The 70,161-nt window shown below is 47.6% G+C and overlaps 3 protein-coding genes, 2 pseudogenes and 9 gene segments (V, D, J or C); 2 read left to right on the top strand and 12 right to left on the bottom strand.

The window, feature by feature from the left end:
- LOC133246917 (T cell receptor beta variable 9-like) overlaps positions 1-534 on the bottom strand; it is a 586-nt gene extending 52 nt beyond the window's left edge. The window contains 2 exon segments of the V gene segment in view: positions 1-352; positions 486-534. The exon segment at positions 1-352 is cut by the window's left edge and continues 52 nt beyond it. Of these exon segments, the coding sequence occupies positions 1-352; positions 486-534 (401 nt within the window).
- Positions 535-2,306: 1,772 nt separating this feature from the next.
- LOC133246916 (T cell receptor beta variable 6-6-like) lies at positions 2,307-2,928 on the bottom strand. The segment is given in 2 exon segments: positions 2,307-2,656; positions 2,743-2,928. Coding segments are annotated over 2 exon segments (399 nt in total).
- Positions 2,929-6,137: 3,209 nt separating this feature from the next.
- Positions 6,138-6,737, bottom strand: LOC133246915 (T cell receptor beta variable 9-like). The segment is given in 2 exon segments: positions 6,138-6,541; positions 6,673-6,737. Coding segments are annotated over 2 exon segments (453 nt in total).
- A 732-nt stretch (positions 6,738-7,469) lies between these two features.
- Positions 7,470-7,820, top strand: LOC133246843 (dynein light chain 1, cytoplasmic-like). The gene has a single exon (XM_061415426.1). It carries the CDS (start codon positions 7,506-7,508, stop codon positions 7,734-7,736), a length of 231 nt encoding a protein of 76 aa, XP_061271410.1. The 5' UTR covers positions 7,470-7,505; the 3' UTR covers positions 7,737-7,820.
- A 2,060-nt stretch (positions 7,821-9,880) lies between these two features.
- Positions 9,881-10,578, bottom strand: LOC133246842 (T cell receptor beta variable 6-6-like). The segment is given in 2 exon segments: positions 9,881-10,318; positions 10,406-10,578. Coding segments are annotated over 2 exon segments (405 nt in total).
- Positions 10,579-14,800: 4,222 nt separating this feature from the next.
- On the bottom strand, positions 14,801-16,351 carry LOC133246841 (uncharacterized). The gene is made up of 2 exons (XM_061415425.1): positions 15,356-16,351; positions 14,801-15,221 (listed from the first exon to the last, which is right to left on the bottom strand). The coding sequence occupies exons 1-2, from the start codon at positions 15,648-15,650 to the stop codon at positions 14,818-14,820; spliced, it is 699 nt and encodes a 232-aa protein (XP_061271409.1). The 5' UTR covers positions 15,651-16,351; the 3' UTR covers positions 14,801-14,817.
- A 14,942-nt stretch (positions 16,352-31,293) lies between these two features.
- On the bottom strand, positions 31,294-31,977 carry LOC133246840 (T cell receptor beta variable 4-1-like). The segment is given in 2 exon segments: positions 31,294-31,779; positions 31,890-31,977. Coding segments are annotated over 2 exon segments (534 nt in total).
- A 5,267-nt stretch (positions 31,978-37,244) lies between these two features.
- On the bottom strand, positions 37,245-38,326 carry LOC133246838 (T cell receptor beta variable 9-like). The segment is given in 2 exon segments: positions 37,245-37,841; positions 37,973-38,326. Coding segments are annotated over 2 exon segments (600 nt in total).
- Positions 38,327-43,326: 5,000 nt separating this feature from the next.
- On the bottom strand, positions 43,327-44,097 carry LOC133246837 (T cell receptor beta variable 9-like). The segment is given in 2 exon segments: positions 43,327-43,819; positions 43,953-44,097. Coding segments are annotated over 2 exon segments (540 nt in total).
- Positions 44,098-45,652: 1,555 nt separating this feature from the next.
- Positions 45,653-46,162, bottom strand: LOC133246836 (T cell receptor beta variable 6-5-like; annotated as a pseudogene).
- Positions 46,163-50,341: 4,179 nt separating this feature from the next.
- Positions 50,342-52,407, bottom strand: LOC133246523 (M1-specific T cell receptor beta chain-like). The gene is made up of 2 exons (XM_061414962.1): positions 51,968-52,407; positions 50,342-51,834 (listed from the first exon to the last, which is right to left on the bottom strand). The coding sequence occupies exons 1-2, from the start codon at positions 52,269-52,271 to the stop codon at positions 51,389-51,391; spliced, it is 750 nt and encodes a 249-aa protein (XP_061270946.1). The 5' UTR covers positions 52,272-52,407; the 3' UTR covers positions 50,342-51,388.
- Positions 52,408-57,494: 5,087 nt separating this feature from the next.
- On the bottom strand, positions 57,495-58,192 carry LOC133246835 (T cell receptor beta variable 9-like). The segment is given in 2 exon segments: positions 57,495-57,997; positions 58,129-58,192. Coding segments are annotated over 2 exon segments (402 nt in total).
- Positions 58,193-58,924: 732 nt separating this feature from the next.
- LOC133246834 (dynein light chain 1, cytoplasmic-like) lies at positions 58,925-59,870 on the top strand (annotated as a pseudogene).
- Positions 59,871-61,419: 1,549 nt separating this feature from the next.
- LOC133246914 (T cell receptor beta variable 6-4-like) lies at positions 61,420-62,195 on the bottom strand. The segment is given in 2 exon segments: positions 61,420-61,775; positions 61,862-62,195. Coding segments are annotated over 2 exon segments (405 nt in total).
- Positions 62,196-70,161: the final 7,966 nt, after the last annotated feature.

The following is a 70,161-nucleotide window of genomic DNA, read 5'->3' as shown; positions in this document are numbered from 1 at the left end:
CCTGAGCTGGGGCAGGAGAGTTTTTGTCCCAGAGGCACCTGATCATGCAGGGCTGTGTCTTGGCTACTGGCACAGAGATACACGGCTGAGTCCGTCAGCTCCAAGGAAGTCAAGTTCAGCTCAGAGCTAGAGTCACTGAACTGTTTTCCTGAGAATCGATCTGATATATTTCCTTTCTCATTCTCTTGCGTGTTGTAATACTGAATGAGGAATTGGGGGCCCTGGCCCAGGACCTGTTGGTACCAGTACACAGAGCGGTGTCCAGATTCAGGGGAACATCTCAGAATCACTTGCTGCTTTCTTGATTTGATCAGGTATTTGGGGGTCTGGGTGACCCCAGAATCCACCAGGCCTGTTGGGGAGGAGACAGAAGGAAGCTGAGGGCAGAGCACAGGGAAGCCTCCTGCTGCAGCCCTCATTGCCAGGCTTCTATCTCAGGGAGGCAAAGACATCTCAGAAGCTCCCACACTGTGTCCAGGACTCACCTGCTCCCAGGACGCAGAGAGTCACACAGCTGAGGAGCCTGGAGCACATGGCCGCATCAGGAACCCAAGACTGCTGCTGGCTGGGGCGGGGCTCCTTGGGTGTGTGGTGTAAAGTGCTGACCCTCCTGCTTCCCTGATTGGAGCATTTGCCTATGACCTCACTGCTCTGTGTCTCTGCAGGCTGCCCTTGTCCAATCTGGACCCCTTACCAATATGCAGGGCCAGCTCCTCTGTGCCCTTCCCTGTGCTGCACAGCCACTCAGCAAAGGGCGGGTTTGAAGTGTGCACTCCCCCCATGTCTCCTTATGTCCGCAATATGGCTTGTTCTCCCCTCTCTGCTCCTTCCTGACACTCGTCACCAAGCCCTCAGCAGCCGCCCGGAACCCTCACCCTCCACTTCCCATGCAGGCCCCCCGGAGTACATCCTGAAGCTCCAGGCACGTCCCCACTTCCCTGGCACAGAGGAGTCTGTGCTGGCTCCATGTGTCCCAGGATCACTCAGGGAACTCGAGCCTGTTCCCTGACACAGGCATGTAGTTAAGGTTCCCTAAAGCTCCCTCTGCTGGGTGACCCTCAACCCCTCCAGCTCACCTGGTTACAAGGGCCCACAGTGCCTCCTACTTGCCAGTGGTTCACAGCCTCATGGATTTGTGTCCTCTGCCTAAAGGGTACACACCCCCACAAGCTTAATACACACTCACACACTCTCCCACACACTTACTCACACACACACACTTACTCACACACACACACACACACTCACACACACACATTCTTGTGTTCTACTGCCTTCCCATACTGGCTGAATTAGGGTTCATCTTCAAATCTACTCTTAGCCTCTGGAAGTTGAAGACTCAATGATCTGATATTGTTACTAAGAAGGAAAGAATCGCTGCACCACTGCAATGATGGTACTTAGCTAAGATGGAAATAATCGCCATAAAATAAACACTCTGAGGATTTCACACGAATCTGCCTGGAAACCTGTATTCCATACCTACCTCTGATTAATCGGATACATGTATTTCCAGATGTCTTGTATAAATTAAGCATTTCCAAATTCTAGTTGATACATTTTGTAAAGAGGTTTTATATATACGAGCTCATATATTTCTGCACTTATGAAATCTTGATATAATGGGGCAATGGAAGATACATTTTGACTTTGAGAAGATTTTGATGAGGGAGGTGATGCCAAGCTGGCTGCGGTTAGGTGAGATGCTGAGGAAGTCGGGGGCGGGAGGATGTACATAGAAAGCCAGTCTCTCCTTCAGATGGACTCACATGAGATTTGGATAATTGATAATTAACTGAAGCTGATTTCTCTTTGATGACTCCAGACAACTTGCTCAAAGCAGACCATGTGGAGAGGGCACTTTAAAGGCTTCCGTGTGACTTGGGAAGGGACATGACCCGGATGATGGACGAGCAGCATGGGTGTGGTAGAGGGGGCCAGGGAGGTGAGGAGAGGAATGTCCTGCCCACCCAAGAAAGGTGGGCAAGAGCGGAGACCACGTGAGAGCCAATCGGGCAGAGCCTTCCAGACAGAATCATTGAAGTGAGACAAGGTGATCTGTTTTTATCTAATTTACCAGCAACCTTCCCTCCTGGAGGTCTCAGGCTCAGGTGATGACTAGCAGTCAGAGCTGGAGAAACATCTTCTTGGTTCACAGGGAGGATGCAGGGGAAAGACAGAGATGGATGGTGGACATATGTCTCGGAGTCCCTGAGTGAAGTTTGGGTCAGCCTAGTCCACACACCTAGGGTCACACTGCAGGCACATGGCTAACCAAGTCCTGAGGCTCCCGGTGCTAGGAGCTTTCACTTGGACACCCTGTCTTTTTGCACAGAGGGGAGGTGGCCATGCAGCACTGTGGAGTACCTGCTGGCACAGAAGTACACAGATGTCTGGGAGCGGTTGGCAGACTCCAGCGTGAGAGGAATGTTCTCTTTGCTTGATCTGGAGACTCTGTACCCGTTGGGCACGTCTCCTATCTCTGTTGTGGTAGGCCCAGCAGAATAATAGATCAGCCTCAGCCCGTGTCCCAGGTCTTGTCGGTACCAGTACCTATAGTTATGACCCAGATCCTGAGTACATGTCAGTGTCGTGCTCTGTCCTCTCCTCACAATCTGGAATCTGGGGTCCTGAGTGACACCAGCATGGACCGCCCCTGTGGAGAAGGAGGACTGATGCTGCAGTCACAGTGGACAGGCTTAGTGCTGGCACCCCGAAGGGGACCCTGCCCCCAGGACTCACCTGCCTGCAGGAGACAGAAGACCACACAGCCCAGGAGGCAGGGGCTCATGGCTGGGGCGGGGCAGGCGGCGGGCCCTCTGGTCCGAGTGTGGATGAGAGCGGAGAGGGGCTTTCCAGGGAGTCCTTCTGAGATGTCACTGTCCCTGCCAGGCCCTGGAGCCAACCTGTCACATGGCGGCCATGCCTCTTCCCCTAGAGGCTCAAATCAAAGTTGATTAGAACAGGGAGATGGCTTGGACAGATTTCTTGGACATGGTCTGAACAGCCATAAGTCTTACAAAGTGTTGTAACCTTTCCTTACAGTAGTTTGTATGTTTCATGTATATTTTACTCCAGAGATAATTCCTTATTTTGTATATTAGCTTATTTGTCTACATATTTCTGTAGTTTTGAATCTCAGAGGAAATCCTTAGGGCTTCCTGCTGTCCTTTATGCCCCATGCATCCTGAATACTCCCTCAAGTGTTGTTTCCTCTTTGCTCAACTGACCCAGTCCTGCTCCTGTCCTCTCACCTACAGTGATTCTTTGGTGTCTGGTTCCTTAACTGTAGGGCAGACTCATTACTATTTGAGAAATCACTTGGCTCTATTTCTTCTCAGTTCACTAACAGACAGGACACCTGCCAAATGCAGGTACAGCGCCTTCACGTTCCCCAAAGTTTGTGCTTCCCGAGTCTGAGGGTGCAGGGAGGGGACACAGCAAGTAGAACCACCACAGCCCTAAGACAGAACCTTGTTTGTGGCCAGAAGCTGGTTGCTCAATGCGGATGGCATTTTGGAACAAAGAAAGATATATATGAGAGGGATTTGGGGCGAAGTGCCAGACGCCAGGATAAATGAAAAGTGCTCTGACTTTATGTGAGACATCCACCCCATGGGAATACTTGCTTGTGGAGCATGACTACCAGTAATAAATTGATATCCTTGAGCCCTAGAGTGTACCTTGTTGCACAAACCCCCCACTCAAAAGGATCCTGTACTTAGAGCGATGCTCTCTGTCGGGATCTTCAAATTCTCAGTAGTCTTTGAACCATGGACTCTGCAAAGTATGTGCCAGATCCTGGTTACATGATTTTAGACCTGCTGTGCCCTCCTGATGGTCGGTTTCCCTTTAGCATGACCACACGTCTAATGTCTGGGTGACTAAATACTCCTGGTCTTGGGACAGAAAGACACTGAAACTAAAGCGAGAAACAAAAAAGGACCCTCACGTCATAACCACAACAACCAGCCTTGAATCTGGGCCTGGCAAGCCCTCGACTGGTTCCATGCATGTGCTCAGGACTTCTCTGGTCCAGGAGACAGAAGCACACAGTAAAGGGGGTCATATCCAGGCCAGGCCAGAAGAAACGATTCTTTCCGGATCAAGGCATGTGGCCTGAATCCTTGGGATCGAGTCATAGGAACCCTTCTCCCACATGGAATTATCACTCACGGATACAACTGCTGCTGGTGGTCAGGCCAGCCCAGGACCCAGTGCGTGAATCTGAAGCCTTGCTAAGTTGTTTCCCATAGAATATTAACAAAAAATCATTATAAAATGATTTCAGTAAAAGGATTCATGAGAAAAAAAAAATCTATGAAATTGAGTCAATAAATTTTACAAAAACAGCCTGTACCAGCTGGTAAGACCTTTGATGGTCATTTAATCAAACCATCAATCCCCAGTTAGGATTGTCCGTCACATGGAAATGGTATCTCATGTGGTTTTAAGCACTTTGTAATTATAACATTTTCCAGGAGCACTTAACTGTCTTACATATTTAGCTTCAGGCTAAAACGGAATTGTTCTGATGGGTATAGACATTAAGTTTTCACTAAAAAGATGCATGAACAAAACAAATCTACTGCAACAGAAATCACACTGTTGGTTGTCAGGGAAGGAGAGAGTCCCGGGAATGGGGCCTGAGGGAATATCTGGTGATAAAATGCTCTCTGTCTTAAAGGGACAGATGTTTCATCAGCATATACATATTTATTGATCAAACCATATATCTCTTCATTATACAGTGTGAATATACACCTGACCCTTGAACAACACAAGTTGGAATGGAGTGGGTCCACTTGTGGGTGCATATTTTAATAAATATGCACTAAGATACTGAACAGCTGAGATTGGTTGAATCCATGGATGTGGAATCTCAGATACACCCTTGAATGTGCAAGTGAAAGTTGCTCAGTTGTGTCCGACTCCTTGCAATCCCATGGACTAAGCAGTCCATGGATTCTCCAGGCCAGAATACTGGAGTGGGTAGGGTAGCCTTTCCCTTCTCCAGGGGATCTTCCCAGCTCTGGTCTCCTGCATTCCAGGCAGATTGTTTACCAGCTGAGCCCCAAGGGAAGCCCAAGAACACTGGAGTGGGTAGCCTGTTCCTTCTGCAGTGGATCTTCCCGACCCAGGAATCCAACCGGGGTCTTCTGCATTGCAGGTGGATTCTTTCCCAACTGAGCTGTCAGGGAAGCCCCCAGACTATAAGGTTGTAGGAGGCTCAGGGACCCTAAAACCTACATTGTTTACTGGTAAACTACAGTTCAAATATCAATAAAAGTGATTTAAAAATATCTGAGGTGAGATGTTACATGCAATTTTTTATTTCATGTAATGAATCATTAGGCATAATATTCCTTTCACTGGGACTTCTGATGTCTTCATTAAAGGCGTTCAAGGCAAAACATGACCATCTCTACCTTTGCACCTAGGAAATGGTAGAAGAGGCTGTCAGAGGTTAGCAAAGGGAATCAAGAAATCCAGAGTCCTGTTATGTGCCAGGGACTTCATGCTTATTAAATACGTATGAAACCCAGGAAGATGGTGTGATGGCTAACTGAACGTGTCACCTTGACTGTGCCAGAGACATTTAATTAAACTTTATTCTGGATGTTAAGTGAGGGTGTTTTTGGAAGAGGTTAACATATAAATAGTTAGATTTTAACATTAGATTAGATTAACGTTTTAAACAGATGATCTTCCATTCCACAGTCTTAGTGGGCCTCATCCAACCAGTGAAGATATGTATAGAAGGAAAAGTCTGATCCTCCCCCAGGTAAGAGAGAACTGTTCAGCTGATGGCCTTCAGACTGGACCATCAGTTCTTGGGCCTTTGAATTTAAACATCAGCTCTCCCAGAACCTCTAGTATCATGAGTCCAACCTGCAGATTTGGACTTGTCAGCTGTAACAGCTATGTGGAGTGAACTTTAAAAGATGGGGAGCAGGGAACACAGGTGTTGAGGACAGCCTTGATTCTGATTCCTTGTCTGGCAGTTAGGAAATATGAGACCTGGGCAAGTCACTTCCCATCAGATGTATAAACAGTTAAAATAGTCTTTATCTTGCATGATCTTTGTGCGCATTAAAACATACAAAGGAAAGAATGTCTGGGAAAGTCTACCAGTTCTACCTGGGTCTGGGTCTCCCTGGCGGGCAACTGACACCCTGGCAGCCACTTCCTGAGCTGGGGCAGGAGTGTTTTTGTACCAGAGGCATCTGATCATGCAGGGCTGTGTCTTCGCTGCTGGCACAGAGATACATGGCTGAGTCTGTCAGCTCCAAGGAGCTCAAGTTCAGCTCAGAGCGAGAGTCACTGAACTGTTTTCCTGAGAATCGATCCAGGAGGTGAGCTTCTCCCCTCACTTTCTGGTTGTAATACTGAACGAGGAACTGTGGGCCCTGGCCCAGGGCCTGTTGGTACCAGTACACAGAGAAGTGTCCAGAGTGAGGGGAACATCTCAGAGTCGCTTGCTGCTTTCTTGATTTGATCAGGTATTTGGGGGTCTGGGTGACTCCAGAATCCACCAGGCCTGTTGGGAAGAGACAAGGAAGCTGAGGGCAGAGCACAGGGGAAGCCTCCTGCTGCAGCCCTCATTGCCAGGCTTCTATCTCAGGGAGGCAAAGACATCTCAGAAGCTCCCATACTGTGTCCAGGACTCACCTGCTCCCAGGAGGCAGAGAGTCACACAGCAGAGGAGCCTGGAGCCCATGGCAGCATCAGGAACCCAGGACCACTGCTGGCAGGAGGTGAGACTCCTGGGGTGAGTGGTCTACAGTGCTGACCCTCCTGCTTCCCTGATTGGCGCGTTTGCCTATGACGTCACTGCCCTGTGTCTCTGCAGGCTGTTTCCTGATCCACTGGACCCCTTGGCAGGATCCATGGTGGACTCCTCTATGCCCTTCCCTGTCCTGCATAGCCCTTCAGCAAAGGGTGGGTGTGAGGTGATCACTGTCCCCATGTCCCCATATGCCCACAACATGCCTTTTTCTTCTCTTTCTGTCCCTGCCTGACACTCATCACCCAGCCCTCACCAGCCACACTAATCCCTCACCCTCCACTCCCCATGCTACTCCAGGACATGGCCCCCTGGGCACATCCTGAGGTTCCAGGCAAGTCCCCACTCCCCTGTGCAGTGAGGAGTCTGTGCTGGGTCCATGTGTCTGGACCACTCAGGGAACTCAAACCTGCTCCCTGATGCAGCATGTAGCCAAGATTCCCCTAAGCTGCCCTCTCCAGGGTGACTCTCAACCCCTCCAGCACACCCTGCTTACCATGGGCCCACAGTGCCTCCTAGTGGCCCATGGTCCACAGTCTCACGGATCTGTGCCTTCTGTCTAAATCAAGAATAGAAATTTAGATGCTTCGTGGCCTTGGTAGTGACCGCCTCTCTATGCAGGTGTGAGCCTAGCCAGCGCCTTCCCCAGGAGACCAAGGCCAGCCCCTGATCCTTGGTGACCACGTGTAACTGACAGGCTGTGATCAAGAATGCTGATATGACAGAGGAGATGCAACGGGACTCAGTGGAGTGTGCTACTCAGGCACTGGAGAAGTATAATACAGAGAAGGACATCACGACCCACATCAAGGAGTCTGACAAGAAGTACAACCCCGTTTGGCACTGCATCGTGGGGAGGAACTTCTGTAGTTATGTGACATATGAAACCAAAGACTTCATCTGCTTCTACCTGGGCCAAGTGGCCAATCTCCTATTCAAATCTGGTTAAAAGTATGGACTGTGCCACACACCCGGTGATCCATCCAAAAACCAGGACTGCAGCCTGAAGTCCAAATACCAGAGACTGAAGTCTTCAGCCCTACCTAAGGGAACACCTCCGTCTTTGAACCCTTATTGGGTTTTGTACGGGGCATTCTCTGTACTGGTTTGTTGCGGTTTTAAAGCATTTAGCAAGACGGCTTACATTTGTATTTATTTTCTACTCCATACCTCTCTGCCCATGTTTTTTTTCTCTCCAAAATCCATTCCTTTAAAGAAAGAAGTCTTTTGGAGAAGGGTGCGTTAATTACCGTTTGTTCAAATAATCTAGAGTTGAAGATGGCCTCTTTAGTTGATCTTGGGAAGGCTGGTGGGGGTGATTCTTTGAAGTTTCTGCCGGATGTAACAGACTAGCCTATTCAGCACTCTTGCGTTTCATTCTTGCCCATCCTGCTCCTGTCGTGCATGGGAGAATACTACTCAGAAGTGCGTGTTGAGAGAGGCACAGCAGAGAAACTACTGCACTAACTCTTACTCCTAATCTGATAAGTATGTTCCTTAAGCGCTCCTTTTATGATAACTGCTATCGAGTGGTCTGGGCCTTAGGCCTCAAGAGATGATGAATGTGTCATGGAACACCTTTAAGCTTTCTAGGGCTGTAAAATGGAAATAAGCTGGTAAGAAAGTTGGGCTAATGAGAAATCTGTTGGGCTCTAGACATTTCCTCTCCCCTGCCTGGCCAAAGTATACTCTAAAGATCAAAGGTGGTCTTAAAGGGAAAAAAGCTTTTAAGTAGCGGCCCTCCTTGTGATTCTAATAAAGTCTGCAGGAATTTAAACTTACAAGCATGCTGTGCTGTGCTTTAACTACCTGTGTTCACATATGAGTTGGAGCTTTTATTAAAAGACACAATTAAAACAAAAAAAGAATAGATATTCCCCACAACCCCACCTGCAACCCCTCTACACATAGACACACAAATACACACCCCTGATCTACTGCCTTCCCAGCCTGACAGAGTTAGGGTTGATCCTCAAATCCACTCTTATCCTCTGGAGGTAAAAGACTGAATGATCTGACATTTTTACTAAGAAGGAAGTAATTATTGCACCACTACAATGACAGTAGTTAGCTAAGATGAAAATACATGACCATAAAATAAATACTCTCAAGATCTCAAGTGAATCCACCAGGAAACATGTATTCCATAACTACTTCTCATTAATCAGATGCATATATTTCTAGATTTCCTATTGAAATTAAGCTTATTACCAAATTCTAGGTAATGAATTTTATAAAGAGGTTTTATATATATGGATTCATTTATCTCTGCACTTATAAAATCTTGATATAATGAGGCAATGGAGGATATATTTTGACTTTGAGAAGATTTTGATGAGGGAGGTGGGCCAACCTGGCCTAGGTTAGGTGAGATGCTAAGGAGATCGGGGGGCTGGGGGGAGAACACACAAAGACAGTCCGTCCTCGTTCAGTGGACTCATATGAAGTTTTGGACAATTGGTAATCAACTGAAGTTGGTTTCTCTTTGATGACTCCAGACAGCTTGCTCAAAGCAGACCACATGGACAGGCCACTTTAAAAACTACCTTGTGGTTTGGGAAGGGACATGACCATAGCTCAGTTGGTAAAGAATCCACCTGCAATGCAGGAGACCCTGGTTCGACTCCTGGGTGGGGAAGATCTGCTGGAGAAGGGAAAGGCTGCCCACTCCAGTATTCTGGCCTGGAGAATCCCAGGGACTACACAGTCCATGGGGTCACAAAAGAGTCAGACACGACTGAGCGACTTTCACTTTTGTGACCCAGATGAAGGAGGAACAATGTGGCTGGAGTAGAAAGGGCCAGGGAAGTGGGAGAGGAGTGACTTAACCACCCAGGAAAGGCAGGCAAGAGAAGACAGCGCATGCGAGAGCCAGGTTAGGGGAGAACCTTCCAGAGAGACAGCGATGAGCTGCCTGAGGTGGGACACGTGGGCCTGTTTTTATCTAATTTACCAACAACCTTCCCTCCTGGAGGTCTCAGGCTCAAGTGATGACTAAGAGTCAGAGCTGGGGAAACTCCTGGTTCACAGGGAGGATACAGAGAAAAGACAGCAATGGATGGTGGACACAAGTCCGCAAGGCCTGAAGTGAGGTCTGGGCCAGCACAGACCACACACTCAGGGTCACACTGCAGGCACGTGGCAGCAAAGCCCTGAGGCTGTTGGTGCTAGGAGCCTACAAGCAAGGGGCTGCCTTGCCTTTTTGCACAGAGAGGAGGTGACCCTGCAGCGCTGTGGAGTAACTGCTGGCGCAGAAGTACACAGATGTCTGGGAGCGGTTGGCAGACTCCAGTGTGAGAGGGAAGTCCTCTGTGCTTGGTCTGGAGACGCTGTAGCCCTCGGGCACATCTCCGTTCTCTGTGTAGGGAGGGCCATTTGAGTAATGGATCAGCCCCAGCCCACGTCCCAGATCTTGTCGGTACCAGTACATATAATTGTGGTTCAGATCCTGAGTGCATCTCAGTGTCACTTTCTGTCCTGACCTTACGACCTGGAATCTGGGGTCCTGAGTGACACCAGCATGGACCGCCCCTGTGGAGAAGGAGGACTGATGCTGCAGTCACAGCGGACAGTTTTAGTGCTGGCACCCCGAAGGGGACCCTGCCCCCCAGGACTCACCTGCCTGCAGGAGACAGAAGACCACACAGCCCAGGAGGCAGGGGCTCATGGCGGGAGCGGGGCCGGTGGAGGGCCCTCTGGGCTGAGTGTGGATGAGAGGGAGAGGGGCTCTCCGAGGAGTCCTTCTGAGATGTCACTGTCCCTGCCAGGCCCCAGAGCCAATCTGTCACTCAGAGGCCACGTCCCTTCCCCCAGAGGCTCAAATCAGAAATGAACCTGAGAAAACTGTTCACAACAGGAAGACCCATCCAGCTCAATAGGCATCAGCCTTACAAGTTGTTGTAATCTGTAAACTGCAACTTCATGTATACTTTGTTCCAGAGATAATTCTTCATTAAACTTATATTCATCCTATTTATCCACATATTTATGTAGCCTTTTTAAAGTTATTTTTAACTGGAGTCTAATTGCCTTGCAAAGTGTGTTGGTTTCTGCTGTATACCACGTGACTCAGCCATTAGTATGTATATATCCCCTCCCTCTTGAACTTCCCTCCCTCTGAGCCCTGCACTTGACCCCTCTAGGTCTTTGGAGAGCAAAGAGCTGAACTCCCTGTGCAGTATAGCAGCTTCCCACTAGCTCTCTACTTTACATATGTGATGGGATTTCTTAGTTTGGATTCTTGGGGAAAAGTCCTCAGAGCCTTCTGCTGCCCTTTATGACTCTTGCGTCCCACCTGTGCCTTCAAGTGTCCGTTTCCACTTTGTTTAGTTGATCGCATTGTATTTTTTTTTCTCCCACCTGATTCTTCTGGTATCTGGTTCCCCAACCTTGGGGCAGGCTCATGGACATTTGAGGAATCCTTTGAGTCTTTTTCTTACCAATTCGCTGATAGACTGGGCACCTGCTGAATGCGGCTACAGCTCCTTCATGTTCACCAGAGCACATGCTTCCTGTGTCTGAATGGGGGGAGCAGCACAGCTGTAACCCACCTTTCTTCGAGGAGAGTAGATAGTTGCTCAGCACCGTGGGTGACGTGGGAGCACAAAGGAATACAGATGTGGAAGGGACCGGGGGGAGGTGGCAGACTCGGCGCAGATGAAAACTGCTCCCTTTTTATTTGAGACAGCCATTCCACGTCCCTAAGTGGCATAGACGAAAGTGAAAGTGTTAGTCGCTCAGTCGTGTCCAACTCTGCAGCCCCATGGACTAGATCTAGCCCAACAGGCTCCTCTGTCCATGGGATTTTCCAAACAAGAATACTGGAGTGAATTGTCATTTCCTTCTCCAAGGGATCTTCCTGACTCAGGAATCGAACCTGGGTCTCCTGCATTGCAGGCAGACTCTTTACCATCTGAGCCACCAGGGAAGCCCTTATGTAGCATGCCTGATCTTAATTAACAGATATCACAGAGCCCCGAACTATCTTGTTACACAGAAGCTTCCACTTTGAAGGACCCTGTACTTGATGCAATGCTCTGCTGTTGTGATCTTCAAACACTCAACAACAGTTGAAACATGGACCCTGCAAATTATGCAGCTGGTCCTGGTTACATGGTTTTGGACCTGTGATGACCTTCTGATGTTTTCCTTGATCCCAACCACATGTCTGGGGTCTGGGTAATGCTGCATTCCTGGCACCTGGGAGAGAAAGGCTTAGAAACGAAAGTCAGAAGCAGCAAAGGAGTCTGAGTTTATGACCACAGCAGCAAGACTTGACCTGGGTCTGGCAAGCCCACGAGTGGTTCCACATCCACGCTCAGAACTTCTTTCTTCCAGAAGACAGCAGGGCACCCAGCACAGGAGACTCATGCCCAGGCCATGCCAGAAGAGAAAGAGCGGCTTTCCAACTCAAGGCCTGTGTCTTGGATACTTATGGTCGAAGCAAAGGGGACCTGTGTCTCAACATGGAATGGTCTCTCACCAAAATTCCTAGTGTCCACAGTCTTGCCAGGGGAGAACACTGAGTGAGCATGAAACCCAGCTATGTGTGCATCTCATGGAATCTCAACATCATTTCCTGGGAAGTGATGACTTCTTGTCAAAATATCATTATCAAGTGATTTCAGGGAATGGGTTCATGAGGACAAATTTATGAAAGTGAGTAAATAAATTTTACAAAAATAGCTTGTAGCAGCTGGCATGACCTTTTAATGGTCATTTTATCAAACTGCCCATCTCCAGATAGGATAGTCCCTGACATGGATGTGGTGCTCACATGGTTTCAAGTACTTCTCTAACCATAAGACTTTCCAGGAGCTCCTAACTTTCTTCAATATTTTACACTTGCCTAAAAGGGAATTGTTTTAATGGGTATAGAGCTTATATTTTCAGTAAAAAGATGCCTGAGTAAAACACATCTCTAGCAACAGATATCATATTGTTGGTAGTCAGGGAAGGACAGAGGCATGGGAAAGGGACCTGAAGAAACTTTCTGGTGATGGAAATGTTCTTTATTGTAATAGGGTGGATGTTGCATGGCACATGCATATACTCTGTCCATTATACAGTGTGTAATGTTTATGGTATTTACAGCTGAACTTTGAACAACACAGGTTTGAACTGAGTGGGTCCATTTATGTGTGGATGTTTGAATAAATACTTACTAAGGGAAACTAAAAGACTCTTCCTCCTTGGAAGAAAAGCAATGACAAACCTAGACAGCATATTAAAAAGCAGAGACATCACTTTGCCAACCAAGGTCTGCCTAGTCAAAGCTATGGTTTTCCCATTACTCATGAATGGATGTGACAGCTGGACCATAAAGAAAGCTGAGTGCCGAACAATTGATGCTTTAGAACTGTGGTGTTGGAGAAGACTCTTGAGAGGTCTTGGACAGCAAGGAGCAAACCAGTCAGTCCTAAAGGAAATCAGTCCTAAATATTCACTGGACGGACTGAAGCTGAAACGCCAATACTTTGGTCACCGGATGTGAAGAGCTGACTCCTTGGAAAAGACCCTGATTCTGGGAGAGATTGAAGGTGGGAGGAGAAGGGGGCAACAGAGGATGAGATGGTTAGATGGCATCACTGACTGCACGGACCTGAGTTTGAGCAAGCTCCTGGAATTGGTGATGGACAGGGAAGCCTGGCATGCTATAGTCCATGGGGTCTCAGAAATCGGACACGACTGAGTGACTGTACTGAACTGAAGGCACTACCCAGTTTGGCTGAATCTGTAGACCTGGAATCCCACACACAGATGGATGAAGGTGAGGTTATATACAAGGTTTTGATGACGGTGTTGTGGATGTCTCAGACCCTAAAGCATACATGAGCTAAAGGTTAACTACAGGGCTTCCCAGGTGGCACAGTGGTAAAGAATCCAGCTGCCATTGAGGAGATGTGGATTTGATCCCTGGGTCAGGAAGATCTCCTGGAGAGGGAAATGGAAACCCACTGTAGAATTTTGCCTGGGGAATCCCATAGACGAGGCGCCTGGCAGGCTACAGTGCATAGGGTCGCAAAGAGTCAGATACAACTGAGCACACACATATAATTCACACTTTAAAATATCTGAGGAGGCATATATATTGCACACTCTTGTTAATTTCATGTGATGACTCATCAGGCATAAATACTTTTTTCCTGTCACTTCTGATACCCTCAACTACAGGATTTCAAGGTAACATATGTCCATTTCTACCTTTGCACCTAGAAAACGGTAAAAGAGGCTGTCAGAGTTTAGCAAAGGGAATCAAGAAGTCCAGAGTGTTGTTATGTGCCAGGAACTTCCTGCTTATTAAGTACTTATACAACAGTGGAACATGGTGTGATGCTATTATAATGTATCACCTTGACTATGCCACAGATATTTAATTAAACATTATTCTGGGTGTTATATGAGGGTGTTGTTGGAAGAGATTAACATGGAAACAGGTAGACTTTAATATGAAGTTAGATTAACATTGTAACATTGTAAACAGATGAGCTTTCATAGTGTTGGTGGGCATCATTTAACCAGTGAAGACAGGAATAGAACAGAGAGACTGATCCTCCCCAAGTAAGAGATAATTGTCCAGGTGATGGCCTTCAAACTGGACCATTAGTTCTTCAGCTTTTGAACTAAAACACAGCTTTCCCTGGGTCTCTACCACCAGCCCAGTATACAGTTTTGGGACTTACCAGGGATGGGGGAGCCTGGTGGGCTGCCGTCTATGGGGTCGCACAGAGTCGGACACAACTGAAGTGACTTGGCAGCAGCAGCAGCAGCCTTTAACAACTATGTGAACCTACCCCTTTAAAACATGTGTACATGTTTGTTCTATGGGGGACAGTTCTAAGGGGGGCAAGGACCACAGGTGTTGAGGACAGACGTGAGTCTGATTCCTTGTCTGACAGTGATGAAGTATGAGACCTGGGCAAGTCAGTTCCCCTCAGGTGTATAAACAATTAGAATAATACTTATCTTGCATGATCTTTGTGAGCATTAAAACACAGCAAACAAAGAATGTCTGGGAAAATCTGTCCACTCTACCAGAGCCTGGGCCTGGCTGGCTGGCAGCCAACACCCTCAAGGCCACTTCCTGAGCTGGGGTAGGAGTGTTTTTGTCCCAGAGGCACCTGATCATGCAGGGCTGTGTCTTGGCTGCTGGCACAGAGATACACGGCTGAGTCTGTCAGCTCCAAGGAGCTCAAATTCAGCTCAGAGCGAAAGTCACTAAATTGTTTTGCTGAGAATCGATCTGGCATGTTTTCTCCTCTACTAACTTGTCCGCGGTAACACTGAACGAGGAACTGGGGGCCCTGGCCCAGGGCCTGTTGGTACCAGTTCACAGAGCTGTGTCCAGAGTTAGGGGAACATCTCAGAGTCGCTTGCTGCTTTCTTGATTTGATCAGGTATTTGGGGGTCTGGGTGACTTCAGAATCCACCAGGCCTGTTGGGAAGGAGACAGACGGAAGCTAAGGGCAGAGCACAGGGGAAGCCTCCTGCTGCAGCCCTCATCGCCAGGCTTCTATCTCAGGGAGGCAAAGACATCTCAGAAGCTCCCACACTGTGTCCAGGACTCACCTGCTCCCAGGAGGCAGAGAGTCACACAGCAGAGGAGCCTGGAGCCCATGGCAGCATCAGGAACCCAAGACTGCTGCTGGCTGGGGCGGGGCTCCTGGGGTGAGTGGTGTACAGTGCTGACCCTCCTGCTTCCCTGATTGGAGCATTTGCCTATGACATCACTGTTGTCTGTCTCTGCAGGCTGCCCTTGTCCACTAGACCCCTTGGGAGGACCCAGGGTTAGCTCCTCTATTCCCTTCCCTGTCCCGCACAGCTGCTCAGCAAAGGGTGGGTGTGAAGTGTGCATTCTCCCCATGTCTCCATTTGTCCACAATATCACTTCTCCTCCTCTCTCTGCTCCTTCCTGACACTCATCACCGAGCCCTCACCAGCCACCTGAACCCCTCACCCTCCACTTCCTTTGCAGGGTCCTCCTGAGTACATCCTGAAGCTCCAGGGACATCCCCACTCCCCTGGGCAGTGAGGAGTCTGCACCAGTTCCTTGTGTCCTGGAAGCACTGCTGCTGCTGCTGCTGCTGCTAAGTCACTTCAGTCGTGTCTGACTCTGGGCGACCCCATAGACGGCAGCCCACCAGGCTCCCCCGTCCCTGGGATTCACCAGGCAAGAACACTGGAGTGGGTTGCCATTTCCTTCTCCAGTACACGAAAGTGAAAAGTGAAAGTGAAGTCGCTCAGTCATGTCTGACTCTTCGAGACCCCATGGACTGCAGCCTACCAGGCTCCTCTGTCCCTGGGATTTTCCAGGCAAGAGTACTGGAGTGGGGTGCCATTGCCTTCTCCGGCTGGAAGCACTAGGGGAACTCAAACCTGCTCCCTGATGCAGGCATATAGTCACCGTTCCCTTAAGCTCTGCTCTCTTGGGTGCCTCTTCAACCCCTCCCAGGCAGCCTGCTTACCATGGGCCCACAGTGGCTCCTAGTGGCCAATGGTCCACAGTCTCATGGATTTGTACTTTAGGTCTAAAGCAGGAATAGAAATTCCCAAGAGTCCTCAGGACAACCCCTCCACACACATACACACACACACCCACACCCACACACACCCACACATGCACACACACACACACACACACATATTCACACTCCTGTTCTTATGCCTCCCCAGCCTGGCTGAATTAGGGTTGATCTTGAAATTCACTCAGCCTTTGGAGGTAAAAGATTGTATGAAGAGACACTTCGACTAAGAAAAAAAAAATTGCTCCACCATTGCTATCATGGTAGTTTGCTAAGATGAAATAGTACAGGCCATAAAATAAACACTCTGGTGGTCTCAAGTGAAACCATCCTGGAAACATGTATTCCATAGCTCCTTCTGATTAATCAGAAATCGTATATTTCCAGATTTTATGTTTAAATTAAGTATTGCCAAATTCTAAGTAGTGTACTTTATAAAGAGGTTATATATATGAACCTATTTATTTCTATACTTATGAAATCTTGAAATAACTATCCAGTCAGTAGAAGACCTAGGAGGACTACTCTCCAAAAAAGACATGAAGATGGCCAACAAGCACAAGAAAAGTTTGGCAACAACACTGATTATCAGAGGAATGCAAGTCAAAACTATAGTGAGGTATCACCACACACTGGTCAGAATAGGCATCATTAAAAAGTCTACAAGTAATAAATGCTGGAGACAGTGTGGAGGAAAAGGAACCCTCCTACACTGTTGGTGGGAATGAAATCTGGCACAGCTATTAGAAGAGTTCAGTTCAGTTCAGTTCAGTTCAGTCACTCAGTCATGTCTGACTTCTTGCGACCCCATGAACTGCAGCACACCAGGCCTCCCTGTCTACCACCAACTCCCAGAGTCCACCCAAACCCATGTCCATTGAGTCAGTGATGCCATCCAGCCATCTCATCCTCTGTCATCCCCTTCTCCTTCTGCCCTCAATCTCTCCCAGCATCAGGGTCTTTTCAAATGAGTCTTAGAAGAGTATGGAGGCTGGTTAAGAAACTAAAAACAGAGTTACTGTATGATCTTGCAATCCCACTTGTAGGCATAAAATTAGACAAAACTATAATTCTAAAAGACACATGGACCTCAGTGTTCTTCATGGCACTATTTACAATACTCAAGATATGGAAGCATCCTAAATATTCATCAACAGATGAATAGTAGAGGTAGTATGTGTGTATACACACACACACACACACACACACAGTGGAGTATTACTCAGCCACAAAAAGAATGAAATAATGTTATTTTCAATAAAATGTTTGAACCTGGAGATTATCATACTAATGGAATAAGGCAGAGAAAGACAAATATTATATGATACAGCTTACAAGTGCAATCTAAACAAAAGGACGTAAAAACAAACTCATTTACAAAACAGAAATAGACCCACAGACATAGAAAAGAAACTCATGGTTACCAATGGGGAAAAGTGAAAGTGGAAATTGCTAGTCGCTCCGTCGTGTCTGACTCATAGACTGTAGCCCACCAGGCTTCTCTGTCCATGCGATTTCCCAGGCAAGCACGCTGGAGTCCGTCGCCATTTCCTTCTCTGGGGTATCTTCCCAACCCAGGGATGGAACCTGGGTCTCCTGCATTGCAGCAGATTCCTTACCGCCTGAGCCACAGGAGAAAGGTGCCGCTGCTGCTGCTGAGTCACGGCAGTCGTGTCCGCCTCTGTGCAACCCCATAGACGGCAGCCCACCAGGCTCCCCCGTCCCTGGGATTCTCCAGGCAAGAACACTGGAGTGGGTTGCCATTTCCTTCTCCAATGCATGAAAGTGAAAAGTGAAAGTGAGTCACTCAGTCGTGTCCAACTCTTAAGAGGGAAGGATCAGTTAGGAGTCTGGGATTAACATATATGCATTACAATATAGAAAATAGATAATAGATAATCAACAAGGACCTACTACACAGCACAGGGAATTATACTTGGTATTTTCTAATAGCTTACAAGGAAAAAGATTCTGAAAATATATACATACACACATATGTATTTTTGTTGCTTTTCAGTGACTAAATTGTGTCTCACTCTTTGTGACCCCATGGACTGTAGCATCCCGGGTTCCTCTGTCTTCCACTATCTCCCAGAGTTAGCTCAAACTCATGTCCATTTAATTAGTGATGCCATCCAACCGTCTCATCCTCCGTCATCCCCTTCTCCTCCTACCTTCAATCTTTCCCAGCATCCAGGATTTTTCCAGTGAGTCAGCCCTTCCCATCATGTGGCCAAAGTATTGGAGCTTTAGGTGCAGCATCAGTCCTTCCAGTAAATGTTCAGGGTGATTTCCTTTAGGATGGACTGGTTTGATCTCCTTGCAATCCAAGGAACTCTCAAGAGTCTTCTCCAACACCACAGTTTGAAAGCATCAATTCTTCAGTGCTCAGCCTTCTTTATGGTCCAACTCTCACATCCATGCATGACTACTGGAGAAACCATAGCTTTGACTAGACAGACCTCTATTGGCAAAGTGATGTCTATGCTTTTTTTTTTTTTAATAAAGTTTTATTAAAGTATAAAGGAGATAGAGAAAGCTTCTGACATAGGCATCAGAAGGGGGTAGAAAGAGTACCCCCGATGTCTCTGCTTTTTAATTTGCTGTCTGGGTTTGTCATTGCTTTCCTTCCAAGGAGCAAGTGTCTTTTAATTTTGTGACTGCAGTCACCATCTGCAGTGATTTTGGAGCCCAAGAAAATGAAATCTGTTACTGTTTCCACGTTTTCCGCTTCTATATGTGTATGTGTATATTTGCATCACCAAATCACTGAGCTGTACACCTGAAACTAAGACAACAGTATAAACCAACTATACACATGATACAAAGAAGAAACAGAAAGAATCCCAACTCCAGCTTCTGAGATTGTCAGACTCAGGAGACTTAGAGAAACTGCAAGAGAGTGGTAACTTGGATTCATACCCACATTTAATTATAAGCTATATTTTTTTTAAAGAAACCATACTATGTTACTCTAATCACTTTAAAGCATACTCACCGGGAGCTGTACTAATGCGTATACTTTGATTAGAAGAGTGCTCAGTGTGGAATATTCTGATAAGGCTTAACACTGACATAGACATAGCCAAAAAAGAAAATGTTGAAATGTTCACACAAACTGGAAGTCTGGACTTGAATCCAGTTGTTCACACACTAGGATAAATATCTAAATTGTGCTAGGAAAAAAAAAACCTCCATGCAGCTCTGTATACAATATATCCGTGCATGCTCAGTCATGTCCAACTCTTTGCGACCCCATGGACTGTAGCCCACCAGGCCCCTCTATCCATGGAATTTTCCAGGTAAAAATACTGGACTGAGTTGCCATTTTCTACTCCTGGGGATCTTCCCCACCCAGGGATGGAACCCACGCCTTCCACACCTCTCCTTCATCTCCTGCATTGAAAGCAAACCTTTTACCACTGAGCCACTCTATGTAAATGGGCATTAATTAACCCCTTTCACAAGTGTCAGAGTATCAATTATATATTTACATACTTGGCTTTTTCTATGAAAGTAAAGGTTGTAAGACAGTTTTTATAGAAGGACTTATGTCTCCCCTAAATTCAATTGTTGAAGTCCTAAATCCCCGTGAGGCTGTATCTGAACTTCCGACCTTGGAGGAGGTGGTTAAAGATGAATAACATTATGCGGGTGGGACTCTGACACAGCGTAACTAGCGTCCTCATGTGAGAGGAACAGACACCAGAGCCATTTCTCTGTGAAAACCCAGAGGAGAGGCCCCGTGAGGCCACAGGGAGCAGGCAGCTGCCTCCCAGCCAGGAGCAGAGTTCTCACCGGAAACCAACCCTAGCTCCTGCATCTTGGGTTTCAGGCCCCAGAACTGTGAGAAAATCAGCGTGTGTGGTCTAAGCCACACAGCCTGGTGTTTATTACGGCAGCCTGAGAAGATTCCCGGGAGGAGGGCATGGCCACCCACTCCAGTATCCTTGCCTGGAGAATCCCATGGACAGAGGAGCCTGTCAGGCTACAGTCCACGGAGTTGTAAGGGTCGGACACGACTGAGCAACTAAGCACAGCACAGCAGGAGCAAACTAGTCAATAGTATAGCCCCGCAGAAAGTCAGGATAAGAAGCAAAGAGGAAGGCAGGTCTGAGCCAGGCCCTGAAAAATGAGCAGTACCTGGTCGTGTGTGGGGAGGAGAGAGGGCCCGTGGGGCCGTGGGGAGAGAGAGAGAGTGGATGCAGAGGATTTAAGATGCATCTGCGTTTCAGGGAATTTAGCAAAGTTTGGTCACAGAGCGCATTACCTCCTGAGATGGCCCCAAAGCGGTGATCTGAAGCAAATAGAATCTGAGTGTTGAAGGGATTCCAGGGAAGCAGAATTGACCTGGAGAGCCTCTGCCTGTGTATAACCAGAGGAGCCATGCCCTCTTCTGTGTGTGGGAGGCACTGAACTGTGCCCAGAGGATGCAGGCAAGGGAGAAAGGTCTAGAAAGAATAACTGAGGTCAACTCCGGGTTTCACACACCATCATCACGTTATCTACGTGGTGAGGACCTCACCCGGACTGGCCCCAGGGGGTCAGGTTGTTAGAAACACCGGTGACTCAAGACTGTGGGAGGAGGAGGAAAGAGATGTTTTGAGTAACACAGTTGTTTTTTTTTTTCTTTTTTTACTCATTTTGTAGCTCCAGATCTATTCTCAACCACTTCATGCATAGTTTCTGCCCTAGACCTTCCGCATATGTCAGTGTCTTCTCCCTAAATTATACAAATCAAACGCTTGTGATGCTATTAGAATCAAACACTTATCATGTCATTTTGTTCACCAGGTGAACTCTCTCTTCCTCAAAAAAGAAGCCTCCAGTTAGTAAATGACAAACCCTTCCTCTCCCCTGGTAGCATCCAGTATCAGACAGGAAGGTCGTTTTGGAGCAAATCTCGTGATGTAAGCCCATTCTCTGAACACATCTTCTTGACCTCTCTTGTCCCTCCCTGCGTGGCACGAGAGCCCAGGACTGCTTTCCAGGGCCCCCAGTCATTTTTGTCTCCCACTGCAGTCCCCAGGCTCTCATGGATCTGGCAGCTCTGAGGTCGCTGCTGGCACCAAGGTACAGGGCCAAGTCAGTCAGCTGCAAGGAGCTCATGTTCAGCTCAGAGCGGGAGTCACGAAACCGTTTTGCTGAGAATTGATCTGGGAAGTTGCCTTTAGTTCTTTGCAGTTTCTTAAAACTCAAAGAAGAACTGAGGCACCTGATTCAGGGCCTGTTGGTACCAAGACACCCTGGGTGGTGGGGGGTTTGGCCAGAGGCAGGGGAGCATCCCAGGGTCCCTTGCTGTCCTCTTGCTTTAATCAGGTATCTTGGGGTTTGGGTGACTCCAGAATCCACAAGGCGTCTGGGGAAGAAGATCGGGGCTGAGAAAGAATGTGGGAGATAGCCTGATGCTGTCTTGGATTCAGGCAGAGTCAGGCTAGGAACATGGATTCTCCCCTGTGCCAAGAACCCACCTGCTGCCAGGAGACACAGAACCACACAGCAGACGGGGCTGCAGCCCATGGCAGGAGGGGCAGAGCTGGGCAGGTGTCTCCTTGCTCAGAGCTTTGCTTCTCTGAGAGCTGGGGTTCTGGGCCTCCTTACTCCTACTGGAGGTGAGGCAGTGACGTCACTGCTCTGATGTCATTGCCTCTGCTGGTTCTCATGAGCCTGGCCCCCCCTTTCCAGGTCAGCTGATCCAGGAACCCTGCTCTGTTCTGCAAAGTCTTTTAGATGACATGTGAGCTGAATGTGCTAGTTAAGGCGAGGCTGGAATTAGGCCACATGCCCTTCCCCATGGCTCTTTTGCTTTTACTTTGAGGCAGGCGTTTCTCTACCTGTCCCTGCCCTCTCCCAGCTCCATACCCTTCACTTTTCCTGCAACCTCAGAGGCTCCCTCAGCACTGCATAGTTGAAGTTCATGGCTCCCAGCTGGGACAGCAAGCCTGCAAATTAGTGTCTGTGCTATTAAGTCTTCTAGAGGAAAACAGCACCACATAATGCTGTTTTTTAACCCTCCTGGTCCCAGGCACTAGCTCTATCTGCTTGCTCTGCCCCAGAAACTTCTGGAGTTTGGCAGTCCACAGTGCCCCCATGAGACCTATGGGTGACTTTGCCCTGAGATAATCATCATGGGATGTGTTTAAATTAGAAACTATTTCACTGGTTGCCTATTGCAGTATGTTCTTTGTTTGGGGGGGGGGGGGGGCTTTTGCTTTGTTTCTCCTAAAGTCACACACACACACACAGATCATATACAAGCCAGCCCTAGATGATTTGTGATTTTGTATTTTAAGCAAAAAAGAAATGTGGCCATGAAAGAACTGTTCTGACTTTAAGCAGTTTTTGATGAGGCGATGGTACAAACCTGGCTTAGGTCAGATTAGACACTAAACTTGGTTTTCTTTTCATGACTGCAGACAACTGACTCAAAGCACACCACATAGGCCTTTTTGCAATGTTCCCACTAATCAGCTTAGCCCAGAATAAGAAAATAATGCCCCTTGTTTCTGGAAAATCTCTTCTATCCTGTCTCTTTTAGAAATCCTCTTTTTGCCTCTGTTCATTGATAATAATATTCATACAATGCCCATTTGCCCATATATGAGTAAATGTGTATAGATAAATGGTCATATTTCTCTAGACTTTTCTTTGATGCCCAAGTAGGAAATTAAATATCCTAACCTTCTGTAACTATTATGCCAGAAAGGATACTAATGGATTAATGCATAATAACAAAATTAATAGAGGGATTTGGGAAAATAGATTCTAAGAAGGACTCATTTCCAGAGCCAGTATCTCCCATTGGAGATAATTTACATTGAATTACCTGTTACTTGGTCTTACACAGTGAATTATATGAGTGAATATAGATTTTCTAATGGAATCTATTTCTTGACTTTCCAAGTCTGAAGGCAACAAGCCCTCCAAGAACCATTGAGAAGAGATCCCTGATTCAGCTGCATGTGACACTGTTGGGCAGTACATCAATGTCATCGATGACTAGCTGATGTGCCAGCAAGCTAAGAGTGACCAGACCTCTTACAAGATCCACCCAGTGAAGGGAAATTCCACCCTGAGTGAATCTTCATGGATATAAGTCAGATCAAATTAACGCAAGCCCAGATGGCAATGTCATGTAACTGAATACTTTTTACCAATTTTGTGTACACGTAGCTCATTAAAACCGTTCACAATAGCATCACATGTGTCTTATGGAGTTTCTGATAGTAGATAAGGAGAAGGTTCTACACAAAATCATAGAAATATGAGCAATCACTATAAATTACACTAAGGAAGGTGTATTTCTCTGCTTTATGGAACACTTGGCATCTTTTGGCATCAATTAGAAAAAACTGCAAGATTGCCAGTCAAAACTTAAGTATTTGAAGAAAAAAAAACCTCAGAAGATTGTTTAAGAGATGCCTGAGGCCCCATAACAAACAGTCATTATATTTCAGACAAGAGAAGCCCGACTGATATTGTAACAATGGACAAAATGTGGAGCCACTGGCTTCTGGATCCTTCTAAAATTGCAACCTAGCATCACCTAGGTTGCATCACCTGGCTCCTTCATTAGGGGAACCTGATGAGGCAAGAGGTAAATGTGAGCACTAGAGATTCATCAAAAATCAAGAGAATATTCTGGAAAGACTGGGGCTGGAATATGAGTAAGATGAGGGGTGAGTCCAGGTCAGCAGTGAGAAAACAATTGGTGAAAATAATTTTCATTTTGCTCTTGCCTGACCCCTTCTTCACTTTGAGACAATCTTACCTGCATTTTTATCGCAGAAATCAATAGCTGGATATGAGATACCACTAAAGGACAAGAAAAAATAAAATTAACTGTACAATATGTAGCCCGAGAAAGCGAGTTATTGAATTCAAAGAATTAACAATTTAAAACAAGCATAACAAATATACTACATGAAGATCTGCGATATAAATAAGAATATAGAAGATGTTACCACATAAGAAAATGTAAGGCCAATTAATAGGAATTCTTAACCTGAAGCCCACCTAGCGTATTTTATATCAGCATTTCAAAATGTTGTATTATGGAGAAGGAGGTTCAAGTTATCAAATTCTCTAAGAAAAGCCAATGTTTCATGTAAACACTAAGTTTTTGTTCCAGTAAGAACTAGTATATATCCATCTTTTCCTGAAATAATGACTCCTATCATCAAGGAACATTTTCCCTTATTTTCCCCCAAAACGAGATTTCAGCTAACAATCCAGATAAGATCTGTGAAGCTCTCCTTTGAAAACTAAGTGAAATTTCCCAGAGCTTATAAACTCCAAAAACTATGAAAATTCAAAGCCCTTCCAGGGGTTTCTGACCATGCCCATGGAATCTGCATTCCTCTGGTCTTCTCTAATCCTATCACATTACCTGGCCAAAAAGCTAAGACTGCCTTTGATTTCCTCAAGAAAATTAGGAAAACCCAATGAATTTCATAGATTCTACTGGAGATTTGGGTGGTGCTGTATGGCAGGGGTCCCCCACCTCTGGGATCTAGTGCCTGATGATCTGATGTGGAGCTGATGTAATAATAGAAGGAATAAAGTGCACAATAAATGAAGTGCACTTGAATCATCCTGAAACCATCCCCCCACCCTCCATCTGTGAAAAATTGTCTTCCGTGAAACTGATCCTCAATGCCAGCAAGGTTGAGGACAGCTGCTTTCAAGGATCGACCTGTGACTCAGAAGTAAAGAATCTGCCTGTAATGCAGGAGACGTGGATTCGATCCCTGGGTTGGGAAGATCCCCGGGAGAAGGAAAGGGCAACCCACTCCAGTATTCTTGCCTGAGAAATCCCATGGACAGAGGAGCCTGGCAGGCTACAGTCCACGGGGTCACAAGAGTCAGACATGACTTAGCAACTAAACCACTACCACACTGCTAATGTCAAAATTATAGCCACTATACCAACCTTGCTTTTCAGTTTGCTTCCAACAGGGCTGTCTGTTCACCTGGAGTGCCCTTGCACCGTGTTCAACCCGAAGACCTCATCCTCCTCCTAACCTGAAAGGAGCAAGGACCAGACCGTCGGGTGGCTGTGAAGTGGACGGGACAGGGCCACATGAGGTCTTGCTAAGCACACAGTCATCAGTGAACACAGCTGGGCTTAAGCCATGGATTTATCGCAACAACAATGTCAAATGACGGAGGAGAGCCTCCACAGTGCCTGCTCCTAGTAAATTGGAGGTGTTGACATTGTCATCTGGGGCAGGAAGCTTTCCAGTAATTTCCTGGATTTTTTTTTTTTCACCTCCATCTTCTCTGGAGCCCTCCAGGTTTCCTGTGTGGTACTTCCCAGCTGGTTGTAGTGCTAGTCACAACTCCTTTAAATCACCATATTTACTTCACTTCCCCACCATTCTACTTTTTTTCCAGCACAAACTGAAGCAACTAGAACTCACCTTCCTGGTGAGAAGCTAAATGGCATCACCACTTGGGAAAATAGTGTACTCACTTTTATAAAGTGAAATAAGTACTTATCATACCACCCAGCATGCCCACTCCTAGGTATTTACCCAAGAAAAATGAAAGTGTATGTCCACACAAAAGCATTATAATCAGAACACTGCTTATTGCAGCTTTATACACAACAGACAAATCTAGAACAATGTAAGTGTTCAGCAGCATGTAGATGAATATAGAAATTGTGGTGAAAGTGAAGTCACTAAGTCGTGTCCTACTCTTTGCGACCCCATGGACTGTAGCACACCAGGTTCTTCCGTCCATGGAATTTTCCAGGCAAAAGTACTGGAGTGGGTTGCCATTTCCTTCTCCAGAGGATCTTCCCGACCTGGGGATCAAACCTGGGTCTCCCACATTTCAGGCAGAAGCTTTACCATCTAAGCCAAATATACACAATATTAAAGAATAAACTACCAATAACAGAACAGTAAGGATGAATAACGCAAGAACTATGTTACATGAGTGATGCTAGTCACAAAAAAGCGTGGTGGACGTCAGAACAGCAGTTACCAGTGCAGAGTGAGTGACGTCGCTCAGTCCTGTCTGACTCTTTGCGACCCCATGGACTGTAGCCCGCCAGGCTCCTCCATCCATGGGATTCTCCAGGCAAGAATACTGGAGTGGGTTGCCATTTCCTTCTCCAGGAGATCTTCCTAACCCAGGGATTGAACCTGGGTCTCCCGCATTGTAGGCAGATGTTTTACCATCAGAGCCACCAGTGGGCAAGGGGGTATTAACTGGAAGGAGACAAAACACACAAGAGGTGATAACACATCTGTATCTTGATTGAAGTGATGCTGCTCGAGTATACCTACTTGACAAAATGCATAAAATTAGCATCTGATATTACTCATTTCACCACCTGTAATAAAAGTGTGTCCCACTACCCAGAGTCAACAACCATTAATATTTTTGTAGTATCCTTTTGAACAGTGCTCTTTCTAAAGTTACTTATAGACACTTTGTCAGATATTCAGAGCTCCCTACACTGTGGCTACTGTTGACTTGAAATAAATAGACTGCTCGGTATTTCTCCAGCAAAGACAGGCATGGCTAGCTAAAGAATATCACTGTCCATCTGCCTCTATAAGGATTAAGTTTTTAGCCACCACAGCTGTTGACCTTCAACACACCCCGAAAGGAGTTCAAGGAAGAGATCAGAAGTGAGGCACTCTGTGCTCTGAGAAAGCTGACAGACAGGCTTCAGATAGATACATTCAGAAGAAATGTTTCAGAACATGGGTCCTGTGTATTCCTGTACTTTGAAAAGCACTGTGACCAGCAGCAGCCTTCTACAGAGATGCACATAATGGTTGCACATAACCCCTTTGCCCAAATCATAGATACGGTTACCTCCCCCCAGCCCCCACCACCCCCATACCTTTCAGAGCAGTTTCTCAGAGCTGTCTCAGAGGCTGTCTCCCTGGCTATAGTCCTGAGTAAGACATTGAGTAAACTTGACTCACAGCTTTCTGTAGCTATGGTAAGTCATGTGCAAGTTCCTGCACCATGCTTTTGTAGAGAGGAAAAGGAAGGTGGGAGAGCTAGAAAGGAAGGTCTGGTTTTTCAGTGACTGAGTCCTTGACAGGAAAGAAGAGGAACCTTTCTTCCTCCTGTTGGGATCTGCTACCATCACAGGGGACAAGAGCTCCCCCTTCTGGTCTCCCAGATCTATTTAATTGAGTGAAAAGTGAAAGTGCTCATTGCTCAGTCACGTCCGGCTCTTTGTAACTCCACAGACTGTTGTCCACCAGGCTCCTCTGTCCATGGAATTCTACAGGCAAGAATTCTTCAGTGGGTGGCCATTCCCTTCTCGAGGAGATCTTCCTGACTCAGGGATTGAACCCGAGTCTCCTGCGGCTCCTGCATTGCCAGCAGATTCTTTACCACCAAGCCACCAAGCTTGCTGCTGCTGCTGCTAAGTCGCTTCAGTCGTGTCCGACTCTTTGCGACCCCATGGACTATACAGTCCATGAAATCCTCCAGGCCAGAACACTGGAGTGGGTAGCCTTTCCCTTCTTTAGGGGATCTTCCCAACCTAGGGATCGAACCCAAGTCTCTTGCTTTGCAGACAGATTCTTTACCAGCTGAGCCACAAGGGAAGCCCTGGCAGATATATAACTCCTTGCTAAAAACTAGCCTGGGGGGAACTCTTTCTGTCCCCTTCTAATGTCTATGTCAGAAGCTTTCTCTATCCCTTTTATACTTTATTAAAACTTTATTACACAAAAACCTTGAGTAATCAAGCTCGTCTCTGGCCCCGGATCAAAATCCTCTCCTCTGGAGGTCATGAATCCCAACATAGGTCATGGTGCACAGCCGCAAACTTTCAGTCTCTCCAGGCCATTGTTCAGGAACCCTCAGGTCTCAGCCTCTGAGAAGTCAGTCCTGTCTTCACCCATCAGGTTCAGAGCAAGCAGCTCTGGGCACAGGATGCCCTGTGCATGTTTGCTCTTGCCGAGTCTGTCCTCTGTGGTGACATTCTTGTTGGACCAGATCCCTGCAAGCCCAAGAGCCTGAGGTCACATACACAGGGCCAAAGAAACTCCCTGTGCTGGCCAGCAGGGTCCCACGGTGCTTCTGCCTTGTTGACCTTGTGTCCCAGAACATCCTTCTCCCACCAGTACTCAGCTCTTCTGTTGAGATCCTTTGTCTTCTGGAAAGTTCCCAGTTGGAGGTTCCTGGATATTCCCTTGCAATTCTCTTCTCTCCTCTCCAGTAAGCCTGTCTCTACTCAAAGATAGAAGGAAGGCATGTTTTGAAAAATAGGAAATAACACAAACAGAGAGCAGAAGAGAATACAGAGGTTGCCCTGTAGGCTTTTCAGGTCACTCATTGGCCAGGTCAGTCCCATTGCTGGAAGCCATGGCCATATTCTGGGGTGCCTGGGAGCCTTTCCTGAATACCACAGCCCCAGATGTCCTGTGCAACATGTCTTCTTCTGCAAATTAAAGCTGATTTTGACCTGTGCAAATGGAAAGTAGCTTCAGCCTCCCAAACCCCCACCCCGACCCACCGCAGCCTTGAGCGGGGCATAGAGACGCTGTGGAGTTTGTGAAAGGGCAGGAAACATCTCTGTGAGGCTGTGGGCGAGCTGCTGGCAAAGAGGAACATGGCCTAGTCCCCTAGCTGTGCGGGCTGCATCTTCAGAATGAGGTACGTGCCATCGGGCATCTCAGCTGAGAAGCTATCTTCCATAAACTGTGCCTTTTTTGAAGGCTCTTTGTTGTAGATGGACATCAGAAACTCCATGCCCTTTCCCGGGGTCTGTCAGTACCAGTAGAGGTACAAATGACCAGGCATAGGGTCACACCTCATGTCCCATCCCATCGCATCTCTGTGATGCAGTGGTGAGGGCTCTGGCTGACACCAGGTACCAAGCGTCCTGTGGGAGGGCACAAGGCCAGGAAGAGAATGAGGCAAAGGTGTGGAACTGGCTTTAGGTGAAGGGAACGGGATGGGAGTTTCCCATACACCTCCAGGACGCACTTACTCCCAAGAGACAAAGGATCGCCCAGCAGAAGAGCCTGCTGTCCATGGGGGTGTCTGGCAGGGCTGAGGCCTCTCCCAGTCGGGCATCTGGTCCTTAGCAGCCCCAGGGAGGAGATCCTGTGATGACATCACAGTCCTGGGCAGCACCCACAGACTCAGGAGTGCCCCCACAGGAGGGAACCTTAGTGCCCATGGACATGTGATGCTCTTAGGACTGGCCCTTGTGTGTCCTGAGGGGTACAGACTCCCAGCCCCCAAGCTGCAGAGGGACCCTGGGAGAATACAGGCTTCAGGACACCCAGGCCTGGTGTGAAGATCCCAACAGACGGGTGGGATCCACTCCCCTTCCCGACAGCCAATTCAGAGCCACAATCTGGGGGCATGGACTCTGGTGTCATAGTTCTGAGCCTAACGATGAAAACACGGGGGATGAAGAGACCAAAGGAAACAAAACAAAAAGAGTAACCCTCCAAGTGTCACTGTGGAGAGGAAATGCAGTGAGGAGTTGAGACCGGAAACCCGGAAGGACATCTCAGTGCGAGGGAGGGAGAGCAGAAGGGAAAGTAAGCACCCAGCCCAGCAAGCCAGCCCTCAGCGAGGGGTGCAGGGGCCTGGCGGCTGCCTGAGGGCTTAACAGCAAGGGCCTGTGCAGATGTGGGACTTTGATCAGGGTAGGGCTCAGGTTCTAGCCTTGAGTGGAAACGGGACAAATCAGAGAACAGATGAGCTGGATTACAGGATAAGAGAACAGGTGAAGACAGAGGACACATTTCTCACACCTGCTTCCCAAAGCTGGGTCTCTTGCTGTCCTTTGTGGGGACTCCACCCTTGGACCCTTGCTTGTGAGTCCTTCTCTGATTCCCAAAGCTCCGTGCTGCTTGGCCATGGGTGACCACAGCCTTGGGTACAGGGGTTCCTGAAAAGGAGAGGCACAGAAGCCAGGCACCTGCTGAGCTCCCAGCAATGCACCCCCCCACAGGGCAGCAGAATCCTTATCCTCTGGCCCCGTGTAGGGCATGAATCCTGGGATGCTGGCATTTGTTTAGAGGATCCTGGGGGTGCTGGTGTATGTTTAGAGGATCCCTGTGAAACCTTAAGCCAAAGCATCCACTTAACAGCAGGCTTGTTTATTTCACAATAAGCAAGGCATTAGAATACTAGATCGGGATGTGTTTATCTTTTAACTATTTTCCAGGGCATTGTGACACTCAGCTTTAAAAAAAAAAAAAAAATCCCCACACTCTAAAGACATAGAATAGAGTCACCGTGTGGATTGACTTGGCCAGAGGTGTTATGGTTTGAGGCTCTATCAGGGGCCCTCATCCGTGGAGGGCCCTCTGTAGGAAAGAGAAGGGAACCTTTGTGTAGATGGCAGACAGCTCACCCTCCAGGACGCAGGGCTCTCTGCCAGCCCTGGGCTGTGGGTATGTGCAACCCCGAGGCTGGAAGATACAGGGTTCAGCAAAGACAACCCCAAACACAAAGTCCTGCTCCGAAACATCAGGAGGCCGCTGCCTGTTCTCACTGCCTGTTGTGACCAATGATTCAAGGACATGGGACTCTATGGCTGATATGGCAGGGTGTAAAGACCTGAAGAGACAGGAGAAGAAAGGAATCAAGCCTGAAGGGTTAAGGCTGGCGTGGAAGAGAAGCCAGTGAGGAGCTGAGCCCTTGAACAAGCAGCCAGGAGGGTGAACTGGAGAACAGCGATCCCAACAGGATCGGGGGTCCATGGTCCTCGAGGGCAGGAACGGACAGAGACCCTGGAGAGAGAACGAGGTGCTTTGAAGAAGGTCTGAGCATATCTGGAGCTGGGATCTGGGCTGACATCCGGGGTCTAGCTTGGATGGAAGGCGAAGTCGGAGAAAAAGCACCTTTTAGAAGGAGGGTAGGTAGGACTGCTGTGGCCAGAGGGTCAAGGGTCTTACAAAAGGGTTCCCAGAGGATCAAAGCGATTGGGAAAGGCAGATGAAGAAACTGCTTAAACTTGAATGGCTTGGCACAGTCTTTCTCAGGACGAGCCCGGCAAACACTGTTGATGTCTGGGAAGAAACTCTCCACTGCCATGCCACGTGACCCCACAGGCAGGGCTATGGTCTGATGGGAAATGCCAAACCAAGACTGGGATGGCCCCCACAGCTTCCTGTCTGGACCCTGGAGGTTTGTGCACGGGAAGGAATTGCCTCTGCAGGGCTGTGTCTCTACTGCTGGCGCAGAGATAGACGGCGGAGTCCTGTGGTTTCAGGGCGTTCAGGTCCAGGCGGCACTGAGAGCTGTCTGGGCATTCAGACCAGAAGCGACTCGGAACACTCTCATTTCCAGTGAGTTTCTGGTAGTTGTGGATGAACATGAGCTCTGGCGGCTTCTGGGCGCTCTGTTTATACCAGTACATAGCATTATGTCCCAGACGTTGTTCACATGTCAAAGATTTCTTGTCCGTCATTCCCATGACTAGGTATTTTGGTATCTGAGTGATCCCAGGGTCCGCACAGACGGCTGGGAGAAAAGGACAGAATTCAGACAAAGGCCAGAGGGGAAGGTGTTGCTGCAGCCACAGGGAAATGGTATGGGGGTCCAGGGACAGCCCGAGTGAACTCCAGACTCACCTATGCCCAGGAGACAGAGGACCACACAGCAGAGCTGCCTGAAGCCCATGGTGGATCAGGGTCAAGGTGGGTGCTCTGGGTGCGTGTGTGGGGTGGGGGTGGGTGGGCTCTGCCCTCCTCGGCCTTGGTTGGCGGTTTTGTCTGTGACGTCAGTATCCTGTCAGTCTCCCCAGTGCCGAGGGACGTTTCTTCTTCCCCTTTTCATGCCTTATGTAGATTCTGATAGAAGGTAGATTTGAATCCACTGGGCTGGGATAGTCCTCTGACAGTCAGCTCTTTGGCTATTAGCTGCTCTCCTCATTATACAGATTCTCCCCCTGTCCCGCTCCCTTCCATGAGCTACTCTCAGACAAACTATATCCCCTTGAAGACATCTCCTTCTTCCCTGCTCAGTCAGGCAGGACAACATTCAAAACACCATTTCTCTCAGTGTCTAAGCTCCAATACTTTGGCCACTTGATGCAAAGAGCTGGCTCATTGGAAAAGACCCTGATGCTGGGAGAGATTGAAGGTGGGAGGAGAAGGGGACAACAGAGGATGAGATGCAAGGATGGCATCACCGACTCGGAACATGAGTTGGAACTCCGGGAGATAGTGAAGGACAGGGAAGTCTGGCGTGCTGCAGTCCATGGGTTGCAAAGAGTCCCATACGACTGAGCGACTGAACAACAACTAACTCCCTGGAGCGCCTTTGCCCAGCTGTGTGGAGGGAGGAGAACCGAAAGGCCATAGTCCTGTTCTGGACCTGTGCCCATCATTAAAAGGCACGATACCATGATGCCAGCCAGAAGCCAGACCCTGGGAAGAGTGCTGAGAGGGCCATACAAGAGATAGGCCAGTCTTTGTGCCTGTTAAGGGGCTGCCCTTGTGGCTCAGCTGATGAAGAATCTGCCTGCAATGCAGGCGACCTGGGTTCAATCCCTGGGTGGGAAGATCCCCTGGAGAAGGGAAAGGCTCCCCACTCCAGTATTCTGGCCTGGAGAATTCCACGGACTGTATAGTCCACGGGGTCGCAAGGAGTCGGACACGACTGAGCGACCTTCACTTCACTTGTGCCTGTATTCAGGGTACAGGGCTTGGCTGGGCTTAAAGCAAACAGGTTGCCACAGGACAACAGCACAAGGCAAACGCATCTCAGTTTGAAAATGACTTTGATGTCTTTGAGAAGTCTACAAATGACGCACCCTACTGATAACAAGGATGGAAGGCAAACTCCCTGCTCCCTTCCTCACCCCCTCCCCACCACCCCCTCGGCCCCTCCCCCACCAGCCTGGGCGTTTCTGCGGAGCCAGAGCGCCTCCCTGTGGCCAAAGCAGCACATTCTCCAGATCGCAGGCCTCTGACCCCCACAGCGCCTGCAGCCTAGATCTATCATCTGTTCCACAGACCAGGAGCTTCCATGATAGAACAAGGCTCCAGGGAATCACGAAGAAGAAAGAAGCACCTGAAACAACCAAACAGTCGGCAACAGTTCCATCCATCCACGTAACTAGGGCATTCCAGTTTTTACCCAACAGAGATCGGTTATGTCTGGATCCCTAGGTGTGAACAAAACGCAGACCTGCAGCTACTACCCAGGTCCCTGTAGAGCTTACAGGCCATCTTGATTTGTTCAATGAATACTCACTGAGCAACAGCTAGGAGCAAGCACAGAACATCACCACGTTCACCCCTGGAATTCTATTGTGATGCGGTAATTACACCGGTGGCTCAGACGGTAAAGAATCTGCCTTCAATGCAGGAGACCCGGGCTCAATCTCTGCATCCGGAAGATCCCCCGGAGAAGGGCATGGTAACCACTCCAGTATTCTGGCCTGGAGAATTCATGGACAGAGGAGCCTGGTGGGCTTCAGTCTGTGGGGTCGCAGAGAGTGGGACAGGACTGAGTGACTAACACACACGCACACTTCCGCTTAGTCACGGACATCCACTAGGGACTCAAATGTATCTCATATGAAGTTTGAGAAATGCCCCAGTGTTTCAGTATTTAAATCACTTCATGCATGTGACAGCATATTTACAGTTGCTGCAGCTGCTACAACACAGGAACTGAGCCAAAATGATCTCCAAAGCCCTGTGCATGGCTAGCACGTTAGACACCAAACCAGGCCCATACGCTGTCCAGACAGCTTTCCAACCCGGGAGTAGCTTAGATGACCCGAGGTGAGTCACTCTATGTTGTTGCTGTTTTAAGACACTCAGCTGGAAGACAGTGGCCTGTCCCAGTTAGAGAGAGAGAGAGAGACATTGGTGAACAAGCTGTGAGTCCCACGGAGACCTCAGGAGGACCAAGCACTGGTAATAATAAGCCCGCATTCTAGGGCTCCCTAAGAGGATTGTGTGTGTGTGTGCTAAGTCACTTCAGTCTTGTTTGACTCTTTGCCACCCCATGGGCTGTAGCCCGCCAGGCTCCTCTGTCCATGGGATTCTCCAGGCAAGAGTACTGGAGTGGGTTGCCATGCCCTCCTCCAGGGGATCTTCCCACCCCAGCGATCGAACGACTCTGATGTTTCCTGCATTGGCAGGTGGATTCTTTACCACTAACACCACCTAAGAGTATTTGCTCCTAGCAAATGCCACAATCATATCTGCCAGGATAAAATCAGAGCCTCTCCTCTATATCATCCACAAGACCCTCAGCATCCCCTTCATAATCTTTAAAGCAGAATATTTTAGTAGTCTTCTAATGGTACATCCCACCCGGACTCTATCTCCCTTCTGATGCATTCTGCTACCAGCGTTCCTATACCAAAATATGTTGATCGTGTTATCTCACTTAAGGTAGGACCACTGTCTAGCTCCTGCCAAGAGATTAGTGGTGAAAGTCCTTTCCACGTCCCTAATATCCTGCATCATCTGGGTACTGCCTGATCTCCAGGAAGCTTCAAATATGACACTCAGTCAGAATTGGGATGAATGGCCCTGTGTTCCTTCTTGGAAGAAGGAAGTCTGCAGTGGACAAGCCTGCCTCGGCCGGTGCTTCTGGCTCACCCTTTCTAGGTCACCTGTTGATGGGCTGCACCCTGCAGGCCTGCAAGCCCTGTGGTTGTCCAGGACAGTAAAGAATGAGTCCAGAGACAGTGACAGAGACATCAGTGGTTTACTGGACAGGAGATCATACACAAAGGGCGCTGGAGCAACACACCATCGTGCACAGGCAGGACATGGCAGCAGTCTTAGCTGATAAGCTACAGTCCATGGGGTTGCAAAGAGTCGGACACGACTGAGCGACTTCACTTCACTTTAATTAACTAAAGTTTGCTTCTCTTAGATGACTCCATACATCTTGCGTAAAACAGGCCACATGGAGAGGCCTGTTTAAAATCCTCCCTGTGACTTGGGAGAGGACCTGACCCAGATGAGGCAGAAGCTTGTGGCTGTAGTAGAGAGGGCCAGGGACCTGATGCAGGGAGGTGGGGAGAGGAATGTCCTGCCCGCCGGGAAAGGTGGGCAAGAGCAGACACCGTGTGAGAGCCAGCCTGCAGCAGAACCTTCCAGAAAGACAGAAATGAGCTGCCTGAGGAGAGACAAGAGTATCTAGATGTATCTATTTACCAACAACCTTCCCTCCTAAGTCTCAGGCTCAGGTGATGACTAGGAGTCTGACCTGGGAAAGCATCTTCCTGGTTCACAGGGAGGATGCAGAGGAAAGATAGAGATCAATGGTGGACCCATGGCCTTGAGGCCCAGAAGTGAGGCTCAGGCCAACCTAGTCCACACACCCATGGTCACACTGCAGGCACTTCGTCTGCAAAGCCCTGAGGCACCTGGTGCTGGGAGCCTGCATGGGGCCCTCATCTGTCTTATTGCACAGAGAGGAGGTGGCCAAGCAGCACCGCAGAGTAACTCTGGCGCAGAAGTACACAGATGTCTGGGAGATGTTGGCAGACTACAGCATGATGGGAAGTTCTCTGTGCTTGATCCGGAGACATTGTACCTGTTGGCACATCTCCTTTCTCCATGGTGGGAGGGCCATCTGAGTAATGGATCAGCCTCAGCCCATGTCCCAGGTCTTGTCAGTACCAGTACATGCAGTCATGACCCAGATCCTGAGCACATTTCAGTGTCACCTTCTGTCCTCTCCTCACCACATGGAATCTGGGGTCCTGAGTGACACCAGCATGGACCATGCCTGTGGAGAAGGAGGACTGATGCTACAGTCACAGTGGACAGGTTTAGTGCTGGCAACCCCAAGGGGACCCTGCCCCCCAGGACTCACTTGCCTGCAGGAGACAGAAGATCACACAGCCCAGGAGACAGGGGCTTATGGCGGGGTCGGGGCAGGCAGAGGGCCCTCTGGTGTGTGTGTGGATTAGAGGGGAGAGGGGCTCTCCAGGGAGTCAGTCCTTCTGAGATGTCACTGTCCCTGCCAGGCCCCACAGCCAACCTGTCACTCAGAGGCCATGCCCCTTCCACCAGAGGCTCAAATCAGAAATGAACCTGAGAGAGAAGTTCACAACACGGACACCCATCCAGATCAATGGACACAAGCCTCACACGTTGCTGTAACCTTTCTGTACGTGTTCAAGATTTTTTCCGTAAATGTCAAAGTGATTAAACGACTTGTATGTTCTAGTCCAGAGATAAGTCTTCATCAACGTGTATATTACTTGTATTTATCTACATATTTCTGGAGTTTTGAATCCTGGGGAAATCCTTCTGGAGGCCTGCTACCCTTTATGATATGTGTCCCAAGAGCACTTCAAACGGAGGGGGCAATGGCACCCCACTCCAGTGTTCTTGCCTGGAAAATCCCAGGGATGGGGGAACCGAGTGGGCTGCCGTCTATGGGATCACACAGAGTTGGACACGACAGAAGCGACTTAGCAGCAGCACTTCAAGGCTCCCTTTCCACAACATTGACCACAGTCCTGAGACTGTCCCTCCACCTACCATGTTTCTCCAGGTTTCTGCACTCAACCTCATCCCAGGCTTATCAATATTTGATGAATTGTTTGGTCTGTTTCTAATCAATTCACTGACAGACAGTCCACCAGTCAAATGCAGGTACAGCTCCCTCATGTTCAGGGCAGCCCGTGATTCCCATGCTGGGGGAAAGGGAGCAAGCAGAGCCCCCTCAGGCATGTGACCCACCTTTCTGGGTGGAGAGAATTGGGTGCCCAGCACAGAATGACGTTTTGGCACAAAGGAATACTGATGTAGGAGGGACGGAGGGAGGTGCAGACGCCAGGGTGATGAGAAATGCTCAGTTTTTATTTGAGACATTCCTCTCATGGAATACCTCTTTGTGAAGTGTGGCTGCCATTCATTGAGGAACAGTTCGTATCACAGAGCCCCAGACTGTATCTTGTTACACACAACACAACAGGTATATGTAATTTGCTTGTACAAGACGGTTCCATGAGCGAAGGGACCATGGGTGTTGAGAGCACACTTGCGCCGGGATGCTCGCTGTAACACTTACGAAGTATGAGATCTGGGCGACTCATGACCCTCAGATGTACAAACAGTTAAAATAATACTTATCTTGATGACTTCAGTGAGCATTAAAACATACCAAGAAGTAAATGTCTGGGAAAGTCTCTCGCTCCACCAGGACTGGGCTTGGCAGGCTGGCAGCTGACACACGGGCACCACTTCCTGAGCTGGGGCAGGACTGTTTTTGTCCCAGAGGCACCTGATCATGCAGGGCTGTGTCTTGGCTGCTGGCACAGAGATACACGGCTGAGTCTGTCAGCTCCAAGGGGGTCAGGCTCAGTTCAGAGGCAGCATCACTGAACTGTTTTCCTGAGACCCGATCTGATATGTTTCCTTTTTGATACATTTCCCCATCATAATACTGAACAAGGAACTCGGGGCTCTGGCCCAGGGCCTGTTGGTACCAGGACACAGAGAGGTCTCCAGACTCAGGGGAACATCTCAGTATCACTTGCTGCTTTCTTGATTTGATCAGGTACTTGGGTGTCTGGGTGACTCCAGAATCCACCAGGCCTGTTGGGGAGGAGACAAGGAAGCTGAGGGCAGAGCACAGGGGAAGCCTCCTGCTGCAGCCTCATCTCCAGGCATCTATCTCAGGGAGGCAAAGACATCTCAGAAGCTCCCACACTGTGTCCAGGACTCACCTGCTCCCAGCAGGCAGAGAGTCACACAGCAGAGGAGCCTGGAGCCCATGGCAGCATCAGGAACCCAGGACCACTGCTGGCTGGGGGCGGGGCTCCTGGGGTAAGGGGGTAAGTGTTGACCCTCCTGCTTCCCTGACTGGAGCATTTGCCTATGACTTCACAACTCTGTGTCTCTGCAGGCTGCCCTTGTCCACTGAACCCCTTGCCAGGACCCAGGGCTGGCTCCTCTATGCCCTTCCCTGTCCTGCTCAGCCCCTCAGCAAAGGGTGGGTGTGAGGTGAGCACTGTCCCCATGTCCCCATATGCCCATAACATGGCTTTTTCTTCTCTTCCTGTCCCTGCCTGACACTCATCACCCAGGCGTCACTAATCCCTCACCCTCCACTTCCCATGCTGCTCCAGGAGAGGATCCCCTGGGCACAACCTGAGGCTCGAGGAACATCCCCACTCTGCTGCGCAGTGAGGAGTCTGTGCTGGGTCCATGTGTCTGGACCACTCAGGGAACTCAAGCCTGCTCCCTGATGCAGGCATGTAGCCAAGGTTCCCCTAAGGTGTCCTCTCCAGGGTGACTCTCAACCCCTCCAGCACACCCTGCTCACCATGGGCCCACAGTGCCTCCTAGTGGCCCATGGTCTCATGGATCTGTGCCTTCCATCTAAAACAAGAATACAAATTCCCCACACTACACTTTCAACCCCTACACACACACACACACACACACACACACACACACACACCGCTTATCTGCTGCCTTCCCAGCCTGGATGAATTAGGGCTGATCTTCAAGTCTAGTCTCAGTCTGTGGAGGTAAAACACTGTATGATCAGACATTTCTACTAAGAAGGAAATAATTCCTGCACCACTACAGTGACAAGAGTTAGCTAAAATGGAGTAATACAGGCAATAGAAATTAAGTCCTCTCAATATCTCAAATGAAGCCAGCCTGGACACTGTATTCCAGCCCTGTTTCTGATTAATCAGATCTATATATTTCCAGATTTCATATTTAAATTAAGTATTACCAAATTCTAGCAGGTGCATTTTATTAAGAGGCTTTATGTGTATTAACCTATTTATTTCCTATGAACTTGTAAAATTCAAGCTCCAAGGGACCGCCCCTGTGGAGAAGGAGGACCGATGCTGCAGTCACAGCAGACAGGCTTAGTGCTGGCACCCCGAAGGGGGCCCTGCCCCCCAGGACTCACCTGCCTGCAGGAGCCAGAAGACCACACAGCCCAGGAGGCAGGGGCTCATGGCGGGGGCGGGGCCAGCGGAGGGCCCTCTGGTCTGAGTGTGAATGAGAGGGGAGAGGGGCTCTCCAGGGAGTTTCGGAGATGTCACTGTCCCTGCCAGTCACCAGAGCCAATCTGTCACTCAGAAGAGCCACGCCCCTTCCCCCGGAGGCTCAAATCAGAAATAAACCTGAGTGAATTGTTCACATGGGACCGACCTAGACTTTGCCCACAATGGTCTGTCTTGTCAAAGCTGTGGTTTTTCCTCTAGTCAGTTATGACTTGAGAGTTGGACTATAAAGACAGCTGAGCACCGAAGAATTGATGCTTTTGAACTGTGGTGTTGGAGAAGACTCTTGAAAGTCCCTTGTACTGCAAGGAGATCCAAGCAGTCCATCCTAAAAAAATCAGTCCTGAATATTCATTGGAAGGACTGATGCTGAAGCTGAAACTTTGGCCACCTGATGCGAAGAACTGACCCACTGAAAAGACCCAGATGCTGGGCAAGATTGTAGACGGGAGGAGAAGGGGACAACAGAGAATGAGATGGTGGATGGCATCTCCTACTTGATGGACATGTGTTTGAATAAACTCCAGGAGTTAGTGATGGACAGGAAAGCCTGACGTGCTGCAGTCCATGGCGTCACAAAGCATCGGGCACGACTGTGCATCTGAACTGAACTGAACAGCTCACAACAGGGAGACCCATCAGCTCGATGAACATAAGCCTTAGATTTGTTGTAAACTTTCCATAAAACTCTTCACAACCTTATATATACTTTATTCCAGAACTAGCTGTTCATTATTACATACATTCAGTTTAGTGATCTGTAGTTTATTATTTCTGTAGTTTTGAATCTCAGGGAAAATCCTCAGGGCTTCCTGCTGCCCTTTATGACTCACGTGTCCCAAATAATCCCTCATGTTTCTATTTTGTTTAATTGACAACAGTCCAGTTCATGTCTTTCCACCCACAGTGATTATGGTTCTGGTTCCCTAACCTTAGGGCAGGCTCATCGACACTTGAAATATCCTTGGGCTCTCTTTCTTATTAATTCACTGACTGATAGCTGCTGCTGCTACTGCTAAGTCGCTTCAGTCGTGTTCGACTCTGTGCAACCCCACAGATGGCAGCCCACCAGGTTTCCCCATCCCTGGGATTCCCAGGCAAGAACACTGGAGAGGGTTGCCATTTCCTTCTCCAATGCACAAAAGTAAAAAGTGAAAGTGAAGTAGCTCAGTCATGTTGGACTCGTCTCGACCCCATGGACTGCAGCTCACCAGCCCCGGTGCCTGTCACATGTAAGCTCAGTTCCTTCATGTCCACCTGAGCACGTGCTTCTCAAGTTGAGGAGTCGGGGAGCAGCAAGCCGAACCGCCTCAGGCCTGTGACCCAGCTTGCTTTGAGGAGAGAAGCTGGTTGCCTAGCACCACGGATGACATGTGGGCACAAATGAGTACAGACGTGGGAGGGATGTCGGGAGAGATGGCTGACCCCACGGTAAAGGAAAAATGCTCAGATTTTACATGAGACATCCATTGCACAGGGGTACTTCCTTGTGAAGCGGGCAGCCATTCAGTAACCGATATCCTAGAGCCCCAGACTGTATCTCATGCAAAAACCTCACACTTGGAAGGACCCTGCACAGGCTGCCATGTTCTGCTGCTGTGATTTTCAAATTCTCAATAATTTCTGATCCTGAATATCATGCACCTGGTCCTGAGTGGGTAACTGTGGTGACCTCCTGATGAGCAGGTTTCCATAGAACCTGATCGCACGTCTGGGGTCTGGGTGACTAACCATTCCTGGGGCCTCAGAGACAAAAACACAGAAACTAAGGTCAGAAGCAACAAATGAGCTCGATGTTGTAGCCACAAAAACAAGCCTTCAGTTGGAGCCTGGCAAGTCCATGGGATCCATACCTGTGCTCAGAATGTCTCTGGCCCAAGAGACAGTGGGACCCACAGGGCAGGAGACTAGTGCCCAGGCCAGGCCACTGCAGAAAGGGGGACTTTTCAATTCAACTCCTGTGACTTGAACACTGGGGTCAAATCCAAGGCAAGCCTTCTCCTGACGTGAAATGGTCTCTCACCAAATTGCTGTTGCTGGTTGTCTGTTCAGTCCCAGCACCAGTGTGTGAGCAGGAGGCCTTGCTGTGTGCATATCACATGGGACCTCAAAGGAATTTCCTAGGAGATGAGGACTTCCTCTCAAAATAGCATCATAAAATCATTTCAGAGAATGTGTGCACGAGAAAAGAAATTTATGAAAGTGCATAAAAAAAAAAAAAAAAAAAAAACCTTGTACCAGCAGAAAAGACCTTTGGATGGTCATTTTCCAAACCATCCATCTCCAGATAGGATAGTCCCTGACATGGATATGGTGCTCACATGCTTTCAAGAACTTCTTTAACCATAATACTTTCCAGGAGAAATCGCTTAAATATTTAGCTCTGGGCTAAAGAGGACTTAAAAATAAAAATGACGGCAACAGGAATCATACTGCTGGTTGTCAGGGAAGGAGACAGGCCTGGGAATGGGGCCTCAGAGGATTTTTGGTGATGAAGCATTCTCAGCCTTTATAGGTGAACGTTCCGTGGGCACACACACATGGATTGATCAGAACCATTCATCTGTTCACTGGACAGTGTGTAATGTTACTGTATATACAGCAGACCCCTTGGACCACACGATTTTGAATTTCATGCATCCAGTTTTGTGTTGAGTTTTTAATAGATACTAACTACAGACTTTGTTGTTCATCTGGTAAAGAATCTGCCTGCAGCGTGAGAGACCTGAGTTGGATCCCTGGGTTGGGAAGATCTGCTGGAGAAGGGAAAGACTGCCCACTCCAGTATTCTGGCCTGGAGAGAATTTATATTTCGTGGACTGTATAGTCCATGGGGTTGCAAAGAGTCAAGCACGATTGAGTGACTTTCACTTTCACTTTTCACAGTACCACACAACTGTGGCTGGTTGAATCTGTGGATGTGACATCACAAACAGGGTTGACTGAATTTTAAACAAATTTTACAGCAGGGTTAAGGCTGGTTCAGGGCCCCCAAACTTCACATTATTCAAATGTTAACTATAATTCATATGGAAATAAAGTTGATGTAAAAATGCCTGAGGGTAAGTTACATGCTCTGTATATCTCATGTATGCAACCGGCAAGTATAATTACTTTCTTTCCTATGACATCTGAAGTCCTCAAGTATAGGGTTTGAAGTCAAAATGTGTCCATATCTACTTTTGCACCTAGGAAGCACTAGAGGAGGCTGTCAGAGATTAGCAAAGGGAGTCAAGAAATCCAAAGTCCTGTTACCTGCCAGGGAGATCATGCTTATTAAATTCTTGTGCAGCCCTGGAAGGTGGTGTCCTGACTAACACAATAAGTCCACTTGACTCTGCCTTGGATATTTAGCTTTATTTTTTGGGTGCTCCAAAGAGGGATATTTTTTGGCTCAAACGATAAAGTGTCTGCCCACAATGTGGGAGACCAGGGTTCAATCCCTGGGTCGGGAAGATGCCCTGGAGAAGGAAATGGCAACCCACTCCAATATTCTTACCTAGAAAATTCCATGGATGGAGGAGCCTCGTGGGCTACGGTCCATGGAGTCGCAAAGAGTCAGACACGACTGAGCGACTTCACTTTCAACACGTGAATATGTATGTTTTAATAATAGATTAGATTAACATTTTAATTCGTAAAGCAGATGACCCTCCATAATGTCAGTGGCCTTCATGGAACCAGCTGAAGAGATGAATAGACGAAAACACTGATCCTCCCCCAAGTAAGAGATAATTGTCAGCCGATGGCCTTCACACTGGACCATTAGTCCTTCTGCTTTTGAACTTAAACATCAGCTCCCCTCAGTCTCCAGTAGCACCAGACCCGCTTGCAGCTTTTGGACTTACCAGCCTTCACAACTATGTGAGCCGATTGCTTTAAAACATGTACGTGAGTATGTGTGTGTATGTGTGTGTGTGTTTCTGTGTATTATTTATTCTATGTGGGGGACAGTTTTATGGGGGCGAAGACCAAAATTGATGAGGACAGGCTTGAATCAAATTCCTTGCTCTGAAAGCAATGACATATAAGATGTGGACAAGTCAGTTCCCCTCAGATGTATAAACAGGTAAAATAATACTTACCTAGCATGATGTTTGGGAGCATTAAAACAGAGCAGAGGAAGAATTTCTGGGAGAGTCTATCAGATCTATCTAAGCCTGGAAGGGAGGCAGTCACCCTCACAACCACTTCCTGAGCTAGGGCAGAAGTGTTTTTGTCCCAGAGGCACCTGATCATGCAGGGCTGTGTCTTGGCTGCTGGCACAGAGATACGCGGCTGAGTCCGTCAGCTCCAAGGAGCTCAAGTTCAGCTCAGAGTGAAAGTCACTAAACTGTTTTCCTGAGAATCGATCTGGCATGTTTCCTTTCTCATTCTCTTTCCCATTATAATACTGAACGAGGAACTGGGGGCCCTGGCCCAGGGCCTGTTGGTACCAGTACACAGAGAGGTGTCCAGACTCAGGGGAACATCTCAGTATCACTTGCTGCTTTCTTGATTTGATCAGGTATTTGGGGGTCTGGGTGACCCCAGAATCCACCAGACCTGTTGGGAAGGAGACAGAAGGAAGCTGAGGACAGAGCACAGGGGAGCCTCCTGCTGCAGCCCTCATCGCCAGGCTTCTATCTCAGGGAGGCAAAGACATCTCAGAAGCTCCCACACTGTGTCCAGGACTCACCTGCTCCCAGGAGGCAGAGAGTCACACAGCAGAGGAGCCTGGAGCCCATGGCAGCATCAGGACCCAGGACTGCTGCTGGCTGGAGGCAAGGCTCCTGGGGTGAGTGGTGTAAAGTGCTGAGCCTCCTCTTCCCTGATTGGAGCATTTGCCTAAGACGTCACTGCTCTGTGTCTCTGCAGGCTGCCCTTATCCCCAGGACCCCTTGGCAGGACCCAGGGCTGGCTCCTCTGTGCCCTTCCCTGTCCTGACAGCCGCCAGGAAGGATAGGTGTGAGGGGAGCTTCGTCCCCTGGTCCCATGTGTCCACACACTCTTGTTCTGCTCTTTCTGACCCTGCCTGACACCCAGCCCTCACCAGATACCCCAACTTCTCACCCTCCCCTTCCCATGCTGCTCCAAAGATGGGCCCCTGGGCACATCCTGAGGCTCCAGGCAGGACCCCTCTTCCCTGAGCAGAGAGGAGTCTGTGCTGACTCCATGTGTCCCAGGACCACTCAGGGAACCCAAACCTGCTCCCAGGTGCAGGCATGTAGCCAAGGTTCCCTTAAGCTGCCCTCCCCAGGTGACTCTCAACCCCTCCCAGGGCACCCTGCTTACCATGGAAACACAGTGCCTCCTAGTGGCCGAAGGTCCATGGTCTCATGGATTTGCAGCCTCTGTTTGAAGCAAGGTTTCAAATGTCCCACACCCTGAATACACACACACATATCTGTTCTACTGCCTTCCTAGCCTGGCTGATTAGGGTTGATCTTCAAATCCACTCTTAGCCTCTGGAGGTAGAAGACTGTATGATCTGACTGTTTTCCTAACAAGGAAATCATTGCTTCACCACTACAATGATGGTAGTTAGCTAAAATGTAAATATATATCATAAAATAAACGCTCAGAGGATCTCAAGTGAATCTGCCTGCAAACATGTCTTCATAACTACTTCTGATTAATCAGAGGCATATATTTTCAGATTTCCTATTTAAATGTGTATTAACCTATTTATTTCCTATGAACTTGTAAATCTTGATATAATAAGATACCGAGGAGGAAATATTTTGACCTTGAGAATATTTCTCTGAAGTAAATGGTGGAAACGTGGTCCAGGTTAATTGAGATGCTAAGAAGGAGGGGCAGGAAGGGAGAACACACACCCAGCCTGTTTCTCCTCCTGGGAATGGACTCACAGGATTTTGTATGGTTTCTAGTTAACTGAGGTTGTTTTCTCTTTGATGACCCCAAGAACTTGCTCAAACACGACCGCTTATGCTTGGTTACAAAGTTCCCTGTGTCATGGGAAGGGGCATAACCCAGATGAGGGGAGAGAAGTGTGTCTGGACAGAGAGGGCAGGGGAGCTGAGCCCAAGGCAGTAAAGGAGGAAAGACCCGCCCCTCTGGTGGGCAAGAGCAGGGAGCACTTGAAAGCTAGGCTGCGGGAGAAACTTTCAGAGACAGAGCAATCAGGTGCTGGGAGAGACAAGAGGGTCTAGATATATCTGATTTACTAATATTCTGCCCTTCTGGAGGTCTTAAGCTGATGAGGAAGAGTCAGAACTAGTCAGAACTGGATGCAGTCTGAACTGCATCCAGGGAGGATGCAAAGGAAAGACAGAGACCGATGGTAGACATGAGTCTCCGAGTCCCTGGGGTCAGATCCAGGCCTGTCCAGGTCACACATCAGGGTCACAGTGCTGGCACATGGTCCCCAGGGCATTAGGTTACCAGTGCTAGGATCCTGCATGTGGGCCCTTTGTCTTTTTCAACAGAGAGCAGGTGACCCTGCAGCGCCGTGGAGTAACTGCTGGCACAGAAGTACACAACTGTCTGGGAGCGGTTGGCAGACTCCAGCGTGAGAGGAAAGTTCTCTGTGTTTGATCAAGAGACGCTGTACCTGTCGGGCACATCTCCTGGCTCGCTAGTGTGCACACCAGCTGAGTAATGGATCAGCCTCAGTCCATGTCCCCGGTCTTGTCGGTACCAGTACATGCGTTCATGACCCAGATCCTGACTACATTTCAGTGTCACGCTCTGTCCTGTCCTCACGACCTGGAATCGGGGGTCCTGAGTGACACCAGCACGGACCGCCCCTGTGGAGAAGGAGGACTGATGCTGCAGTCACAGCAGACAGGCTTAGTGCTGGCACCCCGAAGAGGACCCTGCCCCCCAGGACTCACCTGCCTGCAGGAGACAGAAGACCACACAGCCCAGTAGGCAGGGGCTCATGGCGGGGGCGGGGCAGGTGGAGGGCCCTCTAGTGTGTGTGTGGATGAGAGGGGAGAGGGGCTATCCAGGGAGTCCTTCTGAGATGCCACTGTCCCTGCCAGGCCCCAGGGAAAACCTGTCACTCAGGGGCCATGCCTCTTCCCCCAGAGGATCAAATCAGAAATGAACCTAAGTGAACAGTTCACAACAGGGACACCCATCCGGGTTAATGGGCATCAGCCTCACAAGTTGTTGTAACCTTTCTGTAAACAGTGTGCAATTTTATCTATACTTCATTGAAAAGTTAACCTTCATAAATGTGTATATTACTTTAATTTATCTACATATTTCTATAGCTCTGCATCTTTGGAAATTCCCTCTAGCTTCCTGCTCTCCTTTATGATATGTGTCCCAATAGGACTTCAAGGCCCATTTCTGCTTTAATTGATCACAGCCCTGAGAACGGCCCTCCACCTACCACGTTTCTCCAGGTGTCTGCTCCCAACCTCATTGAAGGCTCATCAACATTTGAGGAATTGTTTGGATCTGTTCTTATCAACTCACTGACAGACAGTCCACCTTCCAAAGGCAGGTACAGCTCCTTCATGTTCACAGGAGCCCCCGCTTCCCATGTCGGGAGAGGCCTCAGGCCTGTGACCCACCTTTCTGGGTGGAGAGAAGCTGGTTGCCCAGCACAGGATGATGGATTGGCAGAAAGAAATGCAGACTTAGGAGCACCATGGTGAGACGCGGCACACACCAGGGTAAGTGAAAAACGCTCTTTTTTATTTGAGACATTCTTTTCATGGGAACACCTCCTTGTGATGCGTGGCTGCCATTCATTGAGTAACAGTTCATATCACAGAGCCCCAAACAGTATCTTGTTACACATAACACAACGCGTATATGTAACTTGCTCTGTATGGAGACGGTTCCATGAGGAAAGGGACCACAGGTGTTGAGAAAAACTTGAGCTGCAATCCTAGCTGTAACAGTCATGAAGTGTGAGATCTGGGCAATTCACATCCCCTCAGACATATAAACAGTTAAAATAATACTTATCTTGCATGATCTCAGTGAGCATTACAACATTTCAGGAAATGAATGTCTGGGAAAATCTATTGCTCTACCAGAGTCTGAGCTTGGCACACTGGCAACCGACACGCTCACCACCACTTCCTGAGCTGGGGCAGGAGAGTTTTTGTCCCAGAGGCACCTGATCATGCAGGGCTGTGTCTGAGCTGCTGGCACAGAGATAAAGAGCGGAGTCCATCAGCTCCAAGGAGGTCAAGTTCAACTCCGAGCGAGAGTCACCTAACTGTTGAACTGAAAATCGATCTGACATGTTTCCTCTTTGATACACTTCTCCATCAAAATACTGAACGAGGAACTGGGGGCCCTGGCCCAGGGCTTGTTGGAACCAGTACACAGAGCGGTGTCCAGATTCAGGGGAACATCTCAGTGTCACTTGCTGTTTTCTTGATTTGGTCAGGAATTTTGGGATCTGGGTGACTTCGGAATCCACCAGGCCTGTTGGGAAAGACAAGGAAGTAGAGAGGAGAGAACGGGGAAGCCTCCTGCTGCAGCCCTTTCCAGTAGTCTTGCGTGTGGGGATGGCAAAAGCAAAGTCATCTCAGAAGCTCCCACACTGTGTCCAGGACTCACCTGCTCCCAGGAGGCAGAGAGTCACACAGCAGAGGAGCCTGGAGCCCATGGCAGCATCAGGAACCCAGCACTGCTGCTGGCTGGGGGCGGGGCTCCTGGGGTGAGTGGTGTAGAGTGCTGACCCTCCTGCTTCCCTGATTGGAGCATTTGCCTATGATGTCACTGCTGTGTCTATCAGGCTGCCCTTGTCCACTGGACCCCTTACCAATACGCAGGGCTGGCTCCGCTGTGCCCTTCCCTGTCCTGACAACCCCTCAGCAAGCCTGGGTGTGAGGTGACTCGTCTCCTGGTCCCATACGCACACAACATGCCTTGTTCTCTTCTGCCTGACCCTGACTGAATCTCATCACCAGCCACCAGGCCCTCACCAGCCACCCCAACCCCTTCACCTCTACCTCTCATGCTGAGGCAGGATACAACCCCCTATGTTCATCTTGAGGTTTCAGGCACGTCCCCAGTTCCCTGCTCAGTGAGGAGTCTGTACTGGCTCCATGCGTCCCCAGACCACTCAGGGAACTCAGACCTGCTCCCAGATGCAGGCATGATATTAGACAAGGGTCTCTTAAGCTGCCCTCCCCAGGGTGACTCACACCCTCCCAGCACACACTGCTTATCATGGAACAGTGCCTCCAAGTGGCCAAAGTCAAGGGTCTCATGGATTTGCAGCATTTGTTTAAAAGAAAGAAAGAAAGTTTAGTCACTCAGTCTTTCCTACTCTTTGCAACCGCATGGACTGTAACCTCCCTGGCTCCACTGTCCATAGGATTCTCCAGGCAAGTGTACTGGAGTGAGTTGCCATTTCCTTCACCGGAGGATCTTCCCGACCCAGGAATCGAACCCAGGTCTCCCTCATTGGAGGCAGATGCTTCACCACCTGAGCCACGAGGGAAGTCCTATCTGTTAAAGCAAGGGTACAAAAATTCCAGCACCCCGAACACACACACACACACACACACACACTCCTGTTCTACTGCCTTCCTCGCCTGGCTGACGGATTGATCTTCAAATCCACTCAGCCTCTGGAGGCAGAAGACTGTATGATCCGAACTTTTTACTAAGAAAGAAATAACTGCGGCACCATGACAATGACGGTCGTTAGCTAAGATGGAAATATATGATCATAAAATAAATACTCTGAGGATCTCAAGTGAATCTGCCTACAAGCATGTATTCCAAAACTACTTCTGATTAATCAGATGCATATATTTCCAGATTTTGTATTTAAATTAAGAATGATCAAATTCTAGATAATACTTTTCATAAAGAAGTTTTAGAAATATGAACTCAATTATTTCTGCACTTATAAAATCATGATATATTGGGGGTGATGCAGGATATTTTTTGACTTTGAGAAGATTTTGATGAGCATTCCAGGTAGTCCCAACCTGGCCTAGGTTAGGTGAGGTGCTAAGGATGTCGGGAGGTGGGCGTGCATGTCGAGAACACACAAAGGCAATCTGTCCTCCTTCAGATGGGCTCACGCGAGTTTTGGGATGATAGGTGATGTTTCTCTTTGATGACTCCATACATCTTGCTGAAAACAGACCACATGGAGTGGCCACTTTAAAAGCCTCCCTGTGACTTGGGAAGGGACCTGACCCAGACGAAGGAGGAGCAGTGTGGCTGTGGTAGAGAGGGCCAGGGAGCTGATGCAGGGAGATGGGGAGAGGAATGTCCTGCCCAATCAAGAAAGGTGGGCAAGAGCGGAGACTACGTGAGAGCCAGTCAGGGAGAACCTTCCAGAGAGAAACATTGAAGTGAGACAAGGTGATGTTTTCATCTAATCTACCAGCAACCTTCCCTCCTGGAGGTCTCAGGCTCAGGTGATGACTAGGAGTCAGAGCTGGAGAAGCATCTTCTTGGTTCACAGGGAGGATGCAGGGAAAAGACAGAGATGGATGGTGGACACATTTCTCAGAGTCCCTGAGTGAGGTTTGGGTCAACCTGGTCCATACACCTAGGGTCACACTGCAGGCATGTGGCTAACCAAGCCCTGAGGCTCCCAGTGCTAGGAGCTTTTCACTTGGATCCCCTGTCTTTCTGCACAGAGAGGAGGTGGCCGTGCAGTGCCGTGGAATAACTGCTGGCGCAGAAGTACACTGATGTCTGAGAGAGGTTGGCAGACTCTCCAGCGTGAGAGGGAAGTTCTCTGTGCTTATCTGGAGACGTGCAGCCCTTGGGCACAACTCCTTGTTCCGTGGTGAGAGGGCCATCTGAGTAATGGATCAGCCTCAGCCCATGTCCCAGGTCTTGTTGGTACCGTTACATATAATCGTGGCTCAGATCCTGAGTACATGTCAGTGTCGTGCTCTGTCCTCTCCTCACGACCTGGAATCTGGGGTCCTGAGTGACACCAGCATGGATCGCCCTTGTGGAGAAGGACGACCCATGCTGCACTAGCAGTGGACAGTCTTAGTGCTGGCACCCCAAAGGGAACCCTGCCCCCCAGGACTCACCTGCCTGCAGGAGACAGAACATACAGCCCAGGAGGCAGGGGCTCATGACGGGGGCGGGGCAGGTGGAGGGCCCTCTGGAGTGTGTGTGGATGAGAGGGGAGAAGGGCTCTCCAGGGAGTCCTTCTGAGATGTCACTATCCCTGCCAGGCCCCAGAGAAAACCTGTCACTCAGGGGGCCATGCCCCTTCCCCCGGAGGCTCAAATCAGAAATGAACCTGAGTGAAGAGTTCATAACAGGTAAACCCGTCCAGATCAATGGACTTGAGCCTTACAAGTTGTTGTAACCTTTCTGTAAACAGTTTGAGATTTTATCAATACTTTATTCCAGAGATAATTCTTCAAAAATGTGTATATTACTTTAATTTGTCTACATATTTCTATAGCTCTGCATCTTGGGAAATTCCCTCTAGCTTCCTGCTTTCCTTTATGATATGTGTCCCAGTAGGACTTCAAGGCCGATTTCTGCTTTAATTGATCACAGTCCTGAGAATGGCCCTCCACCTTCCATGTTTCTCTAGGTTTCTGCTCCCAACCTCATCACAGGTTCATCAACATTTGTGGAATTGTTTGAATCTGTTCTTATCAACTCACTGACAGACAAGTCCACCAAGCAAACGTAGGTACAGCTCCTTCATGTTCACAGGAGCCCCTGCTTCCCATGTCAGGAGAGTGAGCAAGCAGAGTGCCCTCAGGCCTGTGACCCACCTTTCTGGGTAGAGAGAAGTTGGTTGCCCAGCACAGGATGACGTATTGGCAAAAAGGGATGCAGACTTAGGAGTGAAATGGCAAGATGGGGCACACACGAGCATAAGGGAAAAATGCTCTTTTTTATTTGAGACATTCTTTTCACGGGAATACCTCCTTGTGATGCGTGGCTGCCATTCACTGAATAACAATTCATATCATAGAGCCCCAAAATGTATCGTCTTACACACAACCCAATACATATATGTAACTTTTTCTGTATGGAGACCTTTCCATGAGGAAAGGAACCACAAGTGTTGAGAAGAAACTGGAGCTGCAATCCTAGCTGTAACAGCTATGAAGTATGAGATCTGGGCAGTTCACATCCCCTCCATGTATAAGCAGTTAAAATAATACTTTTCTTGCATGATCTTAGTGAGCATTAAAACATATCAAGAAATGAATGTCTGGGAAAATCTATTGCTCTAGCAGAGACTGGGCTTGGCACACTGGCAGCCAACACGCTCACCACCACTTCCTGACTGGGGCAGGAGAGTTTTTGCCCCAGAGGCACCTGATCATGCAGGGCTGTGTCTTGGCTGCTGGCACAGAGATACACGGCTGAGTCCGTCAGCTCCAAGGAAGTCAAGTTCAGCTCAGAGCTAGAGTCACTGAACTGTTTTCCTGAGAATCGATCTGCTATGTTTCCTTTCTCATTCTGTTGCCTGTTGAAATACTGAATGAGGAATTGGGGACCCTGGACCAGGGTCTGTTGGTACCAGGATACATAGCGGTGTCCAGATTCGGGGGAACATCTCAGAGTCACTTGCTGCTTTCTTGATTTGATCAGGTATTTGGGGGTCTGGTTGACCCCAGAATCCACCAGCCCTGTTGGGAAGGAGAAAGAAGGAAGCTGAGGGCAGAGCACAGGGAAGCCTCCTGCTGCAGCCCTCATCGCCAGACTTCTATCTCAGGGAGGCAAAGACATCTCAGAAGCTCCCACACTGTGTCCAGGACTCACCTGCTCCCAGGAGGCAGAGAGTCACACAGCAGAGGAGCCTGGAGCCCATGGCAGCATCAGGAACCCAAGACTGCTGCTGGCTGGGGCGGGGCTCCTTGGGTGTGTGGTGTAAAGTGCTGACCCTCCTGCTTCCCTGATTGGAGCATTTGCCTATGACGTCACTGCCCTGTGTCTCTGCATGCTGCCCTGTCCAATCTGGACCCCTTACCAATATGCAGGGCCAGCTCCTCTGTGCCCTTCCCTGTGCTGCACAGCCCCTCAGCAAAGGGCGGGTTTGAAGTGTGCACTCTCCCCATGTCTCCATATGTCCACAATATGGCTTGTCCTCCCCTCTCTGCTCCTTCCTGACACTCGTCACCAAGCCCTCAGCAGCTGCCTGAACCCCTCACCCTCCACTTCCCATGCAGGCCCCCCTGAGTACATCCTGAAGCTCCAGGCACGTCCCCACTTCCCTGGCACCGAGGAGCCTGTGCTGGCTCCATGTGTCCCAGGATCACTCAGGGAACTCAAGCCTGTTCCCTGACACAGGCATGTAGTTAACGTTCCCTAAAGCTCCCTCTGCTGGGTGACCCTCAACCCCTCCAGCTCACCTGGTTACATGGGCCCACAGTGCCTCCTACATGCCAGAGTCGTTCACGGTCTCATGGATTTGCGTCCTCTGTCTAAAGGGTACAGAAACCCACAAGCTTAATACACACTCACACACTCTCACACACACACACTCACACACACACACACACTCACACACTCACATTCTAGTGTTTACTGCCTTCCCATCCTGGCTGAATTAGGGTTCATCTTCAAATCTACTCTTAGCCTCTGGAAGTTGAAGACTCAATGATCTGATATTGTTACTAAGAAGGAAAGAATCGCTGCACCACTGCAATGATGGTACTTAGCTAAGATGGAAATAATCGCCATAAAATAAACACTCTGAGGATTTCACGTGAATCTGCCTGGAAACCTGTATTCCATACCTACCTCTGATTAATCGGATACATGTATTTCCAGATGTCTTGTATAAATTAAGCATTTCCAAATTCTAGTTGATACATTTTGTAAGGAGGTTTTATATATACGAGCTCATATATTTCTGCACTTATGAAATCTTGATATAATGGAGCAATGGAAGATATATTTTGACTTTGAGAAGATTTTGATGAGGGAGGTGATGCCAAGCTGGCTGCGGTTAGGTGAGATGCTGAGGAAGTCGAGGGCGGGAGAATGTACATAGAAAGCCAGTCTCTCCTTCAGATGGACTCACATGAGATTTGGATAACTGATAATTAACTGAAGCTGATTTCTCTTTGATGACTCCAGACAACTTGCTCAAAGCAGACCATGTGGAGAGGGCACTTTAAAAGCTTCCATGTGACTTGGGAAGGGACATGACCTGGATGAGGGAGGAGCAGCATGGGTGTGGTAGAGGGGGCCTGGGAGGTGAGGAGAGGAATGTCCTGCCCACCCAAGAAAGGTGGGCAAGAGCGGAGACCACGTGAGAGCCAGTCCGGCAGAGACTTCCAGAGAGACAGGGTTGAAGTGAGACATGGTGATCTGTTTTTATCTAATTTACCAGCAACCTTCCCTCCTGGAGGTCTCAGGCTCAGGTGATGACTAGCAGTCAGAGCTGGAGAAACATCTTCTTGGTTCACAGGGAGGATGCAGGGGAAAGACAGAGATGGATGGTGGACATATGTCTCGGAGTCCCTGAGTGAAGTTTGGGTCAGCCTAGTCCACACACCTAGGGTCACACTGCAGGCACATGGCTAACCAAGTCCTGAGGCTCCCGGTGCTAGGAGCTTTCACTTGGAACCCCTGTATTTTTGCACAGAGAAGAGGTGGCCATGCAGCACCATGAAGTAACTGCTGGCACAGAAGTACACAGATATCTGGGAGTGGTTGGCAGACTCCAGCATGAGAGGGAAGTTCTCTTTGCTTGATCTGGAGACTCTGTACCCGTTGAGCACGTCTCCTTTCTCTGTGGTGGGAGGCCCAGCTGAATAATAGATCAGCCTCAGCCCGTGTCCCAGGTCTTGTCGGTACCAGTACATATAGTTATGACCCAGATCCTGAGTACATGTCAGTGTCATGCTCTGTCCTCTCCTCACGACCTGGAATCTGAGTGACACCAGCATGGACCACCCCTGTGGAGAAGGAGGACTGATGCTGCAGTCACAGAGGACAGGCTTAGTGCTGGCACCCCGAAGGGGACCCTGCCCCCAGGACTCACCTGCCTGCAGGAGACAGAAGACCACACAGCCCAGGAGGCAGGGGCTCATGGCTGGGGCAGGGCAGGTGGAGGGCCCTCTGGTCTGAGTGTGGATGAGAGCGGAGAGGGGCTCTCCAGGGAGTTCTTCTGAGATGTCACTGTCCCTGCCAGGTCCCAGAGACAACCTGTCACATGGCGGCCACACCCCTTCCCCTAGAGGCTCAAATCAAAGTTGATTAGAACAAGGAGATGGCTTGGACAGATTGCTTGGACATGGTCTGAACAACCGTAAGTCTTACAAAGTGTTGTAACCTTTCCTTAGAGTAGTTTGTACGTTTTATGTATATTTTACTCCAGAGATAATTCCTTAATTTGTATATTAGCTTATTTGTCTACATATTTCTGTAGCTTTGAATCTTAGAAGAAATCCTTCGGGCTTCTTGCTGTCCTTTATGCCCCATGCATCCTGAATACTCCCTCAAGTGTTGTTTCCTCTTTGCTCCATTGACCCAGTCCTGCTCCTGTCGTCTCACCTACAGTGATTCTTTGGTGTCTGGTTCCTTAACTGCAGGGCAGACTCATCACTATTTGAGAAATCACTTGGCTCTATTTCTTCTCAGTTCGCTAACAGACAGGACACCTGCCAAATGCAGGTACAGCGCCTTCTCGCTCGCCAAAGTATGTGCTTCCCGAGTCTGAGGGCGCAGGGAGGGGACACAGCAAGTAGAACCACCGCAGCCCTAAGACAGAACTTTCTTTGTGGCCAGAAGCTGGTTGCTCAACACAGATGGCATTTTGGAACAAAGAAAGATATATATGAGAGGGATTTGGGGCGAAGTGCCAGATGCCAGGATAAATGAAAAGTGCTCTGACTTTAATGTGAGACATCCACCCCATGGGAATACTTCCTTGTGGAGCATGACTGCCAGTAATAAATTGATATCCTCGAGCCCTAGAGTGTACCCTGTTGCACAAACCCCACACTCAAAAGGACCATGTACTTAGAAAGACGCTCTGCTGTCGGGATCTTCAAATTCTCAATAGTCTTTGAACCATGGACTCTGCAAAGTATGTGCCAGATCCTGGTTACATGATTTTAGACCTGCTGTGCCCTCCTGATGGCGGGTTTCCCTTTAGCCTGACCACACGTCTAATGTCTGGGTGACTAAGTACTCCTGGGCCTGGGACAGAAAGACACTGAAACTAAAGCGAGAAACAAAGAAGGACCCTCATGTCATAACCACAACAACCAGCCTTGAATCTGGGCCTGGCAAGCCCTCGACTGGTTCCATGCATGTGCTCAGGACTTCTCTGGTCCAGGAGACAGAAGCACACAGTAAAGGGGGTCATATCCAGGCCAGGCCAGAAGAAAGGGGTATTTCCAGATCAAGGCCTGTGGCCTGAATCCTTGGGATCGAGTCATAGGAACCCTTCTCCCACATGGAATTATCACTCACGGATACAACTGCTGCTGGTGGTCAGGCCAGCCCAGGACCCAGTGCGTGAATCTGAAGCCTTGCTAAGTTGTTTCCCATAGAATATTAACAAAAATCATTATAAAATGATTTCAGAAAAAGGATTCATGAGAAAAAAAAATCTATGAAATTGAGTCAATAAATTTTACAAAAACAGCCTGTACCAGCTGGTAAGACCTTTGATGGTCATTTAATCAAACAATCAATCCCCAGTTAGGATTGTCCGTCACACGGAAATGGTATCTTATGTGGTTTTAAGCACTTTGTAATTATAACACTTTCCGGGAGCACTTAACTGTCTTACATATTTAGCTTCAGGCTAAGACGGAATTGTTCTGATGGGTATAGACATTAAGTTTTCACTAAAAAGATGCATGAACAAAACAAATCTACTGCAACAGAAATCACGCTGTTGGTTGTCAGGGAAGGAGAGAGTTCCGGGAATGGGGCCTGAGGGAATATCTGGTGATAAAATGATCTCTGTCTTAAAGGGACAGATGTTTCATCACAATATACATATTTATTGATGAAACCATAGATCTCTTCATTATACAGTGTGAATATACACCTGACCCTTGAACAACACAAGTTGGAATGGAGTGGATCCACTTGTGGGTGGATATTTTAATAAATATGCACTAAGATACTGAACAGCTGTGATTGGTTGAATCCACGGATGTGGAATCTCAGATACACCCTTGAATGTGCAAGTGAAAGTCGCTCAGCTGTGTCCGACTCCTTGCAATCCCATGGACTAAGCAGTCCGTGGAATTCTTCAGGCCAGAATACTGGAGTGGGTAGGGTAGCCTTTCCCTTCTCCAGGGGATCTTCCCAGTTCTGGTCTCCTGCATTGCAGGCGGATTGTTTACCAGCTGAGCCCCAAGGGAAGCCCAAGAACACTGGAGTGGGTAGCCTGTTCCTTCTGCAGTGGATCTTCCCGACCCAGGAATCGAACCGGGGTCTTCTGCATTGCAGGTGGATTCTTTCCCAACTGAGCTGTCAGGGAAGCCCCCAGACTATAAGGTTGTAGGAGGTTCAGGGGCCCTAAAACCTACATTGTTTACTGGTAAACTACAGTTCAAATATCAATAAAAGTGATTTAAAAATATCTGAGGTGAGATGTTACATGCACTTTTTTATTTCATGTAATGAATCATTAGGCATAATATTCCTTTCACTGGGACTTCTGATGTCCTCTTTAAAGGCATTCAAGGCAAAACATGTCCATCTCTACCTTTGCACCTAGAAAATGGTAGAAGAGGCTGTCAGAGGTTAGCAAAGGGAATCAAGAAATCCAGAGTCCTGTTATGTGCCAGGGACTTCATGCTTATTAAATACTTATGAAACCCAGGAAGATGGTGTGATGGCTAACTGAACGTGTCACCTTGACTGTGCCAGAGACATTTAATTAAACTTTATTCTGGATGTCAAGTGAGGGTGTTTTGGGAAGAGGTTAACATATAAATAGTTAGATTTTAACATTAGATTAGATAAACATTTTAAACAGATGATCTTCCATTCCACAGTCTTAGTGGGCCTCATCCAACCAGTGAAGATATGTATAGAAGGAAAAGTCTGATCCTCCCCCAGGTAAGAGAGAACTGTTCAGCTGATGGCCTTCAGACTGGACCATCAATTCTTGGGCCTTTGAATTTAAACATCAGCTCTCCCAGAACCTCTAGTATCACGAGTCCAACCTGCAGATTTGGACTTGTCAGCTGTAACAGCTATGTGGAGTGAACTTTAAGAGATGGGGAGCAGGGAACACAGGTGTTGAGGACAGCCTTGATTCTGATTCCTTGTCTGGCAGTTAGGAAATATGAGACCTGGGCAAGTCACTTCCCATCAGATGTATAAACAGTTAAAATAGTCTTTATCTTGCATGATCTTTGTGAGCATTAAAACATACAAAGGAAAGAATGTCTGGGAAAGTCTACCAGTTCTACCTGGGTCTGGGTCTCCCTGGCTGGCAATTGATACCCTGGCAACCACTTCATGAGCTGGGGTAGGAGTGTTTTTGTTCCAGAGGCATCTGATCATGCAGGGCTGTGTCTTCGCTGCTGGCACAGAGATACACGGCTGAGTCTGTCAGCTCCAAGGAGCTCAAGTTCAGCTCAGAGCGAGAGTCACTGAACTGTTTTCCTGAGAATCGATCCAGGAGGTGAGCTTCTCCCCTCACTTTCTGGTTGTAATACTGAACGAGGAACTGGGGGCCATGGCCCAGGGCCTGTTGGTACCAGTACACGGAGAGGTGTCCAGAGACAGGGGAACATCTCAGAATCGCTTGCTGCTTTCTTGATTTGATCAGGTATTTGGGCGTCTGGGTGACTCCAGAATCCACCAGGCCTGTTGGGAAGAGACAAGGAAGCTGAGGGCAGAGCACAGGGGAAGCCTCCTGCTGCAGCCCTCATCGCCAGGCTTCTATCTCAAGGAGGCAAAGACATCTCAGAAGCTCCCATACTGTGTCCAGGACTCACCTGCTCCCAGGAGGCAGAGAGTCACACAGCAGAGGAGCCTGGAGCCCATGGCAGCATCAGGAACCCAAGACCACTGCTGGCAGGAGGTGGGACTCCTGGGGTGAGTGGTCTACAGTGCTGACCCTCCTGCTTCCCTGATTGGAGCGTTTGCCTATGACGTCACTGCCCTGTGTCTCTGCAGGCTGTTTCCTGATCCACTGGACCCCTTGGCAGGATCCATGGTGGACTCCTCTATGCCCTTCCCTGTCCTGCATAGCCCCTCAGCAAAGGGTGGGTGTGAGGTGATCACTGTCCCCATTCCCCATATGCCCACAACATGCCTTTTTCTTCTCTTTCTGTCCCTGCCTGACACTCATCACCCAGCCCTCACCAGCCACACTAATCCCTCACCCTCCACTCCCCATGCTACTCCAGGAGATGGCCCCTTGGGCACATCCTGAGGTTCCAGGCAAGTCCCCACTCCCCTGGGCAGTGAGGAGTCTGTGCTGGGTCCATGTGTCTGGACCACTCAGGGAACTCAAACCTGCTCCTGTTGCAGGCATGTAGCCAAGATTCCCCTAAGCTGCCCTCTCCAGGGTGACTCTCAACCCCTCCAGCACACCCTGCTCTCCATGGGCCCACAGTGCCTCCTAGTGGCCCATGGTCCACCGTCTCACAGATCTGTGCCTTCTGTCTAAATCAAGAATAGAAATTTAGATGCTTTGTGGCCTTGGTAGTGACCGCCTCTCTATGCAGGTGTGGGCCTAGCCAGCGCCTTCCCCAGGAGACCAAGGCCAGCCCCTGATCCTTGGTGACCATGTGTAACTGAAAGGCTGTGATCAAGAATGCTGATATGACAGAGGAGATGCAACGGGACTCAGTGGAGTGTGCTACTCAGGCACTGGAGAAGTATACTACAGAGAAGGACATCACGGCCCACATAAAGAAGGAGTCTGACAAGAAGTACAACCCCGTCTGGCACTGCATCGTGGGGAGGAACTTCTGTAGTTATGTGACATATGAAACCAAAGACTTCATCTGCTTCTACCTGGGCCAAGTGGCCAATCTCCTATTCAAATCTGGTTAAAAGCATGGACTGTGCCACACACCCAGTGATCCATCCAAAAACCAGGACTGCAGCCTAAAGTGCAAATACCAGAGACTGAAGTCTTCAGCCCTGCCTAAGGGAACACCTCCGTCTTTGAACCCTTATTGGGTTTTGTACGGGGCATTCTCTGTACTAGTTTGTTGTGGTTATAAAGCAATTAGCAAGACGGCTTACATTTGTATTTATTTTCTACTCCATACCTCTCTGCCCATGTTTTTTTTCTCTTCAAAATCCATTCCTTTAAAGAAAGAAGTCTTTTGGAGAAGGGTGCATTAATTACCGTTTGTTCAAATAATCTAGAGTTGAAGATGGCCTCTTTAGTTGATCTTGGGTAGGCTGGTGGGGGTGATTCCTTGAAGTTTCTGCGGGATGTAACAGACTAGCCTATTCAGCACTCTTTCGTTTCATTCTTGCCCATCCTGCTCCTGTCGTGCATGGGAGAATACTACTCAGAAGTGCGTGTTGAGAGAGGCACGGCAGAGCAACTACTAGACTAACTCTTACTCCTAATCTGATAAGTACGTTCCTTAAGCGCTCCTTTTATGATAACTGCTATCGAGTGCTCTGGGCCTTAGGCCTCAAGAGATGATGAATGTGTCATGGAACACCTTTAAGCTTTCTAGGGCTGTAAAATGGAAATAAGCTGGTAAGAAAGTTGGGCTAATGAGGAATCTGTTGGCTCTAGACATTTCCCCTCCCCTGCCTGTCTAAAGTATACTCTAAAGATCAAAGGTGGTCTTAAAGGGAAAAAAGCTTTTAAGTAGCGGCCCTCCTTGTGATTCTAATAAAGTCTGCAGGAATTTAAACTTACAAGCCTGCTGTGCTGTGCTTTAACTAGCTGTGTTCACATATGAGTTGGAGCTTTCATTAAAAGACACAATTAAAACAAAAAAAGAATAGATATTCCCCACAACCCCACCTGCAACCCCTCTACACATAGACACACAAATACACACCCCTGATCTACTGCCTTCCCAGCCTGACAGAATTAGGGTTGATCCTCAAATCCACTCTTATCCTCTGGAGGTAAAAGACTGAATGATCTGACATTTTTACTAAGAAGGAAGTAATTATTGCACCACTACAATGACAGTAGTTAGCTAAGATGAAAATACACGACCATAAAATAAATACTCTCAAGATCTCAAGTGAATCTGCCAGGAAACATGTATTCCATAACTACTTCTGATTAATCAGATGCATATATTTCTAGATTTCCTATTGAAATAAAGCTTATTACCAAATTCTAGGTAATGAATTTTATAAAGTGGTTTTATATATATGGATTCATTTATCTCTGCACTTATAAAATCTTGATATAATGAGGTAATGGAGGATATATTTTGACTTTGAGAAGATTTTGATGAGGGAGGTGGGCCAACCTGGCCTAGGTTAGGTGAGATGCTAAGGAGATCGGGGGGCTGGGGGGAGAACACACAAAGACAGTCCGTCCTCGTTCAGTGGACTCATATGAAGTTTTGGACAATTGGTAATCAACTGAAGTTGGTTTCTCTTTGATGACTCCAGACAGCTTGCTCAAAGCAGATCACATGGACAGGCCACTTTAAAAACTACCTTGTGGTTTGGGAAGGGACGTGACCATATCTCAGTTGGTAAAGAATCCACCTGCAATGCGGGAGACCCTGGTTCGATTCCTGGGTTGGGAAGATCCTCTGGAGAAGGGAAAGGCTGCCCACTCCAGTATTCTGGCCTGGAGAATCCCAGGGACTACACAGTCCATGGGGTCGCAAAAGAGTCGGACACGACTGAGCGACTTTCACTTTCGTGACCCAGATGAAGGAGGAACAATGTGGCTGGAGTAGAAAGGGCCAGGGAGGTGGGAGAGGAGTGACTTACCCACCCAGGAAAGGCGGGCAAGAGAAGACAGCGCATGCGAGAGCCAGGTTGGGGGAGAACCTTCCAGAGAGACAGCGATGAGCTGCCTGAGGTGGGACACGTGGGCCTGTTTTTATCTAATTTACCAACAACCTTCCCTCCTGGAGGTCTCAGGCTCAAGTGATGACTAGCAGTCAGAGCTGGGGAAACTCCTGGTTCACAGGGAGGATACAGAGAAAAGACAGCAATGGATGGTGGACACAAGTCCGCAAGGCCTGGAGTGAGGTCTGGGCCAGCACAGACCACACACTCAGGGTCACACTGCAGGCATGTGGCAGCAAAGCCATGAGGCTGCTGGTGCTAGGAGCCTACAAGCAAGGGGCTGCCTTGCCTTTTTGCACAGAGAGGAGGTGACCCTGCAGCGCTGTGGAGTAACTGCTGGCGCAGAAGTACACAGATGTCTGGGAGCGGTTGGCAGACTCCAGTGTGAGAGGGAAGTCCTCTGTGCTTGGTCTGGAGACGCTGTAGCCCTCGGGCACATCTCCGTTCTCTGTGTTGGGAGGGCCATTTGAGTAATGGATCAGCCTCAGCCCGCGTCCCAGGTCTTGTCAGTACCAGTACATATAATTGTGGTTCAGATCCTGAGTGCACCTCAGTGTCGGTTTCTGTCCTGACCTTATGACCTGGAATCTGGGGTCCTGAGTGACACCAGCATGGACCGCCCCTGTGGAGAAGGAGGACTGATGCTGCAGCCACAGCGGACAGTTTTAGTGCTGGCACCCCGAAGGGGACCCTGCCCCCAGGACTCACCTGCCTGCAGGAGACAGAAGACCACACAGCCCAGGAGGCAGGGGCTCATGGCGGGGGTGGGGCAGGCGGAGGGCCCTCTGGTCTGAGTGTGGATGAGAGGAAGAGGGGCTCTCCAGGGAGTCCTTCTGAGATGTCACTGTCCCTGCCAGGCCCCAGAGCCAACCTGTCACTCAGGGGCCACGCCCCTTCCCCTAGAGGCTCAAATCAGAAATGAGCCTGAGAGAACTGTTCACAACAGGAAGACCCATTCAGCTCAATAGGCATCAGCCTTACAAGTTGTTGTAATCTGTAAATTGTTTGCAACTTTATGTATACTTTGTTCCAGAGATAATTCTTCATTAAACTTATATTCATCTTATTTATCCACATATTTATGTAGCCTTTTTAAAGTTATTTTTAACTGGAGTCTAACTGCCTTGCAAAGTGTGTTGGTTTCTGCTGTATACCACGTGACTCAGCCATTAGTATGCATATATCCCCTCCCTCTTGAACTTCGCTCTCTCTGAGCCCTGCACTTGACCCCTCTAGGTCCTTGGAGAGCAAAGAGCTGAACTCCCTGTGCAGTATAGCAGCTTCCCACTACCTCTCTACTTTACATATGTGATGGGATTTCTTAGTTTGGATTCTTGGGGAAAAGTCCTCATAGCCTTCTGCTGCCCTTTATGACTCTTGCGTCCCACCTGTGCCTTCAAGTGTCCGTTTCCACTTTGTTTAGTTGATTGCATTGTATTTTTTTTTTTCTCCCACCTGATTCTTCTGGTATCTGGTTCCCCAACCTTGGGGCAGGCTCATGGACATTTGAGGAATCCTTTGAGTCTATTTCTTACCAATTCGCTGATAGACTGGGCACCTGCTGAATGCAGCTACAGCTCCTTCATGTTCACCAGAGCACATGCTTCCTGTGTCTGAATGGGGGGAGCAGCACAGCTGTAACCCACCTTTCTTCGAGGAGAGTAGATGGTTGCTCAGCACCGTGGGTGACGTGGGAGCACAAAGGAATACAGATGCGGAAGGGACCGGGGGGAGGTGGCAGACTCGGCACAGATGAAAACTGCTCCCTTTTTATTTGAGACAGCCATTCCACGTCCCTAAGTGGCATAGACGAAAGTGAAAGTGTTAGTCGCTCAGTCGTGTCCAACTCTGCAGCCCCATGGACTAGATCTAGCCCAACAGGCTCCTCTGTCCATGGGATTTTCCAAACAAGAATACTGGAGTGCATACCGACACTGAAACCAAGCACCACACAAGGGCCAACAAGTTCCAGGGCAAGACATACCAAGCAAATTCTCCAGCGACAAAGAAGCTCAGCCCTGAGCTTCAAGATACAAGCTGCCCAAAGTCACCCCCAAACCATAGACATCTCATAACTCATTACTGGACATTTCATTGCACTCCAGAGAGAAGAAATACAGCTCCACCTACCAGAACACCGACACAAGCTTCCCTAACCAGGAAACCTTGACAAGCCACCTGTACAAACCCACACACAGCGAGGAAAAGCCACAATAAAGAGAACTCCACTAACTGCTAGAATATAGAAAGGACACCCCAAAATCAGCAATTTAAACAAGATCAACAGACAGAGGAATACCCAGCAGATAAAGGAACAGGATAAATGCCCACCAAACCAAACAAAAGAGGAAGAGATAGGGAATCTACCTGATAAAGAATTCCGAATAATGATAGTGAAATTGATCCAAAATCTTGAAATTAAAATGGAATCACAGATAAATAGCCTGGCGACAAGGATTGAGAAGATGCAAGAATGGTTTAACAAGGACCTAGAAGAAATAAAAAAGAGTCAATATATAATGAATAATGCAATAAATGAAATTAAAAGCACTCTAGAGGCAACAAATAGTAGAATAATAGAGGCAGAAGATAGGATTAGTGAATTAGAAGATAGAATGGTAGAAATAAATGAATCAGAGAGGATAAAAGAAAAACGAATTAAAAGAAATGAGGACAATCTCAGAGACCTCCAGGACAATATTAAACACTACAACATTCGAATCATAGGGGTTCCAGAAGAAGAAGACAAAAAGAAAGGCCATGAGAAAATACTTGAGGAGGTAATAGTTGAAAACTTCCCTAAAATGGGGAAGGAAATAATCACCCAAGTCCAAGAAACCCAGAGAGTCCCAAACAGGATAAACCCAAGGCGAAACACCCCAAGACACATATCAATCAAATTAACAAAGATCAAACACAAAGAACAAATACTAAAAGCAGCAAGGGAAAAACAACAAATAACACACAAGGGAATTCCCATAAGGATAACAGCTGATCTTTCAATAGAAACTCTTCAAGCCAGGAGGGAATGGCAAGACATACTTAAAATGATGAAAGAAAATAACCTACAGCCCAGATTATTGTACCCAGCAAGGATTTCATTCAAGTATGAAGGAGAAATCAAAAGCTTTTCAGACAAGCAAAAGCTGAGAGAATTCTGCACCACCAAACCAGCTCTCCAACAAATACTAAAGGATATTCTCTAGACAGGAAACACAAAAACGGTGTATAAGTTCGAACCCAAAACAATAAAGTAAATGGCAACAGAATCATACTTATCAGTAATTACCTTAAACGTAAATGGGTTGAATGCCCCAACCAAAAGACAAAGACTGGCTGAATGGATACAAAAACAAGACCCCTACATATGTTGTCTGCAAGAGACCCACCTCAAAACAGGGGACACATACAGACTGAAAGTGAAGGGCTGGAAAAAGATTTCCCATGCAAATAGGGACCAAAAGAAAGCAGGAGTAGCAATACTCATATCAGATAAAATAGACTTTAAAACAAAGGCTGTGAAAAGAGACAAAGAAGGTCACTACATAATGATCAAAGGATCAATCCAAGAAGAAGATATAACAATTATAAATATATATGCACCCAACACAGGAGCACTGCAGTATGTAAGACAAATACTAACAAGTATGAAAGGAGAAATTAACAATAACATAATAACAGTGGGAGACTTTAATACCCCACTCACACCTATGGATAGATCAACTAAACAGAAAATTAACAAGGAAACACAAACTTTAAATGATACAATAGACCAGTTAGACCTAATTGATATCTATAGGACATTTCATCCCAAAACAATGAATTTCACCTTTTTCTCAAGCGCACATGGAACCTTCTCCAGGATAGATCACATCCTGGGCCATAAAGCTAGCCTTGGTAAATTCAAAAAAATAGAAATCATTCCAAGCATCTTTTCTGACCACAATGCAGTAAGATTAGATCTCAATTACAGGAGAAAAATGATTAAAAATTCCAACATATGGAGGCTGAACAACACACTGCTGAATAATCAACAAATCACAGAAGAAATCAAAAAAGAAATCAAAATTTGCATAGAAATGAATGAAAATGAAAACACAACAACCCAAAACCTGTGGGACACGGTAAAAGCTGTCCTAAGGGGAAAGTTCATAGCAATACAGGCACACCTCAAGAAACAAGAAAAAAGTCAAATAAATAACCTAACTCTACACCTAAAGCAACTAGAAAAGGAAGAAATGAAGAACCCCAGGGTTAGTGGAAGGAAAGAAATCTTAAAAATTAAAGCAGAAATAAATGCAAAAGAAACAAAAGAGACCATAGCAAAAATCAACAAAACCAAAAGCTGGTTCTTTGAAAGGATAAATAAAATTGACAAACCATTAGCCAGACTCATCAAGAAACAAAGGGAGAAAAATCAAATCAATAAAATTAGAAATGAAAATGGAGAGATCACAACAGACAACACAGAAAATACAAAGGATCATAAGAGACTAATATCAACAATTATATGCCAATAAAATGGACAATGTGGAAGAAATGGACAAATTCTTAGAAAAGTACAACTTTCCAAAACTCGACCAGGAAGAAATAGAAAATCTTAACAGACCCATCACAAGCACGGAAATTGAAACTGTAATCAAAAATCTTCCAGCAAACAAAAGCCCAGGTCCAGATGGCTTCACAGCTGAATTCTACCAAAAATTTAGAGAAGAGCTAACACCTATCCTGCTCAAACTCTTCCAGAAAATTGCAGAGGAAGGTAAACTTCCAAACTCATTCTATGAGGCCACCATCACCCTAATACCAAAACCTGACAAAGATCCCACAAAAAAAGAAAACTACAGGCCAATATCACTGATGAACATAGATGCAAAAATCCTTAACAAAATTCAAGCAATCAGAATCCAACAACACATTAAAAAGATCATACACCATGACCAAGTAGGCTTTATCCCAGGGATGCAAGGATTCTTCAATATCTGCAAATCAATCAATGTAATACACCACATTAACAAATTGAAAAATAAAAACCATATGATTATCTCAATATATGCAGACAAAGCCTTTGACAAAATTCAACACCCATTTATGATAAAAACTCTCCAGAAAGCAGGAATAGAAGGAACATACCTCAACATAATAAAAGCTATATATGACAAACCCACAGCAAACATTATCCTCAATGGTGAAAAATTGAAAGCATTTCCTCTAAAGTCAGGAACAAGACAAGGGTGCCCACTTTCACCATTACTATTCAACATCATTTTGGAAGTTTTGGCCACAGCAATCAGAGCAGAAAAAGAAATAAAAAGAATCCAAATTGGAAAAGAAGAAGTAAAACTCTCACTATTTGCAGATGACATGATCCTCTACATAGAAAACCCTAAAGACTCCACCAGAAAATTACTAGAACTAATCAATGACTATAGTAAAGTTGCAGGATATAAAATCAACACACAGAAATCCCTTGCATTCCTATACACTAATAATGAGAAAACAGAAAGAGAAATTAAGGAAACAATTCCATTCACCATTGCAACAGAAAGAATAAAATACTTAGGAATACATCTACCTAAAGAAACTAAAGACCTATATATAGAAAACTATAAAACACTGGTGAAAGAAATCAAAGAGGACACTAATAGATGGAGAAATATACCATGTTCATGGATTGAAAGAATCAATATAGTGAAAATGAGTATACTACCCAAAACAATTTATAGATTCAATGCAATCCCTATCAAGCTACCAACAGTATTCTTCACAGAGCTAGAACAAATAATTTCACAATTTGTATGGAAATATAAAAAACCTCGAATAGCCAAAGCGATCCTGAGAAAGAAGAATGGAACTGGAGGAATCAACCTACCTGACTTCAGGCTCTACTACAAAGCCACAGTTATCAAGACAGTATAGTACTGGCACAAAGACAGAAATATAGATCAATGGAACAAAATAGAAAGCCCAGAGATAAATCCACGCACATATGGACACCTTATCTTTGACAGAGGAGGCAAGAATATACAATGGATTAAAGACAATCTCTTTAACAAGTGGTGCTGGGAAAACTGGTCAACCACTTGTAAAAGAATGAAACTAGAACACTTTCTAACACCATACACAAAAATAAACTCAAAATGGATTAAAGATCTAAACATAAGACCAGAAACTATAAAACTCCTAGAGGAGAACATAGGCAAAACACTCTCTGACATACATCACAGCAGGATCCTCTATGACCCACCTCCCAGAATATCGGAAATAAAAGCAAAAATTAACAAATGGGACCTAATTAACCTTAAAAGCTTCTGCACATCAAAGGAAACTATCAGCAAGGTGAAAAGACAGCCTTCAGAATGGGAGAAAATAATAGCAAATGAAGCAACTGACAAACAACTAATCTCAAAAATATACAAGCAACTCCTACAGATCAACTCCAGAAAAATAAATGACCCGATCAAAAAATGGGCCAAAGAACTAAATAGACATTTCTCCAAAGAAGACATACATATGGCTAACAAACACATGAAAAGATGCTCAACATCACTCATTATCAGAGAAATGCAAATCAAGACCACTATGAGGTACCATTTCACACCAGTCAGAATGGCTGAGATGCAAAAGTCTACAAGCAATAAATGCTGGAGAGGGTGTGGAGAAAAGGGAACCCTCTTACACTGTTGGTGGGAATGCAAACTAGTACAGCCACTATGGAGAACAGTGTGGAGATTCCTTAAAAAACTGGAAATAGAACTGCCTTATGATCCAGCAATCCCACTGCTGGGCATACACACTGAGGAAACCAGAAGGGAAAGAGACACGTGTACCTCAGTGTTCATCACAGCACTGTTTATAATAGCCAGGACATGGAAGCAACCTAGATGTCCATCAGCAGATGAATGGATAAAGAAAGCAGTGGTACATATACACAATGGAGTATTACTCAGCCATTAAAAAGAATTCATTTGAATCAGTTCTAATGAGGTGGATGAAACTGGAGCCTATTATACAGAGTGAAGTAAGCCAGAAGGAAAAACACCAATACAGTATACTAACGCATATATATGGAATTTAGAAAGATGACAACAGTAACCCTGTGTACGAGATAGCAAAAGAGACACTGATGTATGGAACAGTCTTATGGGAGAGGGTGGGAAGATTTGGGATGATGGCATTGAAACATGTAAAATATCATGTATGAAACAAGATGCCAGTCCAGGTTCAATGCACGATACTGGATGCTTGGAGCTAGTGCAATGGGACGACCCAGAGGGATGGTATGGGGAGGGAGGAGGGTTCAGGATGGGGAGCACATGTATACCTGTGATGGATTCATTTTGATATTTGGCAAAACTAATACAATTATGTAAAGTTTAAAAATAAAAAAAAAAAAAGAATACTGGAGTGGATTGTCATTTCCTTCTCTAAGGGATCTTCCTGACCCAGGAATCGAACCTGGGTCTCCTGCATTGCAGGCAGACTCTTTACCATCTGAACCACCAGGGAAGCCCTTATGTAGCATGCCTGATCTTAATTAACAGATATCACAGAGCCCCGAACTATCTTGTTACACAGAAGCTTCCACTTTGAAGGACCCTGTACTTGATGCAATGCTCTGCTGTTGTGATCTTCAAACACTCAACAACAGTTGAAACATGGACCCTGCAAATTATGCAGCTGGTCCTGGTTACATGGTTTTGGACCTGTGATGACCTTCTGATGTTTTCCTTGATCCCAACCACATGTCTGGGGTCTGGGTAATGCTGCATTCCTGGCACCTGGGAGAGAAAGGCTTAGAAACGAAAGTCAGAAGCAGCAAAGGAGTCTGAGTTTATGACCAGAGCAGCAAGACTTGACCTGGGTCTGGCAAGCCCACGAGTGGTTCCACATCCACGCTCAGAACTTCTTTCTTCCAGAAGACAGCAGGGCACCCAGCACAGGAGACTCATGCCCAGGCCATGCCAGAAGAGAAAGAGCAGCTTTCCAACTCAAGGCCTGTGTCTTGGATACTTATGGTCGAAGCAAAGGGGACCTGTGTCTCAACATGGAATGCTCTCTCACCAAAATTCCTAGTGCCCACAGTCTTGTCAGGGGAGAACACTGAGTGAGCATGAAACCCAGCTATGTGTGCATCTCATGGAATCTCAACATCATTTCCTGGGAAGTGATGACTTCTTGTCAAAATATCATTATCAAGTGATTTCAGGGAATGGGTTCATGAGGACGAATTTATGAAAGTGAGTAAATAAATTTTACAAAAATAGCTTGTAGCAGCTGGCATGACCTTTTAATGGTCATTTTATCAAACTGTTCATCTCCAGATAGGATAGTCCCTGACATGGATGTGGTGCTCACATGGTTTCAAGTATTTCTCTAACCATAAGACTTTCCAGGAGCTCCTAACTTTCTTCAATATTTTACACTTGCCTAAAAGGGAATTGTTTTAATGGGTATAGAGCTTATATTTTCAGTAAAAAGATGCCTGAGTAAAACACATCTCTAGCAACAGATATCATATTGTTGGTAGTCAGGGAAGGACAGAGGCATGGGAAAGGGACCTGAAGAAACTTTCTGGTGATGGAAATGTTCTTTATTGTAATAGGGTGGATGTTGCATGGCACATGCATATACTCTGTCCATTATACAGTGTATAATGTTTATGGTATTTACAGCTGAACTTTGAACAACACAGGTTTGAACTGAGTGGGTCCATTTATGTGTGGATGTTTGAATAAATACTTACTAAGGGAAACTAAAAGACTCTTCCTCCTTGGAAGAAAAGCAATGACAAACCTAGACAGCATATTAAAAAGCAGAGACATCACTTTGCCAACCAAGGTCTGCCTAGTCAAAGCTATGGTTTTCCCATTACTCATGAATGGATGTGAGAGCTGGACCATAAAGAAAGCTGAGTGCCAAACAATTGATGCTTTAGAACTGTGGTGTTGGAGACGACTCTTGAGAGGTCTTGGACAGCAAGGAGCAAACCAGTCAATCCTAAAGGA

This window comes from Bos javanicus, chromosome 4, assembly GCF_032452875.1.
Source record: "Bos javanicus breed banteng chromosome 4, ARS-OSU_banteng_1.0, whole genome shotgun sequence".
NCBI classification, from domain to species: Eukaryota; Metazoa; Chordata; class Mammalia; order Artiodactyla; family Bovidae; genus Bos; species Bos javanicus.
The sequence above is the reverse complement of the archived record's forward strand: the minus strand, read 5'-3'. Positions and strand labels throughout refer to the sequence as shown.

What these genes read in the sequence shown, in the direction of transcription:
- LOC133246843 (XM_061415426.1), top strand. Translation starts at nt 7,506, where the DNA reads ATGACAGAGGAGATGCAACGGGACTCAGTGGAGTGTGCTACTCAGGCA.
- LOC133246841 (XM_061415425.1), bottom strand. Translation starts at nt 15,650, where the DNA reads ATGGGGAGAATGCACACTTCACACCCACCCTTTGCTGAGCAGCTGTGC. An exon ending in TCTCTGCCTCCTGGGAGCAG is followed by an intron (nt 15,222 to 15,355) that starts GTGAGTCCTGGA and finishes CCTTCCCAACAG; the next exon opens with GCCTGGTGGATTCTGAAGTC.
- LOC133246523 (XM_061414962.1), bottom strand. Translation starts at nt 52,271, where the DNA reads ATGGAGACATGGGGAGAGTGCACACTTCAAACCCGCCCTTTGCTGAGG. An exon ending in TCTCTGCCTCCTGGGAGCAG is followed by an intron (nt 51,835 to 51,967) that starts GTGAGTCCTGGA and finishes CCTTCCCAACAG; the next exon opens with GGCTGGTGGATTCTGGGGTC.